The sequence below is a fragment of the Nyctereutes procyonoides genome, unplaced genomic scaffold (genome assembly GCF_905146905.1).
Source record: "Nyctereutes procyonoides isolate TBG_1078 unplaced genomic scaffold, NYPRO_anot_genome, whole genome shotgun sequence".
In the NCBI taxonomy this organism is placed as follows: Eukaryota; Metazoa; Chordata; class Mammalia; order Carnivora; family Canidae; genus Nyctereutes; species Nyctereutes procyonoides.
In genome coordinates this window covers 4,215,433-4,287,521 of record NW_026575155.1, presented here as the reverse complement: position 1 = coordinate 4,287,521, position 72,089 = coordinate 4,215,433, and the positions used below count along the sequence as shown (strand labels likewise).

The 72,089-nt window shown below is 36.6% G+C and overlaps 2 protein-coding genes across 2 annotated transcripts; both read left to right on the top strand.

Moving 5' to 3' along the window:
* Positions 1-34,604: 34,604 nt before the first annotated feature.
* On the top strand, positions 34,605-35,684 carry LOC129502160 (keratin-associated protein 26-1). The gene has a single exon (XM_055313641.1). It carries the CDS (start codon positions 34,631-34,633, stop codon positions 35,411-35,413), a length of 783 nt encoding a protein of 260 aa, XP_055169616.1. The 5' UTR covers positions 34,605-34,630; the 3' UTR covers positions 35,414-35,684.
* Positions 35,685-42,106: 6,422 nt separating this feature from the next.
* LOC129502095 (keratin-associated protein 24-1) lies at positions 42,107-43,748 on the top strand. The gene has a single exon (XM_055313535.1). It carries the CDS (start codon positions 42,125-42,127, stop codon positions 42,884-42,886), a length of 762 nt encoding a protein of 253 aa, XP_055169510.1. The 5' UTR covers positions 42,107-42,124; the 3' UTR covers positions 42,887-43,748.
* Positions 43,749-72,089: the final 28,341 nt, after the last annotated feature.

Below are 72,089 nucleotides of genomic sequence, written 5' to 3'. Positions count from 1 at the left end.
ACACCCCAAAAGCCCTTGATGGAAGTGACTTTAAGAAGGCAAGATTAGGAACATTTTCCTTTTCTCTCCCATCCACCAAACATACTTCCACCAAAATGTCCTTTCTCATTGCAAACTGAACTCTGTCCCCCTGCTACGAAAGCCTTTGATGGCTTCCTATGCTCTATTCCCATGTAATAAAATTGCAAACCCCTGACCATGACATTGTTTTCCCTCATTGTGTCCCTCCATGCCATCTCTCTGGCTTCATCCCTTTCTCAATGTTGCCAAACTAAACTCCTGCAATTCTGACTTATGCGTAGGTCCTCAAACATGCAGCATTTTACAATTATCTACCATTCTGCATATGTCATCATCAAGGCCAGGATGGACTTCTAATCAATCTACCTTGAAAACTTGTCCTCAGTTGTAAAAACAGAAACCAATGTCATTTAGTAATTGTTGGTTTATTCAGCACAATTTTATGGCCTACCTACTATATCTTAAACCATCTTGCACCAGAGAGAAAGAGCTGGACAGGGCAGCCCAGGTGGCTCAGCAGTTTAGCACTGCCTTTGGCCCAGGGCCTGATCCTGGAGACCTGGGATCAAGTCCCACGTCAGGCTCTCTGCATGGAGCCTGCTTCTCTCTCTGCTTCTGTCTCTGCCTCTCTCTCTCTCTCTCTCTCTCAATCTGTGTCTCTCATGAATAAATAAATAAAATCTTAAAAAAAAAAGAAAGAGCTGGACAAGATCAACCTGAACTATCTCAGTTTTTGCCAGAAGTCTATATTCTGGGACATATCTATATTAAAGCTACATTTTTCCCTCACTCGATGTAAAATGTGTAGGGTATATATTTTCCAAATTAAAAAACACTAAATTGTAAAGGCATGATGTTAACATTTCTGGAGAACTGAAATATCTGGAAACTATCAGCATGCAAGAAAGACCATGATCTTCATGGGCTGACAAGTAGCTGTTTCCTTTAGAGAAGGCATATGCATCTGGTTCTCAGAATCCATCTTCCCCTGTAGACTTTCTGACACTGAAGTGGAATGCCAGTTCCTCACATATTCATGTTCATGCAACTGTTGTGAAATCCATTCTAGTTCATTCTTCTGCCTTACCAGCCTGTCTCTCCTAGATGTTTCAAGTTTGTGACATCTGCACTTTTTATATTTTGAAGCCTTTCTCAACCTTTTCCTTGCCCTTTACCCTGAAGAGTAAATCGTGACTTAGCCTGTTTTTATCTCAGACATACTTCTATTGTTGACATTGTTGGACTGCTTATTTTAAAAACAATTTTAAGTGATATTGTACTGGAAATGAAACACACTAATTTGTGCTCAAATCATTATTCCACAGAAGAAGCCATTCTTCTGATTTCTAACTCCCGTGTTAGTTTTGCCTATCCTTGAACTTTAAAATGAAATTATACAGTATCTACCCATTTTTTCTGACTTATTTTACTAAATACTGTGTTTGTGAGATTTGTCCATGTTTTGTAAATATCAGTAGTCTATTTTTTTTGATACATATAATACCCAAGGTAGTAAAACACCAACATTTATTTAACCATTCTGCTGTTGACGATCATAACAAGTTGGTTCCAGTTTAGGTTAGGAATAATGTATAGAATACTCTTTTATTCACGTACCTATCTTTTGCTATACATATGGAGGTATTTCTATTGGGTAATATACTTAGGAGTGAATTAATAAATTGCATGGGATGTGCCTGTTCAGCTTTATTCTGTGCCACGACAAGTTAATGCCCGACAGTTATACCAATATTAATTTCTACTATCTGAGCATGAGCATTTCATGGCTCTGAATCCTCATCAATATTTGTAATTGTCAGTATTTTTACATTTGGCTATTCCAGTGAGTATGTTGTTATGAAAAATGTTGGTTTTATTTTGATTCCCCTAATGACTCATTAGATCAGGAATATTTTTTAATGCTTCTTTGTCACTTGCCTTTTTTTTTTTTTTGTAAAGTATCCATTCGTGTCCTTTGTGGATGTTTTTAATTGATATGTCTGTGTTCAGAATGAAGAATTTCTTTACATAGTGTCTACAATCTTTGTGGGGTAGATGTAGTTTGAATACCTTCCTCCACATCCTTGCTTATCTTTTCTCTTTCTTACTGTTGTCTTTAGATTAATAGAAGTTCCTTATTTTAAGTTAATCCAATATACCGATATTTTATTTATGGTTAGTACTTCTTAATTTCCTATTTAGGAAATCTCTGTTTGCCCCAAATTAGTGAAGATACTATACTACATGGTAACTTTAGAAACTTTTGTTTTGCCTTCAGCACTTGTATATAACATCAAGGTAAAGTTGATGTGTGTATGTTACGCAGAGGAGGCCGAAAGTCCAGTTGAACCACCACCTTCTCCTAGAAGACTCTTCTTTTCCTACTGCCCTTTTTTTCATAAATCAAATATCTATATATGGATGTGTCTATATCTAGATTCTATTCTGTTCTATTCACTATTTGTTCTTACATCAAAATCATGCTTAATTTTACTTGTTTTATTTATATTTCTGAACTCTTCTCTAGACTTTGAGGTCTTCAAAGACTGCCTTTGTATCAATAATGACTAGGCTCACTAAAAATGTTTGTTGATTTGAACTTAAATAAGTTATATTTTGGTTAGATAGTTGTGGAAGCTAGGGAAAGAGGTATTTAGATTTAGAAGAGTACTGATGAGAAATTGCACATGTTCAGTTTTGTCCCAGAGGAGTCTTATTCTGTGTTATTTTTGTGAAGTTTGGCTGAAAACAGGTATACACTTCTCATCTCTCCCTAGTTTAGAACTCAGACAGGAGGATTTTAAGGGAAATTCTATACCCAATATCTGATGACTACATAGAACCTGCTAATATTTATGCATTAGCTTGCAAGTGATGACTTTGTATTGCTAGCCCAGGATCATGTTTCTTATTTAATTAATTTAATTACTTTAACATGCAGTAGGTCATTATAATTGTTCCTAATTTAGACAAAATCATACAGATTGTAAATTACTGATCTGGGATTTATTTCCAAGTTTTCTCAAAATGCATGTTTCTCTAGTAAACTACATTATGATTATAATACAAAAATGTGTTTGCTTAAGCCAGTTAATTTCAGGTCAGTAAATAAGTTGATAGGAAGCTAGATGCTTTCTAGCTTCATGGATATATTTCCTATGGCTAATGTAAGGGGAGAATAGGTACTTAAGCTTTTTCTTCCACATAAAAATATATTCTTTATTAATATCCAAGCACCGATGTGTTGATTGCAATTAACCCTCTGGGTATTGTCATCTTCGAACTGGCTGACACAAGAACAAACTTACTTTTGCTAAACCATGAACTCAAATACTGCTTTGCCCTTCCTATATGAACTCTAACCAAGAATACATGTTAGGTCTCCAGCATAACTAACTACGAAACATTGTCCCTGAAGTTCAAAATCAGAGAGAATCATCTTGTTCTTTATCTTGCCTGAAGTAAATTGAGGAAAAATAAATATGTAAACTTGAGTAATGATGAGTTAAGTCTTTAAATCAGGCATCCAAAAAGAAAAAATGCAGTGTTAGTCTAACAGATTGTTCAGATATTTTGAGGGTAGAATTTGGAATCTGAGTTTTTCCTCAAGGCTTAATTCTGTATAATCACTTCTCAATATAAACAGTAGTTTCTTCCTTCTCCACTGAGACATAATTTCTCACAGGGAAATTTTCTAGAAATTGAAAAAGGTGACGCCACTGGAGTAACTCTTAAGGAACATGTGGACTTCCAGTTTTAGCTCCAACATGTAAAGAATGTAGAGATCATCACCTCTGTCTTACAACAAGAAAAATTTGGACTACTTGAAAATCAATGACTTTTCTTGGACCCATCAGAGAGATGAATTTACACAGTAAGTTGCCATCTCAAAATTTGGAGAATCAAGTGAATCCAGAGCATCACAGCTGAAGCTTGTTTACATGGAGCAGAAAGTCATGCTGAAACCCTAACCCAGTTGGAATACTTAATAATTTTGAGTCACTGGGGGGCTGAGTATGAACCAGCATGAGGATAAGTATATCCTAGGGGTCACAGTTTTAGGGATGTCTGATATTTCATGTGTTTTACCTCCAGGAACCCCATCAGTTTCTCGTGATGAAGAATCCAGGAAGATGCTCTTACAGCCATATCCAAGGAAGGGGCAGAGTAATCCTAGTGCAGCATACCCAGAGCCACTTCCTCCATAATAATCCCCACTCTCCAGGAAGAAAAACTTTGCTAGAGCTTTTCCCAACCTGAGGAAAAGACATTTCTCTCTTTTTAGTTCCCCACAGCTTTCCTCTTTCACCTAAGTGGCAGGGAGGAGGTGCAAAAACTAAGAAACATGTGTGAAGGTCAAACTCAGGAACAGGTCCTCTACAAGGTTGAGTTTTAATTATAATAGAAGGTGCCTACTCTCCCCTACCTTATCACCATGCCAACAGCCCTGCAGCCTAATAATAGTGGATTGCAGTCAAAAGAGCTACATGATGCAGCTTCTGTCTGAGAAGCATATGTAGGAAAGCCCAAAGCCAAAAGGAGAGATTAAAAAAAAAAATGAAAAAAAGAATACTAGATAAATCTGAAGCCTCAGGCACCTACAGCTACCGAAAATATCTAACACAGCCAAAATCTTAGGCAGATTAATTGGAAGCCTCACACTAAAGGCCTATTTACCTCAGTTTCTAACATCCTATGCATCTTGTATGACTTTCAACAAACTTTTAAGGCACACCAAAAGGCAATAAAATCCTCTGTTTCCAGAGAAAAAATAAGCATTAAACTTAGTTCAGATTTAATGTAGTTGTTGGAATTATCGGACAGGGAATTAAAGTAATTCTCATTACTGTGTTCAGAGCTCCTGTGGAAAAAGTAGGCAATATACAAGAACATATATATGGCTAATGTGAGTGGAGATAAAATATGAAGAAAGGACAAAAAAAATGCTAGAAATCAAAAACACCATACAAAAATGAAGAATGCCTTTGATCATCTCATTAATAGACTGGACATGGCCAAGGAAAGAATCAGTGAGCTTGAAGATAGATCAATAGAAACTTCCCAAACTGAAATGCACAGAGAAAAGAGAATAGAGAAAACATATAACAGAGCTTCTAAGAATTGTGGGACAATTTTGAAATGATGGTATACTTTTGGCATAATTGGCATAATTAGAATACCAAAAGTAGAAGAAAGAAAGGAAAAGAAAACATTAATTGAGGTAATAATGTCTGAGAACTTTCAAACTTTAATGAAAAGCCCCAACCCCTGATTTATAAAACTCAAAGAACATCAAGAAGCATCAAAACCAAACCAAAGCCAAAACCAAACAAAAAGAATGTTTATACCTCTCATGTCATATTTAAGTCACAGAAAAACAAAGTGAAATCTTGAAAAACAAAACAAAACAAAAGCCAGAGGTAAAATAACTTATTGAGAGGAAATAAGATAAGAACTATAGTGTACTTCTTGTCAGCATGGAGGCAAGAATGGAGTGAAATATTTAAAATATTGAAAGAAAAAAACAAACACTAATCTAGAATCCTATATCCAATAAAATTATCCTTTAAAAGTGAGAAAGTATTAAGGTTTTTCTCAGACAAACAAATTTTGGGGAATTCATCAGCAGTAGAACTCCCCTGCAAAAATTTGTTAAATGAAGTTCTTTGGGGAGAAGAAAATTATGTTTGTAAGAAACTCTGCTCCACGTAAAGAAGAGTGGAGAAGAAATGAAGATATAAAATAAACTTTTTCATATTTCCATCCTTAATTAATCTAAAAAGAATGTATACAGTGGCAGGGCGGCTTAGCTAAAGTTCCTTTCATCATTTGAATCAAACCAGTCTTTTGCTAACTTTTTTTTTTTTTTTTTTGGTGGAAGAATGGTGGATATTACCCCTGAAATGGTTGAGAAAGTCTACTTAAATATAAGAATTACTTCAGATTTACAACTCTGTCAATATTTCATTGTATCAGTTGACTAATACATTTGCAGCATTTGGTGTACATTATTGTTCAGTACATAATAAAGAATTCTTATTATGTGCCAAGTTCTCTTCTGGGCACTGCGGCAACAGGGATAAACAAAACAGATGCAGGGATGCCTGGGTGGCTCAGTGGTTGGCCATCTGCCTTTGACTCAGAGCATGATCCCAGGGTTCTAGGATTGAGTCCCACATCAGGTTCCCTGTAGGGTGCCTGCTTCTCCCTCTGCCTGTGTCTCTGCCTCTTTCTTTATGTCTCTTATGAATAAATAAATAAAATATTAAAAAAGAAAAAAAAACAGATGCTATCCCTTCTCTTCTGGAGCTTACACTCAATCTGGGGGAGAGACAGAAATAGATAGTAAATAGTGATCAAGAATATGAGAACATTAGAGTGGATAAAGTAGTATAAAAGGAATGAAAATAGTACTATAAACAGGAGGAGATAGCTACTTTCAACAAGGTGAGAAGCATTTTGTCTTTTAAAAAGTGACATATGCATTGTAACTAGTAGGATTAGAAGAAGAGCATCCTGTGATGAACTGAGGGAGATGTTTGGAGCATGGAGGACAAAATCCAAGGCACATACTTGGGAAGGATCTAGAACAGAATGAGATTAGTGTGGCTTCTGGGCAGTGAGTGAAATTGCCAATATATTTGCCAATCTATTAGACACTCTTGCCAACAATACGATCATCAACTCTATCGGGTATACCTACACTGTGTTTAACAAGCATTGGTTATTTTCCAAAAGTATAGTAAACACAACTGGATGGGTGTCCAATTAGAGACAGGTATTTCACCTATACTTACAATGAATCATAGCATCTTACTGGGACAATAAGACTCAGAGTGGTTCCTATTACATAAAAATGACTGATTATCTTACAAGAAGATCTTTTAAGAATAATCTTCAGCTATAATTTTTAGTATTTGTTAAACAGTGACTAATCTCATGTTTTACCAGAGTAACACTAGGTTCTGACCTAAGATTTCATAAGATAAAATATTCTTTTTTAAGAAAATTTTTTGGTAAAGGTTTTATTTATTTATTCATGACAGACACAAAGAGAGAGAGGCAGAGATACAGGCAGAGGGAGAAGCAGGCTCCATGCATGAAGCCCAATGTGGGACTCGATCCCGGGTCTCCAGGATCCCACCCTGGGCCAAAGGCAGGAGCTAAACTGCTGAGCAACACAGGGATCCCAAGGTAGAAGCTTCAGAGGAAGAGGAGCTGGAGGAGCAAAACACAGAATTTTGTTGTATGAAACGTGTCAGTGGCCATTCAGGAATAAACAATTATATTCTTCTCCAGATGTTTTAACATCATCTCTGCCTGTTATTTATACGTTTATTGAATCAGCTGAATAAAAATAGCAACAACAGGGCTTGAACTTTCAGATAGATCCTTTGGAGTTATTATGTGATAGAACAATACATCATGTGGGTAACTCTCAAACCAACAGATATGAGAAACATAGCTTGAGATCACAGGGACATGGTATGGAAGTGCCTTTTTTAGCTGGTAAGAATATTTAATTATCTCTCCCTTACAATGTCCAATACCTTCTGATACCTTTGGCTATTGTGGTTCAAGCCAAAGGTACTCAAGCAATACTTATGAATGTCTTGCTCACTTTTGAAGGTTAACATTCACAGAAAAAAAAAAAAAGAAAAAAATATATAGAGAGATGTCAGAGTAACCCTGATTGTCAACTTCAAAAAATATTTAAAAGAAAACATTTTTAATTCTGCACTTTTTCTGACATATTTACCGTGACAGTACTTAAATATTTTCATAAGTTTGTTTAAAGTCCAACTTTTTTCCCTCTCCATTATTTTGATATTTCTGCTCCTTTTTACTGATTGCATTACTTTTTATGTATGGGAAATTGCTCAACATATGTTAATGTACTTTCTTGGTCAAACAAACATATGTCGTTAATAGATATTCATTACTTCTAATGTGTTTGCCATAATAAATTTTCTATTTTTTAAAAAAAGATTTATGTGTTTATTTTAGAGAGAGAGAGTGCATAGGAGAGAGGGGCATAGGAAGAATCTCAAGCAGACTCCACACTGAGCACAGAGCCTGAAGCAAGGATTGTTCTCACCACCTTGAGATCACAACCTAAGCTGAAACCAAGTTTAATGTTTAACCGCCTACATGACCTAGGTGCCCCATTTTTCTATTTTTTGGGGTGGCATACAGATGTTAAAAGTTTGGGTTGTACATTGAAATGAAAGCAGGTGGGCAGCCTGGGTGGCTCAGTGGTTTAGCGCCTGCCTTCAGCCCAGGGAGTGATCCTGGAGTTCTGGGATCTAGTTCCACATCTGGGTCCCTGCATGGAGCCTGCTTCTCCCTCTGCCTGTGTCTCTGCCTCTCTCTCTCTCTCTGTCTCACATGAATAAATAAAATAAATAAAATAAATAAAATATAAAAAAAATAAAAAGAAATGAAAGCAGGTTTTATCTCTACTTACCTAATTTGTGCTGGAAAATATATAAAAATTAAAACTAAAGATTTCCTTAAAAAATAAAATATGTGGAGCACCTGAGTGGCTCGGTTGTTAAGACTTTGACTCTTGGTTTCAGCTCAGGTCATGATCCCAGGGTCATGAGATTGAGCCCTATGTTGGGCTCTGTGCTCAGAGGAGAGTCTGTTTGAGATTCTTTTCCTCTTTCCCTTCCCCATTTGTGCTTGCTCTCTCTTTCTCTCTCTCTCACATCAATCAATCATCAATCAATCAATCAATCTTTTAAATAAGAAAAGAGGTGTCTGGGTGGCTCATTTGGTTGAGCCAACCAACTTTGTTTCAACTTGGGTCATGATCTCAGGGTAGTGAGAATGTGTCCTGAATCAGGCTTTGCACCCAGCAGGCAGTCTGCTTGAGATTCTCTCCCTCTTCCTCTGCCCCTCTCCCTAGTCACACACACACATACACTCTCTCTCTCAAATAAATAAATAATAAATAAATAAAACATGATGTTGTTTATACTCTAAGGTATCTAGCAATTGCCTTCATAAATACGATTAATTAAGGAAAACCCTGTGGGTTAATGAAAGCATCCATGTGTTATGCATACTCTGATATTTTTACATTGTGGAAAGCAGTGACCTTTTCCCAGTGGATGAATGCCCTTTATGTGACATCTGGGCTTCCAGGATGTTATAAGAAGGCAGTTTACTTAATCACACAAGGAACCTACATATTGTGTCATGCATAAAAAATGCTGCCATGGAGAAGTTGTAGGATGAACTAACAGAAAATCTTCCCAGTTTGTATTCCAACAAAGTGAACTGAGGAACAGCACTTCTGTGGACACTAATGTCAAGCATGCCGCTCTGATAAAGGTCCCTCACTTGAATCTGGAGAAACAATGCTGCAAATCAGACATCTGATATATAGATCTTTCAATCAGGTACTAGAATTTCTTAGTTTTAGAAAACTCATCCAAACATACTTTTTAATAATAATTTAATCAATCACAAGATCGTTGAACTCTATATACCTCCAAAAAGCATATTTAATCCCACTTAGTAAGTTCCTTAATGTCTCACGCTGTTAATCTAAATGTGAAGTTAATGATAAACACCATATCAGTATTTAATGCCTATTACGTTATTTTATTTTGCGTTGCATTATATTGCATAATAGTGTCAAGCCTTTTAAATTATACCTGTGAACCAATGCAGTGTTGAATATACTATGTTTTGTTTTCTTAATCACAGGTCTGCTGACCAGCTCTGACACAATGTATATGTCAAATCATTTAGCAAAATGTTAACATGTCCTTTTTTAAACAGAAAGTTTTACATTCAAAGGATTCTAGGAAATAAGCCCATGTGAAAATTTAAAGCAATAGAAAATTCAATTATGGGAGCTCACAGGTTCTGATGCACAAGTCTCTTTAATCATCTGACTCTAGACATAAATTTGTAAAATATCCTCATTCATAGTGAGTACAGGATCACAGGGGTCTTAGTTTTGTATTTCTTCTACTTTTGTCTTATTTTCTGATCCAAAGATAAAAGACACTATGATTCCTTGAAAAAAAAAAACAAATCTTAAAATAATAAATTTTATTCTTTGATTATTTGCCTCTTTGACAATTATTTAGAGGTGAAAAGAAAAGATTGTCAGGACCATGGCATAGGACATACTTAGATGAGCAGACTAGGTTTTCTTCTGAATTCAAATCAGAACTTCACTGAAAATGTGAAAATATTTTTATTTCTGTGATCCAAGGAAATGGAGTTTACTCACTAAGGAAGGGATTGTGTACTGAACCTTCAGAGGAGCAACTGAGACACTTAAAGCCAATGGTTTCAGAGGCACATTGAAAGGACACGCAAAAATATTTTGCTGCTTATCCACTTTTCTATTTTTTTTTTATTTCATCTGCAAGTGCAAACTACCTCTGTTTCCCAATGTAAATAGACCATTGTCAGATCTAACAACTCAAAGGAAAAGAGAGAACACTCAAGGAAATATTAGGTGGCCCACACATAACACATTGCCGGCTCCTGTTTACTCCATCAGCAGTTGTATTGATGAGCCTTCGTTTTCATTAATAGAAGAGCCTTTTCCATTTTCTTTATGAAATTCGTATTGGTTGATAAATATCCAGGATTGTCAAGTCAGCATAAGCTGTGTCTCTGGAGGTGATGATGGCCTGCAAGATATATCTGTAATACACATTTATGAATTGATTATAGAACTTTCTCAGCTGCAGGGTGAAAAGACTGCTATATTTTAAAGCATACTTGGCATCTTGTTTCTTGTAGAGAAACCTATTCTCCATTATTCCATTTATTATTAGGAAGAAAGTGCAGTAACATACAACACTTTTTTTTCCTTTACAGTCGGGTGCAGAGAGGTTGGAAAAGAAGAAAAAGAAATAAAAAGAGGGAGAGGTTGAAAGGGATAAAGGAAGATGGCCCAGGGGTGAACCTCAAACTATATTGGTGGGCTACCACATATATCTTTAACATTGTATCTCCAAATGCAATTTATTCAACATCATGTATTCAACAGATATTTTTGAGTTGTTATTATACACTGGACATGATTTATTTACGTGGATGGACATATTTCTGAATCATGTATGTCTCTAAACAAGCAGTATTGTCACCATGTTGATGCTTTGGCATCTGGAAGCAGATCTCCATAAAGCTTTGATCCAATGTATTGCTGTACAATCTACCCAGCAAACAGCAAAGCAATTTGACTGGGGGGGTGAGGGGGACATTTTCTGGAAAAGTCTGGAAAAGTGAAAAGTTGCAGAAAGTTCTATGAGAACTTTTACCAGCAATAAACTTTTTAAAATGGAAAAGAGTTCCTTAAAATCTGGAATGCAGTGGGTTTGTTTTTATTTTATTTAGGCATGGCTGATTAGAGACTTTGAGAATTGGTGAATGCCTAAGGAATTTTCCTGTCCAGTAGGTCCCTAACCAGGTTTGTAGAGGCATCTGCAAAAGTAAATCAGGTTCGTGGGGCCAATTATGACTAAGAATACAAGCCTCTAAGTCATAGGTCCAGGAATCTGCTTGTAGTTTTCCCCCTAAAAACTCACCATATTTTTCAAAGCAAAGTTGGATTTGTCAGTAAATAATCTAAACTACCTTTTCTAGATGCTCATGTTCTTCTGGGTTCTTAAGAGAATAAGAGAATCTCATATTATGAAATATGTTTAACAAATGATGTTAAAACTGACAATCAAGATCCAAAAACTAGAGGGTGAAGTTATTAATACAAATACACCAAAATAGGAAATCTCATCAGTTACCCAAAAATTTTATTAGATCAATAATAACACCATTTTTCTTATCAAATTGGCAAAAAACAAATAATAGTAACAATACTCCATAATATTGAGCATTCGGTAAGTCTAATAATCTACCGTGTTAGAAATGCGGCTTTGGGGGGCATCTGGGTGAGTCAGTCAGTTAAGGACCAACTTTTGGTTTCAGCTCAGGTCATGATCTCATGGGTCATGAGTCTGAGCCCTGTGTCAGGCTTCAAGATCATGGAAGAGTCTTCTTGAAGATTCTCTCCCTTTGCCCCTTCCCCCATTTGCATTCTCTCTCTTTTTCTCTCTCTCTCTCTAAAATGAGTAAATAAATATTTTAAAAAAATTGGATTTAGAAACACATATCAAGGCTTTTAAAATATATCATGATTTGGTTATGTTAGATTTTTTTTTAAGAAATAATAAACTAAACAGAAATAAAGCAGAAATATGGGCAAGCCTCCAAACAAATCCTAATGGATTCACTGGTTGTTATGGGGATCTATGGAAACATTTGCAAAGTCTGTCAGGCCTTTCAAAGCCACTGCACCTCAGGTAGTGAGTGTTCTAATTATTTGGACTGTTATATGTCAGTATTTTTTAATGGAGAATTTACATGTAGATATAACCTGGTTTTAGTTTTAGAATAAATGCAATATTTCATTTTGAAGAGTTTTGTTTATAAAATTCCACCACATCGTGCATATTTTCCTCATTTTGCTGATAACCAGAATTCTGAAAACATCAAAGATGACTAGTCATTCTTGCTTTGTGAGCCCCTTGCCTCATCTTTGATATGTGGTTTTACCACTTAGGGATACAAATACTTATGTTTCTCCCTCCCCTCTTAGACTAGACTCTGGAGAAGGAATTCCCTTTCTTCTAGTTCTGACCCTGCACTTTGCTGCAAGTCATAGGAAGAATGAGAGTAAATATCTGGGACAGAAATATTTGAAAAAAACAAGTAAGACTTTATGACAAGGTTGGAGGGTATTTTCACTGGCATCTGGACAACCATTAACGTAATGCTGTCAGGTAAAAGCACCTCAGCAAGACAGAAGGGAGTGTGTGTATGGAACTGCCAGGAAGCAGAGAGGATATATAGAAAATTTGCCTAACAGGAAACAATCACATTTGAGAGAGTCTCTATAATTCTTCTGAAACTCCCTCTGATAACTTCACATCTTTCAACAACTGCTGCTCTGGAAATGGTAGCCCCATCTCTTTTGGGAGTCATCACTATATTACTTTTTTTTTTTTTTTAAAGATCTCTTGTCCTCTGCTCTAGAAGAATAGTCTGTGGAAGTAGCCTCTGTTTAATCAATAGCTGCCAACCTGGCTTCTGGACTACAGTCAAGAGCACTGTGGTGAGCCCACCCACTGCCAACCAGGTAACTATGACCCAGCAACTTGATGTCCTTTTATTAATTGCCGTATGTCCCTGCAGAAACTGACTTTGTTTCTATTACTTTCTGTGTCTTCAGTTCAGGCCATCTGCCCTGTTGGGTGATGTCATCGAGAGGATATGACTGCCAGTTGACCATAAGCTGGAGGGCATTGGAGGCTCCCATCCCCTCCCCTGTCTGTGGACTGTCCATTCCATTTGCCTTCCCCACTCTCTGAAACTGTCCTAAGGATACAGCCTTGAGATAGAAATATGATGTTGAGGCCTCTGAGCTGAGTATCTAACTGAACTCAGTTAAGGCCTCTAGATAAAATTTTAAGATTTCATGGGCAGGGTCAGAGAGTCTATACATCTTGCAGCAGCCAAGATAAGCCTTACACGAAAGTCACCCCTGCTATCTGTCAACCTGGAGTGGCCTCCCTTTTCTTTGATGTCTCCCTGCCTTTTGCTTAGGGGGTCTCAGTTAGAGATTTCACCCAGGAAGCTCCCAGGAAGGTTGGGAACTGGCAACTGGTGAGCAAGCCAGGAGACAGAATAAATAGGCCTTGTGAAAGAGGCATCGGTGAGGAATTTCTGAGAGGGGTGACCCATTTGCTGGATGTTTGTGGATCACTGCATGACTATGGGGACACCTTGAAAATGCTGTCTAGCCTAATGCACTTCTTTGAGGAACTGTGCAGAGCACACCTTAGGAAAGAAGGGGAGAGCATGGCTGCACAGCGGCCGGCCTCTACTGTTGGCTGCACACTGATGCCAGACCAAAGGCCAAAACTTATGTTAGAAAGTAGGAAAAGTAGGAAGAGCAATTGAAGAAAGACTTGTGGGTATCTCCCACTCAACTGGCTTCAGGGCTGGCAGAATCAGATGGAGAGCTTAGTGGCTCATTTTACAAAGCTAGGAGGGCTCAAGCAGGTTAAAGTCTGAGAATTTGGGACAAAGCCTGATTGGTACCCTAAGAAGCAGAATCCCAGGGAAAATAATGAGAATGAAGAACACGATGTTGTGGAGATTAATGGAGAAGTAAAGCAAAATGCCCCAGGTCATTTACAGCTGCTCCAAAGGAAAGTTTTAAATGGCATTTACCCCCAAAACACCTGGGAGAAAACTTACATTCCTTTTCTATCCTTTGGAGTTGTAGATCTTATCATGTCTTTGAAATGTAAACACTCCAGGTAACCATACATTGACCAAAAAGACTCAAGAGAAACGGGGTGGGGCGTGAAGCTTTATAAATAGATATTGTAGAAGCTCACTTGACCAAAAAAATCAGGTCCACAACCTCCATCAGACCAGAAATATCAGTAAATAGCTTTAGCCCTGTGACTGGGCACCTGATTCATGCTGTTTCTGTTTGTGTTAGGTGCGTCTAGACACACCTATCATGTATATATGATGTTTTTCTACTTCTGAATGTATTGTCAAAATTGATTGATAAAAGAGCTTGGGTTTTTTCAAAACTACTAAAATGATAAGGGTAAAAGAAAATGATAGTATATAGAAAGTAGGTAAGAAAAATAGAAGCTGATTTTTGGGTAAAGAAAGAGTTAGGACATAAGGATTTTTTGGTAAAGAAAGTAATTTTTCCTAAAGTAAGTGGTTTGTTCCAGGATGGATAAAGAGGACAGGGCAAAAACTGAATGGATATATAAAGTCGCAGAAGGTTTATGGAAAAGGAATATTGAGAAAGGAATTTTATGCATAGTCAGGCTAAGATTGGAACAGATTTATTTAAGTTAAAAAGGAAAAAGTAGGGGGTTAATATCAAAAGTAGACTGGTACAAAATGAGAATTTGGTTTTCTCTGATAAAAGGGCAAAGTTTTTTAGATTACTCTTCTGCTTTAAACTGGAAACTGTAATCAAAAGTTTTCTTTACCTTTAATGTAATCTGCCTAGAAAACAAAGATTCTGTGTTTTGTCTTTATCTGGTCTTTGATTACCTAAGAAAATGGAGTCTTCTCTATTAAAAGAGTTATTTTATTTTATTTTTTTTACAACTGTGTAACTTTTGTATACATTAATTTTCATGGGAAACATAAGAAGTGATGCTAAACTTTTTTTAGGGCATATTTACATAAAATCTCTAAAAATCTGATATGTCCTGGTATAATACTATCAATCATAATTTTAAAATGTATGCCACAGAAATAACCAAATTCTCTTATCAATTGCCTTATAATGAACTCTCGCCAAATCATTAACCATGGTCATTTTTAAATCTTTTGTCCTTTGTAGACACTTACTGTTTTACTCTGATGCTTTGGCAAATGTGTTCCCACAAAAACACTTCTTCAAGGAGGTTCATGGAAAAGACTTTTGACAAGTTTCTGATAACTAAGATCGATTTTCCTTCATGTAGGAGGGACAATAATGAATCTTTCAAGTGCTTCCCCAAGACTACCTGCACACCTTACCATCTGTTGTGGGATTGTAGCCTGAGACTTATCCCCACACAAGTAAAATACAATGGTAACATGTGAAAACTTCCTTCTGCTGTAAGGCACTATGAAGGTTTTGCTGGAATATTAGCAAGGAGGTGGATGGGTAGTGAGCCCACAGAAAATTCAAGCCCCAGGTACTACCATTAGGTTATGGGAGTTATTTGAGCAGGTAAGATGTATGTTGCTCCAGAAGCTATATTTGATCAGACACAACCCTATCCAACCCCTAAGAATGTAAAAGAGATGCAAGTTTTTGTAGGGACTTGGGATTTTTAAATAACTCTGTTCCCTCCCTGCAATGGTGCCTTTGTCCCTTATGCCTCTGGGTAAAGAAAGGGACATGTGGTACTGGGGATCACAGCAGCAGGCCACTATTGAAAAAGCAAAACTACTAATGAAGCAGATTAAAGCTCTGGGCATCTCCCAAACAGGGCTACCATTTAAATTAGATGTTTCTAGAGCTCTTAAAGTTTATGGATCGGGCACTGTGACAGAGGCAAAACAAGAGGAGTGAGTGTGTCCCTAGGATTTTGTCCCAGTCTAGAAGGGGACAAAACCCCCACATGACCCCATAGAGCAAGTGCACACAGTGTTCCTCCAGGTGGAGCTTCTCATGGAGGAACAACCATAGCAGCCAATGGGTTGAACTCAGAGTGGTTTGGCTGGTGATCATTCCTGTGCCCTGGCCATGAACCCTTCACATGGACACGTGACACGCAGTTATAAAGAGATTAATCCTGTGGCTTGGATATGAGAAGGGGTGGATGATTCTTGAATAGGCCCTTGTGGGATTGAAATATGTGGAGGGACATTTGGGTTCACCTGCAGAAGCCTGAGGTAATCCTCACTTTCTTCCTTTTCGTAGCTCATAAGGCATTGGCACTCCCTGGTAATCAGGAAGTTGATCTCTTAACTAGAGCATAAGCCCTAACAACTGACCCTTTAGCAGATATAGCAGATGGGACGCATAGAAAGAGTGGCAACTGCAATACCTGGGTGGGGTGGCATATTGTCAAAGATGATGGATGGCCTTGAAATACAATCACTTGGTTAATTTAGTAACAGAATTTCATGTGTATTCTAAACAATGCCCAAGGCAATTGCCAAAATAATCTGAAGCCACCTACCAGAGTTTCCAACTAAAGAGGATTTGGCAATTGGTTATATTGACCCCTTCCTCTAAGTGAGGGTTCTAAATATGCTCTAGTTTGTGTGGTCACTGCATCTAGCCTAAACCAAGCTTTCCTTTGTTGCTGTTAGGGGGTTAGAAACACTGGCTACTGCATGCAAATAAGTCACATTGGGGGGTCACATTTCAAAGGTCATAATATGCAAGACTGGACAAAGAACATGACACTGAATGGAGGTTCTGCCTCCCTTATAACTTGTAAGAAGCAAAGTTAGTGGGTGAAAAAAATGGAATATTTAAACGGCAGTGCAACTCTTGATCTTGGAGTGTAAATTCAAGGCCCCTGTTGAGTGTAGAGATTACTGAAAAACAAACAAACAGTGGATTAAATTGCCAACAGGTAAATCCACCTCAGCTGGGTGGGCTAAAGTACTATCCCAGGCTTTGATATATTTGAATGATCAACCAGTAAGCCTGCCCCCCCAGATAGGGGACTCCTGCCAAAGCACCCAGGACCATAAAGATATAGAAATGGCAGGAAATAACCATTGGCCTATCTCTTAACATGGATCAATATGCTATGCTGCTGAAAACACTAAGCCCCATCATCTGAGAAAGGAATCATTTAGTAGAATTCACAACAGGACATCCTACTGGAAAGGGTGAGTTACTTTTGTACCCCTAGAAGAGAGGGTACTACTGAATCTCCACTGGGATCTGATTGAAATACAAACTAGAAATGTTGTAATGCATTATACCTGAAATGGAACAAGCACCATTAAAAGAGAGAAAAGGTGGGAATTCTAGTCTGGCATTCCCCATCCCCATCTCCTCATCCCTGACAATGCTACCTCCCCTGGTCAGGATGTACAATATATACAACCAAGTCAAGTTTCTAGAGCTGTCAACCTCCTTCTCCTCAAGGCCATATGGACATATTCTATTTCTCATTGGTATAATCATTTTGCTGCCACCACTGTTTCCTCCATTGGCCTGGAGAATGTTATAGCCCTTACTAAATTTACCCAACAACACTTGAATGATAGCCAACAAAATGTGTCCTTATCAAACACTGAAATGTCTGTAAGAGAAGCTGTCTTCCAAAATAGAATGGCCTTAGGCATTTTCACTGCCTCCTTGCATCTCTGCCACTAACCAAACCGAGTGTGGTGTGTTTATATCTGATGAGTTTGTTAATGTGTTGTCTTTATGAAATCATATAAAACACAAATGAAAGCCCTGAGTAATCTGATCCCCAGACTAGGGAATTTAATAAATCAATGGTTTGGATCATGAGGCTTATGGCAGAAGAGGTGTCACTGAGTTTGGGAAATATTGTCTTAACCTATATTTTGTCTTGTCTGCACCTATATTGTTACTGTGATCTCTGTCTCCAGTGCAGTCAGATAACCATCAAATGAACCATCCCCATGCTAGTGAAACTTCTTGCTAACAGCTCAGGGCACATTGCAGAAGAGAAGAGCATGAGATATTGTAGAGGGGTAGAGTGTTGGGAGAGGTCATCAAAAAGACATGACTGCCAGTTGACCTGTGAGCTAGCTATGGGCAATTGGAGGCTCCTCACTTTCTTCTCTGTTCTTGGAATGTGCATTTTGCTTGCCTTCCCTGATCCTAGAAGCTGCCCCAAGGACAGTCTTGAGATAGATATGCAGACTATCTAGATGGTATATGTGACTAAACTCAATTAAGGCCTCTATATAAACTTAAAATTTTGTGGGAGGGTGCAGAGAATCTACTCATCTTGTGATGCCCAAGACAAGCCTAGTAAGTAGGTTCTCTTGCTCATTAAACCTGATACCTACCAATCTGGAGTGTTGTACCTCTTTCTTCAGTCTGTTCCTGCTCTCTGAGTATGAGGCCCAGGTTTGGATTACACCAGGGAAGCTCCTGAGGGATTGTGAACCAACATACCAACATACACCAGACACTCAAAGTCCCAATTAATAGTGGCCACCCCCTGATCTCCCTCTCCTGTTTCTTCTAGGTCTCTAGAACTATATATCTGGTAAGTGGTTTCCCTTTAATCTATGACTCTGTTGTTGGAATCATTGACTTAGTGCCTAGCAGTGGCCAACCACTAACTTTATTGTCCAGTAACTTTATACTTCTGACTGGTGTATCTGGCAATTTCTAAAGCTCATGTCCCATCTGAAGCACTAGCATCACTTATCTTCCAGTAAGTTTGGTTGAGTAGAATCAGTATTTGGATTGGGATTTCTTGCTAAAAATATCTTTCCATCTATCAGTTATAAAACTCTTCTGAAGATGAAGAGATAGATAATAGATCAATAGTTTTTGGGGGGAGTATTTTGGTACCAGTTGTTTCAAGATGTTCCTGGACATGACAGTTTTCTTTTCTTTTCTTTCTTTCTTTTTTTTCTTTTCTTTTTTTTTCTTTTTTCAAGATTTTTTTGTTTACTTATTCATGAGAGACACAGAGAGGCAGAGACAGGAGAAACAGGCTGCATGTAAGGAGCCCGGGACTCCACGATAACACCCAGAGTCGAAGGCAGATGCTCAACTGCTGAGCTACCCAGGTATCCCTGGACATGACAATTTCTAACTCAGTTTCTGTTTGCATGTCTTCCAGAATGTGAAAAAACACATGCTTTAACTCTTACTAAATGTGCTTTCTCAAGTACTATAACTATGGCTTTTGCTAAAATTCTTTGTTGATTATATTGAATTTTTAATGTTTTTAATTAATGAAAGGGCTCTGTCCACTCAAAAAGAATGGCAAATGTAACCTGAGTAATTTTTTTTACTTATTCATGGTTGTATTCAGTTTTATTCAATTCAAAGTTGTGTCAGATACTATGCTCTACCACTTTGGATACTTTTGAATGTTGGTAATCCTAAACATCAATATTTTTAACATTTATGCACTACTCTGATTAAAGTCATTCTCTAATTCTGAGGCTCTCATGGGCATAGGAGCAGAAAGGATTAAACATCATTCAGTGGTAGTTCACAGGCTTCGATGAGGAGGACAGTACTTGGGGTTTATTCTATTTAATTATGGCTCTCAAAGATGGCAGGTAATTAAAGTTGTGTAATCTTGTTGATGGGTCTCCAAGTGGCCACTGTGGTTAAAAATATAAAAACTGTTAACTAAATATTGTGGGGTGTACGTGTGAAAGAGCATTCAGTGAGTATTGAATTAAATGTATGTGTAAATCCCTCAGAATAAATTAGTATGTGTTGAAGTTCCATCGACTCTTCTGCAACTGGGAAAAATATTTACAAAGTGGTATTGTAGAATTAATTAATTGTACCAGTTACTGAAGAGTATGCATCCTGGGAGTTTAAATAGAAATAGAATTTGACAGAGAAGTATATATTATATACAGAAGGTTATATTTTTCTCAGTGTTTTATTCACTAGTGTGTGTAAATTAGTCACATGTGTACATATTGGTACAGAGTGATGTTACAAGTTGCCCCATTTCAACTTTCTGACAATGCATTGGTTTTCAATAATTTTTCTATTAAAAAGTAGGAAATTGTGTGGTTTTTGAAGTAATAGCTCCCAAAACTCATGAAGACATTGAGAGATGTCTTCCTCCACTGGTGTGTTTAATCTACTGTCCACTCATCACAAATAGAACCATGGATTGTCTTGTCACAAATGTTAAATTCTTCTTTGCATGGATACATCTGGGTGGTATGTTGGAAGCTTAACAAGATTTCTCACCATGAAGCCCACTGTATTCCTGAGAAATGAAATATAAGTGAAGCTACAATCAGTTGCTCCATTCTTATTCCTAGAGTGTAAGTAGAGAAATATGAGGGGGTGGCTACCTACCAAAGTATATAGGCATCATTATTTCTCAGGCTACAGCTGTGCTATTTAACATTCAAAAACAGTATGGTAACATATTATTTTACTCTCTGACCATATTCAAAGGGAAAAAAAAATCACCTTTAACAATGGCTTATGCTTGAGGGAAATACTAAAAAATACCGAGTAAGAGTCCGTAAGACCTGGCTTAGAGACTCAGCTTTGCTTCTTAATAACTCTGTGACTTGGACAAATTGAATACATTTTTAAATTTATCTTCTCATCAGGGAAACAAACCTGCCATCCTGCCTCTGAAAGCTGCTACAAAAATTAAATGATGCAAATATGAGAAAGGGCTTTATTTTGGTATCTGAATGATATCACAATGTAAGTTATTAAATGGTAGCTTATTTGACAAAAGAAATCCCCAAAGCCTATGGCGTAAACTGATAAAGAGATGAAATAAACAAATCTCTTTGATTTTTCAGTAGTAAAGAATTTAGCCTGAGGTTTGCATTTTAAATAAATCTTTTATTTTAGAATTGTTTTAGATCTACAGAAAAGTGATAAAGTAATACAGAAAGTTCCATATACTCCACACAGAGTCTCTCCATTACTAACAGCTAACATTGGTACTTACATTTGTCCCAATTAGTGAACTGATGTTGATTTATTGTTACGAAGTTAAATGCATACTCATTCAAACTTCCTTATTTTTACCTAATGTCCTTTTTACATTCTAGGATCTCATTCAGGATATCACACTTTATTTAATTGTCAAGTCTCCTTCGGATGTTCTTGGTTGTGACAGTTTCTCAAATTTTTCTTGTTTTGATGCCCTTGAGAGTATTGAGAGGTACTGATCAGGAATTATGTAGAGGGTTCTCAATCTGGATTTGCCTGACATTTTCCCTCAAGATTAGACCTGGATTATGGGTTTTAAGGAGAAACACCATAGAGGTAAAGTTCTGTATCAAGAACACATACAATCAATATGACTTATCATTATTGATATTAACCTTGATCACTTGGCTGAAATAGTGTTTGTCAGGATTCTCTTCAGTAAAGTACTTGTTTTCCCCCCTATCTAAACTGTGCTCTTTGAAAGGAAGTTACTATGTGTAGTCCCTGCTTAAGAGGAAGTTGTGCTCCACTACTTTAAAGGAGAAACTTGTACATATATTATTACTTGGAATCCTTCTACATAGGGGATTTGTCTCTTCTCTACTTATTATTTATACTATGATTGATTTATTTCTGGATGGATACACACCTATGTATTTTATACTTTGGGATATAATCTAATGTTATTTTTTAATTTGAATTATTTCAGTGTTGGTCATGAAGAGCTCTTTCATTTGACTTTGTGTGTCTTTGACATACCTTTGTAATTGTTTAGTTTACTTTTGTGTTTTTATTTTTAAATTACATTACATTTATTGTTATTATTACATTTTGTTATTCAGTTAGTACACAAGGTCTTATTTAGTGGATTAAATAATGCTGATTTGGGGACGCTGGGTGGCACAGGAAGTTAAGCTTCAGACTCTTGATTTCAGCTCAGGTAGTGATCTCAGGGTCCTGAGATTGAGCCCAGCATAGAGCTTCGAGTCTTCTTGAGATTCTCTCCCTCTCCCCCTCACCCCCTCACTCTTCTTTTCTTTCTCAAAAATAAGTAAGTAAATAAAATCTTTTAAAAAATTACTAGAGAGGCAAAGAAGCAGGAAAATAATACCTATAATAAAGGAGAAAAATAAATCAAAACTATCCAGAAATAGCACAGATGATAGAATTATTAGACAAGAATGTTAAAGCAGCTAGTACACCTGTAATCCATATGTTGAAGAAGTTAGAGGAAATATTGTTTGTGTTAAATAGACAAGTAAGAGGTATAAATGGAACTCAAATGAAACAGATAAAAACTATAATGACTGAGGCAGAAAATACAGTGAATGGTATTCACAGATGATTAGACACTGTAGAAAAAAACAGTAATAAATTTTAAGACATAGCAATAGAAACTATCCAGAATGAAACAGGGCAAAAAAAAGCCACTAAATAAAATGAACAAACAAGATGATGTATTGAGATCTTTCCTAGCATTACAAATTCACAAATGAAATACAGACAGAGCTCCAGTAGGAGACAAAATTTTGTCCTCCCATGTTTGGCTATAATTGACTCTAATTCTTGCCATTTCTATAATTTATGAAAATCCTGCACCATCCTGCTATTTCTATGAATTCCCTGGGGATTATTGTCCTGTCTGCTTACTGTTTCTGCTGCCACTCTTTTGCTCATCATCTACCCAGAAGCTATACACAGCCCTTCACTACTTTCCAAAATGAGTTAATGGTATTCCTGTGAAGATTGGTCACATCGTGGGTCATTTAATGATACATACATCGCATCTCTTCTCAAATCAGCTCCTCTGCACTCATTTCTTTATTCTGTTCTTATTTGGATTGATGGGGAACTCCAAAATCTTCTTGTTTTCCCTTTAAAAGCAATTTAACCCTCTCCAAGTCTTAAGTAAACTCATGTTAGAGGGCAGTGAATGGATGATAAATAGCAGAGTTTTTTTCCTGTTATATTTGTGTGGCCTCAGGGGAGCCATAACAATATTTCTATTCTTTTGTTATTTGTGACATTTTATCTATACAGAAACAGGTCAATATATTAAAGTCAGCAATATTTTTAAAAAGATTTATTGATTGGGGCACCTGGGTAGCCCAGTGGTTGAGCATCTTCATTCTGCTCAGATCATGATCCCAGGATCCAGGGATCAAATCCCACATTAGGTTCTCCACGGGGTACCTGCTTCTCCCTCTGCCTTTGTCTCTGCCTCTCTCTATGTTTCTCTCATGAATAAATAAATGAAATCTTAAAAAAATATGTTGATTAATTTTAGAGGACTAGAGAGTGCACATGTCCAAGCTCAAGGAGAGCTGAGTGGGAGGGAGAAAGAGAATCCCAAGCAGACTACCTGCTGAACCCAGAGCCTGACTGGTGTTAGGGGGAATTCCATGACTCTGAGTTCACAATTCGAGCTGAAATCAAGAATCTGATGCATAACCTACTGTGCCACCCCGGTGTCCCTAAATCAACATTATTTAATCCACTAAATAAAGATTTGTGTACTAACTGAATAACAAAATGTAATAATAACAATACATGTACTGATGTAAATTAGAATATTTACAATTAAGCCAAATTCATTATGTTACAGGTATCTAATAGCAGGGATCTAACTATAGAGAATAATAATCCAGAATATTCTCTATCCAGTAACAGAACAACACAATTCCATTGTTGGCTATTAATGAATTTAAAGGATAAATCTACCCTGTGGCATTAATCATGAAGATACTTAGAACTTTTTTTTAACATTTTATTTATTTATTGGACACACACACACACACAGAGAGAGAGAGAGAGAGAGAGAGAGAGAGAGAGGCAGGAGCTAAACCATTGAGCCACCCAGGAATCCCCAATACTTAGAGCTATTGCAAGTATTTTGGACCTTAATTGTTTTGAGGATCATGTATCATTAGAGAACATCACTTTCCTGACTTAGAAAAAATGTTTCCTGTGGTACCCATTTGTTAGATTAAATGGTTAGTTGTCTCACCTTTAAAAAGTTCTCTAAACATTAATGTAAAGAGGATAGAGTACGTCGTTAGTTACAACAGACACTTCTTTAATAAATACAATTAAACCTAACCCACTCCATTTTCAGTTTATCTAAAGATCATAAGATGTGTTTATAACTACCAATATTATAGGGATTCCTTATAAATCTGACTTCTGAATATGTATACATGGAAGGAGATTTGTACTAGATGCCACTGTGGAAGTCTCCTGATGTTACAAGTGAAGAGGAGACTCATCTAGTTACTAAATTCACATAAATAAGTCACTTTTCAGAGCATCAGGTAAGTTCAGCTGTTTTGGGTTCTCTTAATAAGGAATGCCCCCTCTCTCAGGAAGGTTTGCCTCTTCCACAAGCTGTATTTTAAAAAGGCAGTGTGTGTCAGCAGCCTAAGAGCTGGCTCAGACATGATTGCTATGTCTCATGTCTCAGCCAGAGTGATCACAAACCCACTTCACTCAGGTTGTGCTAGGTGGACAATGGTCAGGGTCCTTCATATATGTTTTCTTTTCATTAAATCCTGAAATATACTAGTGAGAGAGCATATAACGTGCCCACTTTGCATGTGAGAAAAGTGAGACCAACTATGTTAGCTCTTGCTGCTTCACCATTCAGGATGATTCCAATAGTTTTGAGAACTAGAAGAAAGAATTCTACTCTCCAGATGTGTTATTTTCTGACCTCAGTACATACCACCAAAAGCTTTTTTCCAGAGACACAATAATACAAGTAGTCTTCCTGAATGAAACTCCTCAAGGAACTTAAAAAGTCCATTTATCCAAATAATGTAGTTGAGGTTGAGTTATGTACTTCAGTAACATTACTAAGCTAAGACATTTTTCTTTTTGGCAGACCAGTCTAAGAATTTCCACTTCCTTTCCATGTGTAAATACATTCTAAGTCCAAATAGTTAACAGACAAATAAACTGAAAATTTGGAAATCAATCATAAATTAGATTGTCATTTTTAAATAATCATAAAATATAAATTATGTCAAAAGTGTTTATGTGTGGAAGATACTCACTGAAAAATGTTAAGATGGAAACAGGTTTTAAATGTAAATCCTCTCTTTATTTGTGGAATAATATGCTGAAACCCACTTAGGTAAGCATCCAAAGAGATATGACCTCTCTTTTTAAATAACATCTATCAAAATAGATGTGCTAACACCTTCAGTTTCATAATAATAAAAGATAGAAAATGATATACTGTCTTGTTGGGTATGGATCTCAGCAAAGATTGTCAAAACTTTCCAGGTCACTATTCTTCATTGGGAGAGATAGACTTGAATTATGATATCCATGTCAAGATTCCCAGAAGATGAATTAGACTTTAAATTTGGGTTGTGTCTCTAAAGAAGACAAAATAAATTTCAATTCCCAAATTAAGAGTTTTCAACATTTATCACTTCTAAAAATGAAGTATTTACATATATATATATATTTTGTTTTATGAAAAACATGGCCATAAATGAACTTTCCCCAATTATGTGGATCCATTTGAAGGTTTTTAACAGCAACTTCAAGGAATTGTCAAGACCTGTAAACAAACCTGATTCCTAAAGAAGCAGTTGACTCATACTGGGAGAGAGATTTAGCAAGGGAGGTAAGATTGACTTCAGAATGATAGTTATCTGAAAGATGTGATTCAGATAATATGTATTTTATAGGTTGATGGGAGGACTGGTTGGTAGACAACTAAAAAATATTCTAATGAGATGCCATAGAAATGGTTTTGAAATATGAGCAGGAGAATAGGCATAGAGGGAGCCAACTCTTAACAACCGTGATATATAAATTGTATGTCCAGCTAGTAAGAGTCACACTTCAGCAACCTGCTCTTTGCAATTTAAGTAAGGACTGATCCTCCAACTCCATCATGTCTCACAATTGGTGCTCTAGAAACTATACTCTCATTCTCTTGGGAAGTCCTCCCAAGTTCCTGTCACCTCACGCAGAGCTCTCTGCTCCACTGAGGTGAGCTGTGGGGATGCCCTCTGTTCTTCTAGTAGCAGCCGAGGCAGCAATGTATTCCATGACAACTGCCACAAGCTTTGTGGCCAACCCATGAGTGGCCAATTGACCAGCTGTGAGAACAGTGTCTTTGCCCTTATGGCCACTATTGTCTCGAACATGTTCAGATCTGATCAAGGAACTAGCTGTCTCCCATTCACATCCTGTGGTTCCAGTTCTTGCCATCTAGCATCTTGTAGACAACCTTTGAGCTTCCATCTTCCAAGTTACCAGTCCTATGATCATCAACCCCTGAGCTTACCTGACTTATGACTGTTAAGCCTTGAGCTAACTGACCCAGGACATCAGCCACTGAGCTTTCTTATGATCCTCAGCCCTTGAACTACCTATCTTATCAATGCCATTCTCTAAGCTACATGTCCAACTGTTAGAAACCCATAAGCTATGCATACAGCAAGTTTCAATCATACTCCTCTTCCTTGAGGACTGGCAGTAAGTATCCTTATTAAAAATGATCATAAATGGCTGGAAAAAGCCTCTTATTCATTGTCTTCAAGAGATCACTCAGCTTCACATCAATAAATTATGTGATCTCTTTTAATTCTATACTAAATCTCTTCAATAAGGATTTTCTTTGCTTTAGGAGTTATCACTTATTTTTATAAAAAAGTTTGATCTTTTCTGCCTAGATGAAATTCCTTTTCTCTATTTTCTTTCTAATTAAAGTACAGCTTGGCACACATATCATGTTTTACATGTGTTATCATTTATGTGTACCTTATTTTATGTCTACTTATTTTCTTGGTTACATCAACTGCCTTATGCTATGTATTCTAGGTTATTCATGGAGAGTATTGAAATTGTCCAGAATTTGAGAAAATGATTCATTAAGATGACTTTGAAAAAAAATATTAAAGTATATGGACCAATGTTACTTGGTGACACAGAAGTATTCATGTAGTGCATGGCTTAATTTGGGGTTTGGCTTTAGGGTCCTTCAGATAATAGTAAATTTAGCTTCATGGGATGCTACTGGTCAGAATAGGTTAAGCATTATAACAAATAAATCCCCAAATATATAATGATTTAAACACATCCTTGTTTTTCTAACAATACTGTGCAAAGAAAGAGGTCAGAAGAGAAGTCCTTTTCTATGCAGTCTTTAGAGTTTACTGATAGGGAATTGACTCCAGAAACTTGACAGAAACTCGACTTGTGATTACCAACATGGCCCTAAGAGTTGCATTCCATTTTAGTCAAGTATGGAACTCAGTCCCTTAGCCTTATATAACCATAGGATAGGCTGTAACATATAATACAATCATGTATTCATGAATACGAGGGTTACATATAATTAGTAGAACATCTAATAATTTCCTAGAACAGGGACTAATTTGAGATAGATTTGTGAAGAAAAAGAAAACCCCCACTTCCTGCCATATTATACCTAAAATTCTAACTGTAAAAAAAGTGATTATATTTATTTTACAGAATTCAGATATTTGATGCTCCTGTTTCAGTTTACCAAATCCTGTTGTATTCCATATTATTTTTCAACTTGCAGCTATAGGAATACAGTCCTGTTTCCTAAAATTACTATCTTTCAAATTCATTTCTTGTTTGCTCATCTCAACTTAAAACTGTCATATCTAACTAATATGACCCTTTGCCAAATCAGTTTGATGTCCATAACCAGGTATTATGGCTTGATTTTAATCAGTGCTGACATTGTGTTTACTATTAGACATAGGGCATGGAGAACAACTACTACATGCCAGTCACTTCTTTATATTACCACATTAATCCTCATCACTACTCTCTTATATCAAAACTATCACTGTTTTTATAAGCCAGAAGACTTAGGTTCAGAAAAATCAAGCAAGTTGCCTGTATGTGTGTGTGTGTGTGTGTGTGTGTGTGTGTGTGTGTGTGTGTAAAATATAAAGTTTCAAAGAACAGTTGAAATTCAAATCCACATCTGTCTGTTCTGGTACTTATGTCCTGTTTGCAATCATTTACTTGAGTCTCAAATGTTCCTGTTCTGCTGTACCTTATGTCATGTCTAGTTACTCCATTGGGTTATGTCAACTGCCTTATGCAATGTTGATAATTTATAAAAAAAATTGTAAAAAGAAAGAAAATCATGGAAAAAATATATGTCATTTATTCCACATTGCTAGTGCCAGGCATTTTATATATATTAACCCTAATCTTTGTCACAAATTGAGAAGTCTTACCTCTGCCTTACTGATGAAGAAACAGGCTCAGTAAGATTAAACTTCTAGCCTAAGATCTCATTACTAACAAGTGAGAAAGTCCAAATTTGAATTCAAAACAGTATTATTACTATTTTTATATGTAGCTGAATGCTAACATTAGTCTGTTGACAGTTTGATTATGAATTTTGATTTTGTTGCTGGTACCCAAAGAGGAAAAAAAAAAGAAAAAATCAAATATCAACCATACTGAGAATTGAAATTCAACATAATTGAATGGCTGAGTCTATATGAATGATAAGTATGCTTTGTAAACATCAGAATTATGTCACTAATTCTATCATCCATTCATTTTGAAATGATTCTTTCCATTCCCATTTACAAAATATAAGCCGATATGTGAAAATGTGACTAGATAATAAATATAAAAGGCACATTTCAACTGTGAAATACTTTTCAACTTACTGGAAGTCTCTGTCTTGGAATGCTACAGTCATCCCGTAGAACATTCAGATTGCTTCACCATGTCCATACTTATGATATCTGAGTCAATTACTCATATAATTATTTTTCCAGATCTGTAGGTATATAAATAAATTACAGAGAATTTTTTGTAAAAAGAGATGACTTTCTCCATTCATTGCTGTACTCAAAACACATCTTTTGGCTAACAACTATGTGACATGCACTATCGTATTTATTGTAATACAGCAGTGAGCAAACAGGAATAATTCCTGCTCTCATGGACCATGACATCTAGTAAAGATGATGATCAATGAACTTAAAAATAAATAACTGAATGTATAACTAGGACTCATAATAAGTATTATGAAAGAAATTAAATTCATTTATAGAGAATGTGAAATTTGGAGAGAGGGGCTGCCAATGAGATTGGAAGGGCTGTGGGATCCTCTCTGAGTAGAGAAGTCCTAACACCTGGAAGGTGAAAAGGAAGTAGCTGTACAAAGAGCAGAGGGAAGTATAATGCAAGATTAGGAAACAACAGGGATCCCTGAGTGGCGCAGCGGTTTAGTGCCTGCCTTTGGCCCAGGGCGCGATCCTGGAGACCCGGGATCCAATCCCACGTCGGGCTCCCGGTGCATGGAGCCTACTTCTCCTTCTGCCTATGTCTCTGCCTCTCTCTCTCTCTCTCTGTGACTATCATAAATAAATAAGAAAAAATTAAAAAAAAAGATTAGGAAACAACATGTGCCAGGACCAGTGGTTGAAAGAATTTGGTAAGTTTGAGAAGGTCGGAAGAGATTGAAGTGGCTGAATTGGTGAAGAAAGAGGAGAGTAGAATGTGAGATTGTGGAAGTAGACAAGGTATAGACTATTCAAGGTCTTGGAATGTACATTTTTCATTGTATTCCCAGGAAATAAAAATGTTGTTTATGTTTTAAATAAGAGAATGATACTGGTTCTAAAATGTTGTTCTGGACTTCCAGTTTCCAGTCTGGCATATAACAAGCTTGGAAGTTGTTGCTGTGGAACAATTATAAAAAGTCTAACATACATGCATGTAATGAAAATGCCATAAGAAAAAGAGAAAGGAATAGAAGAATTATGTGAAGCAATAATGACTGTGAAGTACCCCAGGTTAATGAAAAGACATTAAGCCACAGATCAAGGAAGCTCAGAGAATATATTCCAGATAAATGCCAGAATAAGCTACAACTTAGACATACCATACTTAACCTGCAAAAAAACAAAACAAACAAAACAAACAAACAAACCAAAAACAAACTTAAAAACCTTAAAAGAGGCCAGAGGGAAGAAAAACATCTTACCTATAGAGCAGCAAGAATATGAATTACATCAGATTTCTGTTCAGATGCTTTGTAAGCAAAAAAATAATAGAGAGAAATATTTAAAATATTAAAAGGAAAAATGCATCAACCTAGAATTCTGGATACAGCAAAATTATTATTCAAAATGAAAGAGAAATAGAGATTTGGTCAGATACAAAACAGAGAATTTATTTTTATTTTTATTTTTTTTCAAAACAGAGAATTTAACATCAGTAAACCTCCCTTGTAAGAAATAAAATAAATCCTTTAGAACGAAGGAAAGTTACATAGGCCACATACTTACATCTACATAGAAAAAGGGAGTGTAGTAGAGAATAAATAAATAAATACCACTCTGACCATAGTGAAAAGAACAAATTAGAAGGATAAGAAGTGGAAGCAGGTAAGTTGTGGAGATGTGGAAATGATGACAACTTGAGGAACTGAAATGAGGAAATATTTATGGATAGAAACAGACACAGTTGAGATCTACTGAGAAGAAAGAAACTCGGCACTTGCTTATTGTTTGTAAAGTGGTAAGGGAAAGGAAAGGACCAAGGTTGATGTGCAGATCTTTGGCTTAAGAAACCAGTAGATAATTTTTCACTTACTAAGATGGGAAAGTATATGAGAGAACATTTGGAGGAATGAAATCAAGAATTCCACTGTGGATGCTAAATTTGACTAAAAGAGAGAAAAGTCATCAAAAGCAAGATGTCTAATAAGCATCTGGACTAAAAATAAATCTTATCTCATTATAAAGAATATGTGATTTGTTCAACATTCTAAAATGTTTATTGAGCATCTACTGTGTTCAAGAAACTGGCAACTGGTGATGTTGATATGAATAAGACGTAGTCTTTGACCTCAAGCAAGTCAATGTTTTGGTGATACCAGGATAGAGAGGCTTTAAGCATATAGATTCAATAGCATAAGTGCATTAGTTAATTTGCAAATAAAGTTCTGTAGAGGAAGGAAAAAAGAAGGAAAGCAAAATGAAGTAAAGTGTCTTAGGGAGCATTCATCGTCCAGATATGACTCATAGCTTATATTTTCCTACTGTATACATTAGAATTATTAGGCTATTTTATTAAAATGTGGCAATGTCCTGGATAGAGCTACTAAATCCTTGAGTGAACACTATTTGTGCTCATCCAGGTTGATATACATATAACAAGAACAAAGAAATTCAAATTTCGATGTTGGGGTCATATGAAGAAAGTCACAGTATTTCATAGAAAGGACAGGTGAGGAATTGAGAAAGTGGAGTCTTTCCTAATCTCTGCAAACAACCAAGACAAATAGGCCAATATGAAAATGACTTGCAGCTTTTATACTAATGTGGGGAAAATCAAATGGAACATTTAAAATATCATGCATGGGGCAGCCCAGGTGGCTCAGCGATTTAGCTCCGCCTTCAGCCCAGGTCGTGATCCTAGAGACGGAGGATTGAGTCCCACATCAGGCTCCCTGCATGGAGCCTGCTTCTCCCTCTGCCTGTGTCTCTGCCTCTCTCTCTCTCTAATGAATAAATAAAATCATAAATAAATAAATAAATAAATAAATAAATAAATAAATAAATAAATAAACATCATGCTTGGAATTGAGTAAAAAGATGAAGAAATATCTTTGAGATATTGATTCTGGATCTGCTGTAAAGAATGCACAGTCATTCCCAGAAGACATAATAGAGAAGGATGTTCCAGAAAGGAGAAACTTGCACAGCCTCTGAGATTTAGAAAAGAGGGCTTAGGACATATTGAATATTTAAATAAAACTGAAATATGGGTGTTGTGGAGCAGAATAATGGGCTCTAATGAAACTCTAATGCAAATAGTTCCCTCTAATGAACTCTAATGAAAAAATGGAGAATGTATTAGACTTATGGGCTCTAAATAATATTTTGTTAATTAATTGAAAATGTTAATTGACTATTATGTGAGAATGAAAATATCACATACTCTCGATGTGATTTTCATTATTTTGTGTTATTTCATCATATCTTCAACTAATCATCTCTAACACAAGATAGAATTCTTCAGTATTTTTTTTTTCCATTTCAGGCTCTTGAGACTATATAGAGTTGCAACAAATGTGAAGAAAGTCTTGGTAGACATCAAGAGGAATTACAGATAATAAATTAGGACACATGTCAGCTAGGTATATGTATTATATTCTCCTGCATCTGTCATGAAAATGTGATAAAGATTTGATGATACCAGGCTTCTCTCAGTTCCATGTCCTGCATCTAACTTACATTTTAATTAGTTATAATTAATGATGGGATCACATTCAGCTTGATAACTATAGCCTCTGCTGTGTCCCAGTTATCAAATACATTTCAATAGCAGTTTTATGAAGACTAAATCTATTTTTACTATGGACTAAAATGAAAGATTTCAGTTATCTTTTTGAAACTCATATGCAGCATGCCTACATGCTGAGGAAGACATTTCATAGACTAGTGGGTTATCACTTCTTTTTGAACTTAGCAAGGAACAAAAGAAGTAAAGGGAATCTTGAACTAAATCATGAGGAATTTAGATGTGACACAAAAAAACTATTTTGGTTGAAAGTTATCAAGGTGAGAGGAGAAATCTTTTTTGGAAGCAAATAAGAATTTAAGAGATTTCATTTATCTATAAAGGCTTAAAGCTCTTAGAGGAGATAAGCAATTTATCAAATAGACTTCTCAAACTCTCAACTCTTGATGACTCAATATCCTGTTATTTTTACCAGTAACAGGCTTTGGACAATGGGAAATTATCTGAGACTTTCTTTGAGAAAGAATGTGGTATGCTGACTTGGAAAACACCCCACATGAGACATCAAGTATTTCTTCCTCCACTACTGGAAACAAAAAAAAAAAAGTTGAAATTCAGGAGAAAGACTAATATTTCATTTGCACCAAGGTCATGCTTTCTGTGACATTTAAAAAATAAAATAAAACATTTAAAAAATATATATCACAAGTGTGTTCATATCACCCCCTTCCCCTTTGCATGCTTGCATGGGTACATTAAATCTTACATTTTTTACATAGCTTTACATAAAGGTTACGTAGCTTTATGAAAGCTATAAACATTTTAAAGTATCTTTTCTCAGGGAAAAATCACAGCAGTCGTCTGGATACTTTGATGGATAATATAGGGACGATGGACATTGGTGGGAAAAGAGAATTGTGCAGAGGGGAAGTGACTTCATGGCTACTAATGTCACCATGCCTCCCTATGGCCATATTCCCGAAAGGAACTGGGATTTTAGTGTGATAGGAAAACAGCCACCAAAAGGATCAAGTTACTGTTGGAATATTTACCTTTCTCCAGTTATTCCCAACTACATCATCTTTGACCTCCTGAGTAGCAGTTTGAAAAGAGATATTTCTGGTTCTGGATGACTACTGACCCAAGGGAATAGATAGGTAGATAGATAGATAGATAGATAGATAGATAGATAGATAGATAGATGATAGATAGATGATAGACAGATAGATAGATAGATAGATAGATAGATAGATAGATAGATAGATAGATAGATAGATAGATAGATAGATGATAGATAGATAGATGATAGATAGAGGGACAATCCAAAATAAGGCCCAGAGACTGTTCCTTACAGGTGTCCAAGTAAGAACCATTCACATATCTTTCTTCATGTGACACTAAAATATTTCCTAATCCTTGTTCACTTTAATTGTATGAAGACAGGTGTCTTAGTAAATTATCTCAGGTACAGCCATTAATTCTGGAATGCAACTACACAAGGTGATGACATTTGATATTATTTATCTTCTTAGTTGAATGTCACCAACGGACATGGATGATATTTTTACTAGTAAAACCAAGTATGTCATCAGTGTTACCATGTAGGAAAAATCACATACATTCCCTCAAGTCTTTGGAAATAAAACCCATTTTTTAAATATGAAGAATATCAAGTTGTCAGGGTGTAGTAGCTCTTTAAAATGTACTCTAAGATGCTAAACCGAAATTGACTGTCAAGACAAATACACAGAGAACAACACCACATAATTAGATTGTCAGCTGAGCATTAAAAATATGGAATAGTATGAGGTTTTTCATCTGGAAAATCCCGTAAGTGTTGGTAAGTAGGATCTATTTCAGTACATTAAATACTTCCTCCAAGTATCACAACATTATGTCAGTTCTTCAAAGATGAAGACTGTCTTCCTAACCATGTTTTTTCTTGTGGATAATGACTGGGGTAAACATCCATTCAAATGGACTCCTTTTACAAGCATTATTTAGGGGTGGGAACAGAAGGAAAACAGGTACACAGGTGATTGCATCATAAATTCTCAAGCCTGATAGGAAAGATTAGGATGGTGGATATATAGGACATGTAAACTGGGCTTATTTTATGGAAGAGTGGGAGGTCATCTTCTCAGGCAGCACAATAAGGAACTAATGAGATGTTATGATGCTAACCGATCTAAACTATGGGTAGGAGAAGAGTCTGGGCATGTACCACCAAGGTATATAAGCAATCTGGTCTACTTCCATGCAGATTCAGACAAGGTGCTCTTCATTACTTACCTGAAGTGTGTTCATATCACCATGCCATCCAACATTTGCTCTTCTGGAAACTATGGTTCTCCTCTCGGGAGTTACTGCCATGTTCCTGTTACCACATCCACTACTTTCTACACTGCTGGTATGAATTGTGGTAATAGCCTCCGCTTTCCCAGCCAACACAGAACATGGCTTCTGGACAACATGAAGACCTGTGGTAAACTTTCCAGCTATAGACCATCCAGCCGTGTGCCCACAACCTATGAAATTTCTTGCTACCCTTCCACTATGTACTGTGCCTCCAGGCCCTGCAGAGGAACCAGTTTTTTTCCCATCAGTTCTTATCTCTCCAGTTTCTGTCAACCATCAATGCATCATAGACCTCAGAACTGTCTGTCCAGTCGTTCTCGCCCACAGATCCACCTCTCTTATGGCTGTCAGCCACAGAACTTCATCTCCTGTGGGTATCGACCACTGAATTTTGTGTCCAGTGCCGGCCATCCTTTGAGATATCTATCCTGTGACTGTCAACCTCTTGGTTATGCCTTAAGCAGCTTCAGACCCCTGGACTATGTGTCTAACAGGTTTCAACCTGTTCGCTACATTTACAACAGTTTCCAACCAGCGTGCTCCTCCTTTGGGACTTGGCAATCTCCATTTATTAGAAGATCTTGCTGAACTGTCATTCTTGCATCTTGCTAGTAAAGAAGTATTTTCTTTAGATTGATGCATTGTTCTTAGGCTGATGGGTCATCGTGCTTTTAGTTAAGTTACTATTTTAAAATGTACTCTTATTTGATCAGATTCTAAGTGATTTTAATAGTTTGCTTATTCACTAGAATATTCTTGATATCTGGTTTCTTGATTCCTATGCCATTAATGTGTTCTTCTGAAAAAAAAAATTGTGGTTATCTCTAAATAAACTTACTTCAAATAATTCAGAAAACAATACTTTTTGAATTCTTTATTATCCTTCATGAAGATAAAGCCTTTAGTTATACTAAATCAAATATATTTAAAGAAAAAAAAAGGAGTGTCTGAATAAAGTGAACAAGATAGATACTTTTGTGGTCCTGATTGAATATGTGATACCACTTGAGCGTTAAATGCACATCTGCATTTTCTAAAACTTAAACAGGGAATTATGAAGGTTCTCGAGTCAGAACAGACTTTGTTTTATCACAGTAACTTACATATAACTTCAAAATTCCAAAAGCTTGAAATTACAATGGTTTATTTATCGTTCATAATACACATTCATTGCTTCATCTTCAAAATCATTCTCATTCTCGGATTCAGGAGTAGAGAGCCTTCACTATAGGAAATGTTGCCAGTAGAGACAGAGGGAAGATAGCAAGAGAGTCACCCTCAACTCTCTATATATGTCTTTCAACATATTGTGGAACAGAGCAAGTTATAATGTTCACCTTACCTTATGGGATAATCCACAAAGGGCTTACATATTTTAATTCTGAACAATGGAAAGCACATAATATTTTCCTCTTGAATTAAACTTATCAAGTGCTTCCTCCTACCTCCTCATGGATTCTTACCTAGAGAACACTGTTACTTAGAACTTATTTCTCTCTTTTATACGTATGTAGCTAATTAATTCAATTCTTCCATGTACTTAGTGATACTTCTCTTCCTACAAACAACTTCTCATATCTACCATACTGATACTTTCAATATGTCATGGTACCACCACATAATCAGAAATCTGCTATGACCACAACTAGGAAAAAATGTTATTACCCCCATTTTTACAGATAAGAAAAAGTCCAATAGGGCAAGCAACTTGCCAAAAGACCCAGTTAAGTTGAATTCCAAAGACATTCATTTATTCTCCATATTACCTATAGTCTTTTCCATTTAGTTAATGAGTAATCTGGAAGCCTCTCAGAAGTTGTCAATACCTTGGGAACCACGACCTTCAACTCTAAAACTGCCAAGTCTAAACTGAAAACAAAACTATTTCTTCTCTGCCTCAGCCACAGCCCACCCATCTCTCTAGGATGCTGACTAATTTTAATGGTACATACATTTATGTCCTCTCTGCAGTCTTACTTCCTATGTAGATGGTAGGAAATATCCTCATCATATTAAATTTCTCTAAATCATATATTTATATATATGTATACACACATTTATTAGAAGGATTATTAGGTTATTATTATTTATTAGAAGGTTATATATATAAATATGTGTGTGTGTTTGATATAGAACTTACATAGACTATAAGTTTTCTAGCCTAAAACTTAGCCTTCTTTAGTGCATTTTCTTCTTTCTCTTTTTCTTTTTCTCTCTTTATGATGTACTCTTATAAAATGCAGTAGGTCTTTTTATTTATTATTTATTTATTTTAAAAGATTTGATTTTATTTATTCGTGAGAGACACAGGGAGAGAGGCAGAGGGAGAAGCAGGTTCCCTACAGGGAGCCCGATGTGGTACTCGATCCAGGGATTCTGGGATCACATCCTAAGCAGAAGGCAGATGCTTAACTGCTGAGCCACCCAGGCATCTCTAAAATGCAGGAGGTTTTAGATGAGATCCAGTAATAATAATGATGATGAAAGTAATAATATTTAATAATAATAATACCACTAAAAAAGATTGTAGGCTAGTGATAATGATAAAAGTTAACGTCAACCATACTAAGTATATTGCATAACCTCTTCTTGATTAACTAATTTAATCCTTAGAATCATCTGTGGAGAAAATACAATGTTGTTAATTCCATTTTGAAGATATAAACATTGAGTCATGAAAACATTTGGTAGCTAATTGATATTCTAAGTGAGCATCAGAGATAAGATTATAAATCTATGAAATCTGAGTATTGAGCCCTTATTCTTAATAACTGTATATGCAGCCTTCCAGGAATTAGCTCATGACCATGACACAGAAGAATATGGGTTAAATAAGGGAAGTCATTAGCGATCTGATGTCAAGCAAAGCATTTTTCTTAACTACATGGGGTAGAAATGTCCATTATGGCATTAACTTTTAGAAGAGACAAGATTGTTGAAGAACATGTCTTTGCAACATCAAAGTAAATTAACAATGATAATGTTTTTTTTTAGTCTAATGGTTGGCTAGAATTTTCTTTTTAAATTACAGCTTTAGAGAATTAGAAAGAAAAGTAATATTTGATTTGCATCTACTATGTGCCAAGCACTCTGTTAAGTATTTTCACATTTTTTATCTCATTCTGTCCTCCCAACGGTCCTGCAAGGTAGGTGCTATTAGCTCGGGTTTTATGTCAGAAGGTAGTGAGGTACTGAGAGATAACAATTTTCCAAGGTCACACACAAATAAATATGTTTCAGTAGTACTTAGTAAGAGAGTGATTCATAATTTGTGAAGGCATAGTCTTGACAGCTCCATCTCAAAATATTTAACTCTTACTTGCAATATCTCTTGATATTCTTACAATGTTTTCCTGAAAAGATAAGCACAAATCAGACTTGAATTTCTATCTGGTCACACACTTGTGTTATAATTTTCATAATACTTTATCTTCATTTACTCCTGTTTCCTAAATTTTTAATTTTGCTCATCTGCCCTTCAGTTGTTGAACCAATTAATGATCTATAAAGCCAATAGGGTAAATGTAGCTACAGTATCCACCATCTTAGGTTACCACTAAAATTTAAGAATCATTTGAACTCAATAGTTACAATTTAATTGCTATGTAAGTATGGGTTTGCATACATTTTGTTTTATTAAATCATGGGATCACTGTTGCAATATTTAATAGCACTGGGGCAAAAGGAATTAGAATACAAATATATATGTGGTGGCAAAAAAGGAAGATAAAAATTCTATCATGACTTAAAAGGCTGGAAGGTGACCTCCATTACTTTTTTTAAGGGCCATTTACTGGAAAATTTAGCTTTCTTTGATCTTCTGTGTTTACCCTAAAGGATTTTTAACCTTTGGAAAAAATTAGGAAAGAGTTCCATAATTCTTTTTTAATGAGTTACAAGGAATCTGCTGCCTCATTAGATAAAGGGATTTTGTTTCTTATTCTTCAGAGGCGTGGGGATTTCTCTGAATTATCTGATATTAGGGAGCTTATTCCTTGCGTCTTAAACTTGCCCTGGATACAGAGCCCAAACTCTACATAAAGACTAACTAATTGAGTGACCTAGATTCTTTAACATGATGTATTAGCTTCCTGTGGCTGCTATAACATATTACTACAAACCTGATGGCTTAACATAATAGAAATGTATTCTCTTGCAATTTTGGAGACCAGAAGTCCAAAATCAGTTTTACTGCACTAAAGTCATGATGTCAAAAGGGCTGGTTCTTTCTGAAATCTCAAGTGGAAAATCCATTCCTTGCCTCTTCCAGCTTCTCAAGGTTGCCAGCATTGTCATCATTCCTTCACTTTTGTCAGCATCACTCCATTCTCTGCCTCTGTCATCAGACTGCCTGGTCTCTGATTGCCTCCTTCTTAGGAGAACTACCATGACTACATCAGGCTCCCCCAGAAACCTATCTCAAAACTTTTAACTTAATCATGCCTGCAAAGTCCCTTTTGCCACATAGGATAACATTCACAGTATCCAAGAATTAGGAAGTGGGCATTTTGGGTGAGTGGGCAGGTTTCTATTTAGCTTTTCATGCAGAAAAAAAAAATACAAATAGAGGAATTAATGGAAGGAAAGATCTTTTTAGTAATTCAGTGAAAATAGAGGGATTCATATGCTTCTCCAGTCCTTCAGAAGACAATGACACCCAAATGGTTTTTACTTTCTGCTAAAACTTATTATTGTGATGAGCTTATTTGCTCTATCACTGATGCTATCATCTCTGTGTCTTGCCAAGATGCAGACTAAAATAGATGACAATTCTGTAGAGGTATCAATTACAGAACATGGTGTGTGAATGGTTATAATGGTTACCCGTGACTGTGATGGGTAGGTAAGATGGCAAAACAAAAGCAAATGACAGGAGTTGATCCAACATGGATGGACCTACAGGGTATTTTGCTAAGTGAAATAAGTGAAACAGAGAAAGACAAATACCATGTGATTTTACTTATATGTGGAATCTGAAAAACAAAACAAAAGAATGAATAAAGAAACAAAAACAGTCTCATAAATACAGAAAACAAACTGGTGGTTGCCAGAGGAGAAGGGCTTGGGGGCGGGGGGATGAGTGAAGTAGGTGAAGGGAATTAAGAGGTACAAAGTTTCACTTACAAAATAAATAAGTCATGGGACTAAAAGAAAAGCATAGGGAATATAGTCAATAATATTGTTATAACCTTGTATGATGACAGATAATAGCTACACGTATCCTGTTGAGTATAGGGTAATGTATAGCATTGTGGAATCACCATATTGCACACCTGGAACTAACATAACATTGTATTTTAACTATAATTCAATTTAAAAAAATAGAGGAGTTGAGCTAACACTACTTTTGCAAATCTCAACATTTGATTGTCTAGAATATTATTGTACCAAATACATTTAAATATGTTGTAAAGTCTCATGTTGTGAATATTGGTTATGCTGTGTGATGTTCTACATACTTTTTGTTGGATTTACACTAGTGTGAATGGTATTAATTTAAAATACTATTTAACACTAAATTCAAAAGAAAGTATGTGGGTTTAACAGCTGACTGACTTATTCTGTTCTCCCTTACCCTTGCCTCAAATCTACTTTGAGGAAAAATAACACGAGATACCATATAGAAATACAGAAATAAAGTTCCACCAACCTCTGGGCTCTTCTATATATCACTAGGATTCAGAAACTCAGTGGAAAGTTGGCCATCAACTGCCTTATTTATTTGATTTCTTCTCTTGCCTGCCTCAGGACTGAACATTTCTACACAAAATCCCAGGACACTCTGTAGCCAAACAATTTGCTGAAAATATAGTTCCCTGATCCTGACCCTTTTCACTTGAGAGACACTTCACAAGACAGCAAAACATGTTTAATAAAGAGTTGCTTACAGAATAAATATTGAGAGAAGCATGGAGAAAACTCAGATTGAGAAAAATGTTTGGAGAAAATCTGTAGATTTAAATTGGTGTGCATTTTAAAAATCTAGCTGAGGAGCAGAGAATAGGAAGAGAAATCTAATTGTCATCTGTAAGGACAGTGTATTTTAAAAACTATCCTCATAGCTTATCTTACCTGAATAAGTTGGTACTGTCCTCTGTCTGAACTCATCACTGTTAATAAATGCATTCCTGTTTCCAATTCAATGTAGGTTGTAAGTTTGAATTATAGTTTACATTTTCAAGAACAAAATGCCAATTCTTCAGTTTGAATTAAAATCTTTAAATAAAATATTTCCATCCACTTTCACCATAAGGAGCAAAAAGTGTCATTTAAGATGTACAGTACTTATAGGAACTATATGTTATTCAAATACATTTTTAAGCATAGCTATTCTCTTTTGTGGGTATAGAAAAAAATAACTCTTCAACACAGGAATAAGATAAAGTCTATGTACGAAAAAAAGCAAATCAAGAATAAATAAAATTTATTTTGGGAGAAACAGAAAAATGGTATACATCTGGCAGGAATTGGGCTTTACAGCTGAGACAATGGAATGCATGGTATATAATCTTAGCCAATTAGGAAGACATAATCTTGAGAAACTGGCCTTCTTTGATACTACATATTGCAGAAACTCTAAGAAAGAAATCTCATAGAAGTCTCGGTTACTTAGCAACCACTGACCCATGAGCACAAGTTAGGTCACTAAATCTCATGTGGATTACTGGGAGTCTTAGAGGGGGAATTCTCCAAATATGTCAGATGAGAAGTCATCACCAATATATGGCCTAGCACAGTTAAGAGCATAGTACATATTTTGGGGGAACAATTCTTTCTATTAATAGTTCAATGCTTTAACCTCTCTTTTAAGCAACAGTATTGAGACAAAGTGTTCAGCTCAGTTCACAATATAGGATTAAGTCCCACAATATTTTACAGTAGCCAAAAGAATGGGAAATACAGGTTCCTTGTTTTGCTGGAATCCTTATTAACCCTCTAATGACTAGCTGCAGAAACCCATAGACACGTGAACTCTTGTTAACCACTGATTGACAGATGAGAGTTTGCTTATTAATGTTAAAATCACTATTCACTGAAGCTATGGTCTACAGATGATGGGTGATTGGTGATGCTCAAAGTGGTGATGAGAGATACTTTGAGGAATCAAAATAAACTTATTTTTATAGGAGTGCAAAGATGTCAGCTGCTGTAGCTAAACAACACATTAATAAGATGTTGTGGTGTTGTCTGAGGCAGTGAGAAGGAAGAGAGTCTGGAGAAGCAGCAGACAATCTCCAGGAAAGATATAAAAACTCCGTGGGCCATAGTATCACCATACTTCCACAGCCATCACTGAACATGCAGTCAGGCTCCATGTCTCTTTCAGGCTATTCTGGGAATTGCAGCAGCACATCCTACAGAACTCATTGTTATATCCCAGTAACTCCTTCCATTGCTCTTTGCTCCAGTGATGTAAGCCCTACTCTTGGGCTCTGCTTACCCAGTAGTTACCAAGGAAATCTCTGGCTCCTGGATAACTGCCAAGAAACCTTTGGTGAAGCACCAAGCTGTGAATCTCCTAGCTGTGAGCTCAAGACCTGCACCACAAGTTGTGACCCATCAAACTGCTGTGTGCCCTGCAACTCTCCAACAGCAGGCCAGGTTTGCAGTGCCTGTGAAACTACCAACATTGGACCCAAACCCAGCTGCAGCCCATGCACTCAGAACAAGGGGTATGTATCTAATTGCTACAGACCCAGCCAATGTGCACCTAAAGCCTTCCAGAATTTCAGCAATGGCTTCAAGTGCTTTGGGGAACTTAATTGCTGGTCCAACAGTTTCCAACCCCTAAACCACTGTGGACTGGGTAGTTTCAGGTATAGAGGCTACCGACATCTTCCCTGCATCCCCAGGGCCTTCTCACCATCGTGTTATATTGCCAGAAGCTGCCAATCCCAAAACTATTTAGTGAGAAATTGCCGATACTCAAGTTATGGACCAATGAGCTGCCAACCGCTGAGATATTTTTCTAGAAACTTCCAGTCTCTGAGCTGCATTCCAAGTACCTTTCCTCCTCTGAGGTATTTATGCAGTGGTTGCAGACCTCTGAATTGCTATTAAGCAATGTTTTGCATTTATAGCTACTGGAAATTGGCCCATGGGGCTGATTCTACCAAGTAGTCACCTTCTCTAATATTCTGCTGAATTATTTCATGTGTCTTAAGAATTTTTTTTTATATTAACCTCAAGTACAACTCCAGGACTTATTAACCACAGCCATAATCACTTGCTAGCTTGTTTTCTCTGTTACTCTGTTAATGTCCTTTGTGTTGAGGGCTGATCCTGAAGGTGGTATTGTTTCCAAGATTCCTACAATGGACACACTGAAGAGATTCCACAAAAAATATAAACATCGCCATTTTTTTTTAATGTTGGCTGTTGCTGTCCCTTGTCTGCCAATGGGAGTACCCTCTACGTTCTTGATGAAGAGGGGCCTTTTTGGTTTGAGTGATGATTCCGGCACAGTCTTTCAGATTATTTTGCTTTTTATCAATGGTTTTGTGGACTGCTTAACTAGCATCGTGCTGAGAAGCTAAGAGATAGCATTACTTTAAATATGTTATGTTCAGCTATTGCATCCATCCCCTACTGACTGATTATAAGGATGTGAAAGCAGCAATGTCCAACTACAGCTCAAAATCGGAAGACCTTCAGCAAATCTTCTCTTCCAAAGAAGTCCAAAAGCCCTCAATTGGCTGGTATTTGGCTTTTATTCCCAATGCCTAGGAGAGAGCTCCAGGAGTAGCAGCAGCACAAGAATTATTTGTTGAAGGAATGACAAAATACTCTTATAGATTCTTCATGATTAGTGATGATCTATGTTCATGTTTCTGCTATAATCTTCCCTTGCTGAATTATGCTATCTGATTCTAGAAAAGATTCTAGTTCATAGTTAATAAACAAATTTCTATTGGGAAATAAAGTTTTGCATTGTGCTTATTTCATATTCACCAAAGTTTTATCAATGTTCTAGGCAAAATGCATAGCATTGTAGAAGTACCAGTTTTCTGTCATTTAGTTTAACAGCCTAATTTAAAATATAAAGAAGATAGAATATGAATTCCTAGGACTTGTATTTGTTTTGTTTTGCTCTATTTTTAACACACTGAGTGGCATTTCTCTGAGAGTGTCTGTGATTGATATGCCTATAGAAAAGCTGGGAGAAACATTTATAAAATAAATCAATTTAGTGCAAATTGTATAAAGTATTAAATGTATATATATTTCCCTGCACAATGTGTGTATTTATTGGTTTTGTAGATAAAGTTTGGGCTTTGGAATAGATTTAATATTGAACCCTGAGAGAAATTAACCTCTAAAAAGTTCTCCAAAAAGTGAAAATAAAATCATCCATCTCAGTGGTAAAAAGTAACATCTATACTAAGAATTTTTGTAAATGAAAAGCAAATTATGTTTAAAATCAAATAAAATAGCCTGTGGGGATGGGTGTTAACTGGAAATTGGAAGAATGGAAGATGGTCATCAATATCAGGAGTCTAAAGTTAAAACTCTTGAAGCAGACAAAAGGAGCTGCCATTTTATTTATTCAGTAGGCCTACTATGGATAAGAAACGCTTATAGAGGGGATCCCTGGGTGGCTCAGTGGTTTAGCAGGCGCCTGCCTTGGTCTCAGGGCATGATCCCAGAGTCCCGGGATCTAGTTCCACATCGGTCTCCCTGCATGGAGCCTGCTTCTCCCTCTGCCTGTGTCTCTGCCTCTCTTTCTCTCTCTCTGTGTCTCTCATGAATAAATAAATAAAATCTTAAAAAAAAGAAAGGTGTAATATTAATTTTTAAAAAAGGAATATTAATACATTACTTCTGCTTGAATCTGTCTGTGGACACTCAAGTCACTCCTTTGTGAGTTCATTTCATTTTCAGAGAATTCTATTTGTTGAAAATGTCTTCTTTATATTGACACAAATCAAATTGTTCTTAGCAATCATCCATTGACCATATAGGACCATTTTAATTCCTTTAACATTGAACAGGTGTTCAAGTATTTGAAAATAATTACTGTTGTCCCGACCGAGTATTCAGCTGTCCAAAACTAAACATACACTCTTTCTCTTTACAAACTTTAATAGAAAACCTATTCTTTGAAGCGTCGAATGAGATTCTTTGGGGATATCAAGATTTATAGATCCTCTTCTCAAGGACTATACAGAGGAGTAATATACTGAAACAAACATAATACTGCTTCAACCATTTTGAGTACAATATAAAATGAATCATAAGGAGGACTCTAACAGGAGAATTAGAGAATACTTGGTGGAAGAAATAGCATTGGAGTGACAACTGAATGTGAGCTGACTGGGGTATGAGTATGCAATGAGGAAAAAGGAGAGTGCGGGTAATATATATTCTTAAAAAGAGGCATAGATTAGTTTGACTCAAGGGAAGGAAATAAGATCATCAGTAAGGGAAAAAAACTGGGAGAAGATATAAGACATTGGATTAAATAAATATCTTGGATAGGAAAGAGTTACTTAAAAAGGAATAGACAAATAATAGTTATAAAATAAAAGACTTGTAAATGTGGTTACAACAAGATCAAAAGCTCCTGGTAGCAGGAGACATTATAATGAAATTAAAGCAAAAATGGGGGTGTGGGGGTGAGAGGGAGTCTGAGAACTTTCTGTATTTTCCACTCAAATGTTTTGTAAATCTAAAGCCTAACAAACAGTCCTAGTGGAAAATCAACACACCTCTTATATGTCAGTTATAACCAAATGATAATAATAATAAACTAAACAAACAAAACATACAAACAAAAAAGCAGGATTGAGAGAAAATAGTTATAACCTGCACCATAAAATTATTGCTCAGAATATTTAAGAACTACAAAAAAAGAAAGAAAAGCCCAAGTGACTTAAGAAGAGGTAAAGAATACAAGCAATTAGGGGTGCCTGAGTGGCTCAGTCAGCTATCATTCTGCCTTCAGCTCAGGTCATGATCTCAGGGTGCAGGGATTGAGCCCTGTGTCAGGCTCCCTGCTCAGTGAGTAGTCTGCTTGTCTCTCTCTCACTGCCCCTTACCTCTGCTTATTCTTAAATACCCCTCCCCCTCTTAAATAAAATATTTTTAAAAATATGAGCAATTATTCATAAAAGAAATACAAGTGGCCAGTAAACATATTGAAAAATGTTCCATCAAGTAGTCATTGTAATTACAAATGCAAGACATTATTTTTAATCATCCATTCGGCAAACATTTTAGTTTTGTCAACTCGGAAACATATTCTTACACACTGAAGTTGGTGGTGGAATTTGACAGAGCTGCTATCTATGTGAATATTTAAAATGTACATATTGTATGGCCAGATACTTCCACTTCTTAACGTCCCCCCTACAGAAACATTCTTTAAAGTCCTACAATATTTATTTCAGTACTGCCTGGATACTGAAAAATTCGAAGCAATGGAAAAGTTCACCAAAGGGAAACAAATAAAATGTAGTCATACTAATCAATATTTTACAAGAATTAAAAACAGTGGATCCATATGACACATAAACATGTAGATCCATATGCATTGTATGATGAGATATATTACAAAATAAAAAATAAGATTACAAAAATATAACATGTGACTTTTATGCATAATCTCACACTTATCAATTAACATTTCTTAAAATTATTTATCATCTATGTATCTGATTAGAATAAAAAAATTCTAGAAAAACACAACCTAAGTTATGTTAGCTTTGGGGGAGTTTTAGAAATGGTAGTTGGTGATCTCAAAGTGATTTTTAGACTTAACAGTCCTGCTTTGGTTCCCTAAGTAATTAAATTTGGTCCCATTCTATGGCTTTGTAAAGTATATAATCAACAACTTCTCCTACACTACTATTGTTTTTTTTTAAGATTTTATTTATTCATGAGAGACACACAGAGATAGGCAGAGAAGTAGGCAGAGGGAGAAGCAGGCTTCATGCAGGGAGCCCGATGTGGGACTCGATCTCAGAACCACAGGATCATGTCCTGAACCAAAGGCAGATGCTCAACCGCTGAGCCACCCAGGTGTCCCATCCTACACTACTGTTAATAAAAATATTAATTAGCAAAGTGCTCTATAACACATTGTCTTCTAGAAAACCAGAAAATGCAAAGTCTCATGCATGTCTGTTCAATTTCACTTAGGCATAAAATATGCTTAATAAATAAAATACAATGTCCATAGCTCCGATGGCAGCTAATTTGTAGAATCCAACAAGGTCTTTTTAAATTTGTGCTTAACAGTAGACAAATGAGTTATTTCTTTTCCCATACATTTCACTGCACAGCTGACCAACACTTTTCTGCTTTCCAAATAAAAGGAGAACAACTATTTTTTGTTTAAAAAAACTACTTATAGACTTAAAATATTACTTTCTATAGTTGTAAAAGTTTTACAAATCCAAATATAAATGTCTTTTTTTATGCTAATCTCCCTCTTTCATACACAGCAGTGCAAGGAATACAATAAATTTACATATACATCTATTTTCTAAATGCTATATATCAAACAACTGTATCCTGGAATTTATTTAGTGCTCAATTGACTTAATGGATGATTAAAGTCTCCAGTCTAATTTATATTCTTAAAAGTTTATGTTTAGATGATTAACAATTTACTTTATAACAAAATTTTAGAGAGTTGATGAAGCTACTGCATTTGGCATGCTATTATTAAAGGTCTAAATAAAATTGCATAGTTCCTGTTTGTTTCTATCTACAATCTTAAAACTATAGAATTAGCCAATATCTTTTTGAATCCTTCTTTCATCTACAATATTTTCTAATGGATCAGAAGTAAACCCATATCATTTCTAAGCTCAGTGTAAACATTAATAGATTTTTAAACTTTTGTTCCATTGAGTTTCTCAATTGTGTCTTTCTCTTTGAGTTCTGCATGAAATGCCTATCAATGCTTTCAATATACAGTGGGTATGCTACATATGATTTGTTTAAGAAAAATGGATCTCATCCACCAAGAAGTCTTTGATGAATTAGCAGTCTCACCTGACAGTTCAATTAACCATATTGTCACTCCCAATATCATAGAGAATATCTCAAAACCATGTAACTCTATATTTATTCATAACCACTGACACTGTGCAGTTCATACTAAAATTTCCACCTACACTAGCACCTGCTGAAATTATAGTTTCTAGATTCACTTCCTAAGTGAATCAGAAGTGAAGTGAATCCTTGATCAGATGTGTGTACCTGTTGTCTCAGAGCTAATAAAATTATTTCTTCAAGTATTCACTATGCTCACTATGCTTGCTCTTTTTGTCTGTTATTTTAATGCAATTGACAGGTGGGACTCAGGAAATCACCAAGTTGTGTATCTATAATCAGGTCACTGACAGATGGGAAAAGAATGGAATCTCAGCTCCCACCATTGTTTTCTATGCTTTACCATTTGTAGTCCTGAAATTTCTAGATGATTCTATTTTGACTGCTCTCATTCTAAGGCTTTAAAACTTAAAGGAAATGTTATTCAAAAATATGAAATATTCTTTTAATTAAATATATTACATTATAAATAATTCATAAATTATAATTTAAAAATTTATAATATATAAAATTTATAATATATATTATATATAATATATTAACATATATTACATATGATATATATATATATACCTCTAAGTTTACATTTGGAATCTGATCTAAAAGAATAATGTTAAAATTTCCCTAAAGAATAAAAATTCTAAAATCAGAATGATTTTTTTCAAGAAAGAAAAAATAAAGATTTTTAAGTCCAGAATCCTTTCTTTCAAGAAATAATTATGACAAAGGTAATTATTATTATCATTTATCATTGCTTTTTATTGTAACTGTTTCTCACCTGGAGTGTGGGCCCTGAGACGGGTGGATTAAAAATCATACTACCCCAGAATCTTTTCTTTTTTTTATCAATATGCATCTTCTAGCAGCCATCTATAGCAAGGAATAGACTTTTGTGAGCTCTTTCGTCCAGGATTGGGGAATACATTGGAGCTCTGCTTTGTCCTACAAAAACTGGGTGCTATATGAATCTTGAGTCACTTCGAAGAATATTTTTTTGGCCAACGTACTCAAAGATATATACTAACTATTTGATTCATCATGTAGCTTTGTGTGTGACATCATGACTCACACATCATGAGTGTAGCACAGAGATTAGCAGAAGAACTAGGGTTATTTATTTATTTATTTATTTTTAGAACTAGAGTTTAAATCCTGAATCTGCCACTTACAGTTTATGCAACTTAAGCTGTCTCTTCACCCTCTAGGCCTTTATAAAGTAAGGGGCTTTTTGACAAGTAAGTGAACTAGTTTATAAAACACCTGGACCCAATACCTGGGAATAGTGCTCAACAAATAGCAGGCATCTTTATTACATAAACAAGCAAAGAGATCCTGAAACTTATTAAAACAGCAAGTGTCTTTCTGCAGATGATGTGATTGAAAACCAGAATCCAAAGTTCTAGGGCTAGTTAGTTGGGTAGCAAGAACCAAAATCTAGATTCCCTTTGTACTAGTCCAGTATTTTAGCAGGGCAGGCAGTCTTATCCTCACTAGTTCCAATGAGGAATTAATTTTTCCTTAATTCCCACCTGACTACTCTTTCAATCCTTTCTCACTAGGCCCCTGGAGAAATGACTAACCTTTATGATTGATAAATGTGAAGAATAACTGGGCACTTGCCTTTCAGCCTTGATCTTCCCATCTTGGGAGTTCTTCCTTCCTGCTTTCTCCATTGTGGGAAATTTCTCCCAGACCCATGCTGTCCTGATGTAAATAAATTCTAGGGTTCAGAGTCAACAAGGTTATTTGTTTTAAAAGACCTAGTTCTACGACTTGGCTTCTATCAATAATAAAGGGGATAAATATGTGTGTTCTCTGCCTGCGATTTTCTTCAATTTTGATTTTTAAGTGTTCAGAACTCACTTAGTAACAAGTAGTCTCTCAGAACTCCAATAGTGCTTTCTAAAATAAGTCACACAGCTTATCACTTAAGGAAGATTACCTATATTCTAAGAAACAACTCACTAATGAAGAGATGTACTCTAGAATACTACCAGTATGTAATTATTTTAAACCAAGTTCATTGGTAAAGTAAACCAGATGACAGTGATACATTTCACGATGGCCTCTTTTTCCCATTGTGGTTATTAAATATAGGAAGTGAACTGAACATTAAACTGGAAAAATATTTGATAGAATACACACACTGCATATATATCATATATATAAATATATATATATATATTTAGCCCAATGCTATGGCTAGAGGCATAGGTGACAGAACAGGAACTGTATAAGGAAAGTATAAATCTTTTAGATCCAATAAAATTATTATAAACCACCTAACATTGTCATTCCAAGATCAGATTGTGCCATTTACACTTCATTTGATTCCGTGAAGCGAGGAACCTACAGGAAAGATGCCAAGAACAACAAATCTCCAGTGTATGTAACCTTTCCCTCTAGGTTAGGACATTGTTCTGAGGTACTGAATCATATGAATTTATAATCCATAATTCAGGGAAAGATATTACATGGGAATGAGTCAAAGGGGGTAATACTTATAGAAGAAAAATATTTTAAAATTGGATATCAAACAGAGTAAAATATTTGGAGAACTGTATAGAATTAGAACTTGTGATCCTGATCTTGTATACATTTGAGGAAGCTGATAGTCTAGGATGGGAATAAACACATTCTCAAAGAAAGAGATTTAACTTGAGTCAGTACAGCCCTTAAAATTTGGCTTGGAACACACAGCATGTGTTTATTACCATCAACAATAAAAACAGGTAAGAGAAGCAGACAGAAAAGGAGGGAGGATCAGAGGGGAAGGCAGTGTGATGGAAAGAGGGAAAGAGATGGGGATAGAAATGGAAGTAGGGGTGGAAAGAGGAAGAGAAGGCAAAGGATAGGAAAAGAAAGAAAAGGGAAGGGAAAGGTATTCTTTAATTAATTTCCAGAAATCCCTCTTCCTCCGCTTATACAGGAATTATTAACCTGGCATCCCAATAAGCTACCAAGCTCTTAAGCTCATGACCAATCAATCCCATCTTGATCTGGGCCTCTTTGCCTTGGCGGGCCACATCTGACTCCCCAGGATTTCATCTCTTGCAAGATTATTAAGGTGGGTCACAAATAAATTTTGAATTATTGCTAAAACCAGTGGGTTCTTTGAGAATTATCCTGGAACTAATAAAGGTAATAGTTATACTAACTTTATGAATGTTTCTGAATAAATATGTTTGTAGATATATGTGTATATCTACATATACACATCTATTTTTTATCATGATTCTTAAACTGTGTGTGTATCTAGAAGTCCTAGTTCCACATTTTGTAATATATATTTTGAAAACACATATTTACTACTTAGGGTTTTTTTTTTTTTTGTATATTTCTTTATTGGAATTTGATTTGCCAACATATAGTATAACACCCAGTGCTCATCCTGTCAAGTGCTCCCCTAAGTGCCCGTCACCCAGTCACCACTTATGTTTTAATTATCAGTTTAACACCTGGGTGTAATAATCACAAGTGTATCTTCTCCATAATTTAAAAAACTGATGATAAAGAGAACTTACCCAAGATACACTTTTCCTTTTCTTCTTGTCCCTCTTGAAATATAGGTAATGGAGATATTAAGCATAAAAGTACAATCCAGCCTGAGGCTTAGAACATCTACATTTCTCGTTGCTTTCAGGTAAGATAGACTGCTATTATAAAATATTAATGGAAACATAATATAAAAGCATAAGTATCCACCAAAATGGTAGGATAGCTCTTTTTGACAGAAATAGTTGTGGTGATTTTCAAGGAAGCCATCTCTACTCATTCTGGAAGAAGCATGACCCACCTGAATGTAAAGGCACAGTGAAGGCCACCAATTACAGCTGAACAGTGGAAGAGAAATTTATGTACACAATTCTGGGAGAGATAATCTCGAGGAAGCATCACTGAAGGAGGAAAAAATGTTTTTCAGGTAATGACAGTTAAATCAGACACAAAATTGACCCAAATCCTTTTTCTCTGATCTAAATATGGGACTCAATTTCAGTCTCTTGATTCCAGTGTAATTGATACATGTTCTATGCTAATCAAGAGTGTAAGAAGACCTCAACTTCAGAGTCTCAGGCCCTAAAGATCTCTGTTTCCAGTGGTTGTAAGAACACTTCATGCCATCAATATCTGTTTACCAAGTTTTACGATTTTAATCCACACATGAAAATTCGCAAATATTTGCCATTATTTCCTCATAAGAAACTAGGAAGTTCAAGGTAAACATGTTCTAAAACTGTTAAAGGCAGAGGGTTTTCATGATCACTACCCAAAGGGGAACAAGTGTCAATGAACAGGGGCTTTAGGGACAGTGTGTTGACCTGAAAATGTCTGCCTCTGATCACATGAGGGTCTCGATCGATTTGGCCATCCTGCCAGAGAACATGGAGCCAAAAAGCACTCCCAACAAAGTCATGTATGTCCAAGTCTTTTTGTGTTTGTGTGTGTATGTGTATGTCTTTAAAAAATACAAAGACAATGCATTTTTTAGAATAAACAGTCTTTCAACTTTTCTGTATAAATACTAAAGGCTATTTGGATGGTTGCCTGGGAAAGCTTGCACTTTGGTGGGAAGTGGGTATAGTCTGGCCTGTCACTGCAACAAAGTTGGACAGATGGCTAGGGGTTAAGCAAAACAGTGCTTGATCATACAAGGAAACCAGGCGTGGAGTCAGGAGACCATTCTCCAGTTTGGATTTTGCCACTAAATAGTTGTGTGACTAAGATGAAAACACGTTTTCTCTGTGGGCCTCAGTTTCCTTTCCAGTAAAACGAAAAGGTTAAATTTAATGAGCCCATACACCTGTAAAATATGATGATTCTATCATTCTAGATATAATCTCTGTTAAAATTTTTTATGGTGTTTGACTATGCCTTCCTTCCCTCTGTTCCTTTCCCAAAGTGCTTATCAAGATCCACTTAAGCCTAGCCAATGTCTGTTAATGATATAGGCATATTTTAATTACATGTGGAAAATAAATTATTACATCATGAGAGATGCTCTTAGTTCTGGTACATTCTAATTATTAAATTGCCAAGAGTTACCAATGGGAAGCTTTACACCTAATTTACCTGCTTCCACAAGACACAGCCTTCAGCTAATGCTAGTTTATGTGTGAAAAGGGGCAGAAACAGAGGAAATACCCATAGGAGAGCTGAATTTTCTGCATGAGCTAATTTTCTGAGAAGAAGCCGCAAACTCCAATCATTTTAACTCAGAGACCCCACCCCTCTTGTAAAACATGTACACCAGGTACACTAGTAAAACGAGCCTCAGCCCTCAGGCCAGACTGCTACAGCTTTTCACTGGATTCCAGCTCCTGACATCTGACGAATCACATGTCACAACTGAAAACACTACTGTCATTATAAGGTAATAATAAGGTATGCACTAATGTTGACCATTCAATCTCTACCATTTATGAACCTTTTAAAAGAGTAAAATAATAAAAAGTCTGACACATTTTTTTCAAGCAACATATTAACTCGGGTTTGTTTGGGCTGGGATCTGGACTTCTTCCAAGAGTTGGTGAAAAAGATTACTAATTCACACATTCTTTTCCTCATGTGAAGATCCAGAGATATCATCTGCTTCTTTTTGAAAGTGTAAAATAAAAAACACAAAGAAAGGAAAGGCAAGCTAATCGATGCAATCATCACACTCAGAAACTCAAGGGAACACCAAAGATGAAACATTTATGGTAACCAGGCACCAGAATATAACCTGATCACAGGGGCAGATAGAGGAGCAGAGACACCAGGATAAATTATCCTCAAGTGGTGCAATTTTTTACAGGCTAAGAAGCAGTGTGGAGAATTTTTACTTAGTTCCTTAAACCTTAGGGTGAGTTTTTGTTGCTAAATCACTCTAAGTGATGAGATTTCTTTTTTTTATTATAAATTAATTTTTATTGGTGTTCAATTTACCAACATACAGAATAACACCCAGTGCTCATCCCGTCAAGTGTACCCCTCAGTGCCCATCACCCATTCACCCCCACCCCCCGCCCTCCTCCCCCTCCACCACCCCTAGTTCATTTCCCAGAGTTAGAAGTCTTTATGTTCTGTCTCCCTTTCTGATATTTCTCACACATTTCTTCTCCCTTCCCTTATATTCCCTTTCACTATTATTCATATTCCCCAAATGAATGAGAACATACACTGTTTGTCCTCCGGTTACTGTGGCCAAGTTCAAAAAGGGTGTTGCCTGAGTTCTCCTCTGGGATTTTGATGGAATCTTGTCTCACATTTAGATCTTTCATCTATTTTGAGTTTATCTTTGTGTATGGTGCAAGAGAGTGGTCCAGTTTCATTCTTCTGCATGTGGATGTCCAATTTTCCCAGCACCATTTATTGAAGAGACTGTCTTTCTTCCAGTGGATCGTCTTTCCTCCTTGATCGTATATTAGTTGAGCATAAAGTTCAGGGTCCACTTCTGGGTTCTCTATTCTGTTCCATTGATCTATGTGTCTGTTTTTGTGCCAGTACCACACTGTCTTGATGAACACAGCTTTGTAGTACAACCTGAAATCTGGCATTGTGATGCCCCCAGATATGGTTTTCTTTTTTTAAGGAACACGTGGTTTTGTTTTGTTTTATTTTGTTTTTTCCCCTTCTCTAGATTTACTCTTGCCTGGAGGCAACACGGGTTGTAAAATAATGTATCTGAGAAACAAGTTTTAATAGTGCATGATTGCTCTCAACTAATTTCTAGCAACCAGGTCCTCTGCCAAGATCCCTACTTTTGACCCTTGCTCTAATTGCAGATAAAGTGAGTTGCTCACTGTTTCTTAAGCATTTTACCTCTACAAATGTTGCTGCACACCACGACATGCACATGGTTCATTGATGTGATGAAGGATCCATGCTGACAGATTCTAGATCTCATTTGGATATTGAATTTTTTTTTTTAAAGATTTTTAAATTTTATTTTTTTGAGACAGTGAGAGAGAACATGAGTTAAGCGAGAGGGGCAGAGGAAAAGGAAGAACAAGAAGCAGACTCTTGTTCAGTCGGGAGCCGGATGTGGGGCTTAATCCCAGGACTTTCGGATCATGACCTGTGTGGAAGGCAGATGCTTAACTGACTGGTCATCCAGGCACCCCTGGATATTGAATTCATTGTGATCTGTCAACTAAAGACTCAGAATGGTTGGAGAATGACCATTTGAGAGTTTAACTTCTTTTCCTGAATGTATAAGGTACGACTCCCTTTCTGACAGCTGCTCAGGGTCCATGCAGAGGAATAGAAACCATGACAATTGAAAAGAAAGAACTGGTTAAATAAGTATCAGTAATGGAACTGAAAAACAAAGAGAATTATCAAATTGATAGAGCGAATAATAGTAACTGCAAGAATTCAGGGACAAAGAGAAGTTGAGATTGTTGGAACTTAGTAGCTGTAGGTGCCTGATGTCAGATCTCTTGAAGAGGGGTGCTGGTGTCCTGGTGGGGCTTGGAGGACCCTGAAGCCCACGACTAGACCTCTCAGGAGGGGGCACTGCTGCTCAGTGGAGCTTGTCTCTTTGGAGCAATGGGGAGGTAGGTTTCAGTGGGGTGTTCTTCACTTCAGAGGGTGGAAAGAGAAGACTGGACCCAATTGCCATTGTCTGGGTGAGAATAACTGGAACAGAAAGCCCAACCGGGAAGAAGCAGTCTCCTTTTTTCTTGGCTGACTTTGTTTCCCTCTAGTGCCCCCTATTGACAGACTCTAACACGGAACAGTCCACAGAGGAGAAACTGTGGCTTTCAGAATCTCAGCAGGAAAATCTCTTAAAGCCAAGACTAGACTGGAAGATTTAAAACTAAGAGATGAGGATGTGGAGAAAGGGGAACCCTCTTGCACTGTTGGTGGGAATGTGATCTGGCTCAGCCACTCTGGAAAACTGTGTGGAGGTTCCTCAAAGAGTTAAAAATAGACCTGCCCTACGACCCAGAAATTGCACTGCTGGGGATTTACCCCAAAGATTCAGATGCAGTGAAACGCCGGGACACCTGCACCCCGATGTTTCTAGCAGCAATGTCCACAGTAGCCAAACTGTGGAAGGAGCCTCGGTGTCCATCGACAGGTGAATGGATAAAGAAGCTGTGGTCTATTTATACAATGGAATATTCCTCAGCCATTAGAAACGACAAATACCCACCATTTGCTTCCACGTGGATGGACCTGGAGGGTATTATGCTGAGTGAAATAAGTCAATCGGAGAAGGACAAACATCATATGGTCTCATTCATTTGGGGAATATAAAAAATAGTGAAAGGGAATAAATGGGAAAGGAGAAGAAATGTGTGGGAAATATCAGAAAGGGAGACAGAACATGAGAGACTCCTAACTCTGGGAAACGAGCAAGGGGTAGTGGAAGGGGAGGTGGGAGGGGTGTGGGGGTGACTGGGTGATGGGCACTGAGGGGGGCACTTGATGGGATGTGCACTGGGTGTTATTCTATATGTTGGCAAATTGAACTCCAATAAAAAATAAATTTATAAAAAATAATAAAACCAAATAAATAAATAAATAAATAAAACTAAGAGATGATAGTTTAATAACCATCACAAACTGTACTTTTCTAAGTAAACTCTAAGTGTCTATGCTATACATTTGTCATTTTATACTCTCTGTAAAGTCATAATTGCATGTAATTGGTATGTCTGAAAAAATATTTTCCCTTAAAAAAAAAAATACTTGGGTGCCTGGGTGGCTCAGTAGGTTGGTTAAGTGTCTGCCTTTGGCTCAGGTCATGATCCCAGGGTCCTGGGATTGAGCCTCGCATCAGACTCCCTGCTCCCTTTGCTCCTCCCTCTGTATGCTCACTTGCTTGCTCGCTCCCTCTTTCTCTCAAACAAATAAAATAAAATAAATGAGTGAATAAATTTTAAAAAGCCAATGAAACAAAATAAAACAAAACAAAACAAAAAACAAAATACTTTAGCCCTTTGCCATAACTCTGTCACCACCCCATAGCTATGTCACCAAAGAAACTCTTTTATGAGTTTCAGGATAGATGCGTATTATAATGAATCCCTCCCTAATGAATTATGCTATTATTTCAGTGTAAAGGAGGCCTGTTTCTAAAGCAAGACTTTAATTTAATAATGGGCCAACAAACGAATGAAATGAATGTATGACCTAAAATTAGTTGTCTTGTACAACTTTCCTATCTTCTGAATCCCTGTTACATGTTTCTCTGGGGCCTTAGACTTTTATCATCAGTAACTGATCTGGATTGATTTGTTAGGGTTTAATGGTGGTAAAAATAATAGCATCCCTCTTCCTCAGTAACATCTGAATCAATAGAAAAACAAGACAAAAGTATAAGCAAATGAGAGTAAATTGCCACATTTACTACTAAAGCAATTATCCTTGGAGAAGAGGGCCTCTATCTGGAGCTAAGTGGTGCTCCTGATATTAAATACAAAGTTAAACAGACTGATGCTCCCATAATCAATGATACTGGCTCACTGAAGTCCAAAACATATTTAGGAGGGAAGCAGCACAGAACAAAAGCCCCCTAACAAGAAGGAGAGAAGGTGTAAGTATGCCACTTTCCTTAGGCAAACTCACTAATCAGACAAGAAAATTTCCATCCATTTGCCTGCTGGGCAGATGGAACCTAGAAGGTCCACTCCAGTGGAACTCCCACCATGTGGAAATAAATACCAAGAGCTGAGGATAAGTCATTTTCCTCATCCTGTCCCCACACTGGACAGTAAATTCTGTGGAGACAGTGACAATGATTGTCTTACTATCAAATCTTCAATGCCTTGGTCAATATTTGACGATTAATAATAACTTCATAAACATCGGTTTATTCCTAGTTGATTGATTCTTAGATGGAAATTCATACTTAGAAAACCTAAATTCAAACTCTGGTCTGATACTAACTAGCAGTGTTACTTTTTGACAAGTGATTTGACATCTCTAGACCTCAATAACTCATCTGTCAGATGGAGTTATAAGCCTAACGCTAAATGGATTCTGGGATCCATTCCAGTTTTGCAATTCTTGAGTCTTCTCTATGCTTCTCTAGTGTTGTGCAGAAACTATGGCTGACAAAATCAACCATGTAATCATGGAGCCTGTAGTATAAACAAATGCTAAAATAAACATGTTTAGTGGGCAGGCAGAATGACATGGGCTGATTCTACGGGTAGACTGCCCTTCATTTTCGATTCTCTTGGTATTTTATTCTTCCTGAAGATAGTACCAAAGATTAGAAAACAAGACTGTTATCCTAGTTCCTGCCTTCCACATGTCTTTTGTACTTTAATAAAGTATTGGAAGTCCAGTGCAGTATCTTGGTGCAACCACATGATAATCAACATGGAATCCTATAAGTAGGTATGATTACCAAGGGAGATTGTGAGAAGAAGCAGTGGGGATTCATAGCAATGGCATAAAAAAGAGAGACCGGACATCTGAGCTCCACCCAAATCTTGCAACCAACTCTCTGTGGGAATTTATGGAAGTCATATAAACTCTCAGACAGGTTTCTCACTTATAAAATAGGAGGCTAGAGTACAATCTCTGTATCCTCTTTTAAGACCAATATTCAACAATTCAGGTTAATGCTCTGAAGAATTCAATGTTTTTGTATACCTAAAGATTTGACAGCAGGATACACATTTTAAATCTTAAGATTTTTTTTTCTGATGAGATAGACAAAAGTAAAAGACTAAATGTGCCACTGTTTTTAGGTCTCACTGGGAATTAAATTTATAGAGAGCCATTTATGGGCAATTTGACATTAATTGTTAAAATTTGGACTATGTAGACTCTTTGGATCATGTAAAGTACTGAGTGATAGTCACCGTGAGTCTTTGGAACTGAACTGGCTGGGCTTGGATTGTAATTTTTCCAATATGGCCTTGGACAGTTGATTTTGCCTCTTCATGGCCAGCTTATCGATCTATAATGAGGAATAAAATAGTAAGGATTATGATGATATCTACTCCATTGAGTGATTGAAATACACATGTTTTGAAAAACCTATAAATGTTCCAGGCATAAAGTAGCCATTTAATGAATACTATCTGCTACTGTTAATTCTATTATTATTATTATTATTTTTATTATTTATTTTTGAAAAATAAAAAGGGAAGGGATTTTTTTAAGTCCAGAAACGCAGGTGAGGCTGGTCTGGAAGCCCTAGTGCTAGGGTGAGGGGTCAAGTGTTTGAGCCAAGGACAGACCCTGAGGGTGGAAGGGCAGGCAGGGTACAGGGTCACTCCAGTTGGGCAGGGCCTTCAGTGCATCCATCAGTAGCAGCAGGAACCGGACAGCTGCTCCCACAGGCACTCCTGTGCCCGTCCTGAGGCAGAGAGGCAGGAAGTCCTGGATGAAGCCCTCACCTGGGCTGGCCAGAGCAGGCCCACAGGGAACATGGCTGTGACCCCCCGGAGTCTGCTGGGTGGGTGGCCAGGCCCCAGAAAGTCCAGGCAAGAGGCAGCAGAAGAGGTTTTAGAAACTAATGGCAAAGCTCTGGTGCAGGGTCCTCAAGCCACTGGCAGCAGGAGCCCCCCAAGGTGTGTCAGCAGAGTGGAGAGCCTGCCCCGAATCCCCAGGTCGGAAGGTCCAAGGTTCAGTAACAGTTATTACTGTTATTGGTGAATATGTGAACATGTTCAGGGAATACATGTTTAAGGATTTTCATTCAATAGAGCCATCAAGGCAAGTAGTAAGAAGTCAGCTAATAGTGATTAATTTGCATTAAAAGAAGAATTAAAATGGGAAAGTAAGAGAGGATAGATCACAAACAGATGATATTAACTCTCACAAAGCCAGCCAAATGTGGCATAACTGCAGAGAGAAAAGGATGAGGATACCACTGAGAAAATTATGGAAACACTCTGAGAAACACTTGGGGGAATGAGTAGATAATTCTGTCCACGTGTAGGAAAATGACATCTTAGAACAGAATGTTGGGTGACAGAAATAGAGAGAAAGGTCAGGGGACATTGATTTATTTGTGCAATATTCTTACTCCTAAATGTCCTGGAAAGATTATTTCTTAGCCCATGACAAGCAACATTATCTCAGTATCTTTCCTGAAAATCGTGTTGGAAGGTAAAGAAGTCAAACCCAACAAGAAAGGGTCCTGCAAACACCAGTGATTATAACATACCATGAACTAAGAAATATAGTTTTTCCAAGCCCCTCCTCCATAAAATCATAGAAAGGTAAGCTAATTACTTATAATACAGCCATACTTTTTTAACGGGCCTTGGCAATGAGGTTGTGTGAGGTCCATGCATATTGACCTGATTTCCAAGACATGATGCAAGAGAAAACAAAACACAAGGCACAAAAGTGTAGTTAATTCACATTATATGAAGGAGGATGAGAAAAATTCAAACGCTTATAGATTTCTAAATATTCATAAATATGTATGAAAATGCATAAAGTTCTGGAGGGATACACAGCAAACCAGAATGTTGGTTGCAACTGAGAAACAAGGATTTTAGAAGTAAATGTAGTGGGATGTGATAGGGGGATAGGAGTATTAATTTACTTGTCTTCACCAGTATGTGTGAGTTTATTTCAGTGCAAACACTTTTATGAATTCTTTATAAAATAAAATTCATTATTAAGGAATAATTTAAAATAAGAATTCCAGTTGCCTATGGAATTGAGTTTAAGTTGGTGTGCTTACTCTCCTTCTAGACTTTACTTGATGAGGGAGTTGATTTTATTACATACTTTCCTGGAGTCCCCGCTAGTTTCAGCCAATTTTGTGAATAGGTCAGATTCTGCGGAGGGCCCCATGGACAGTATCTTTATTTTTTTTTTAATTGTCTTCTAAATTTTCAAGTTGCAAGTAGGAATTCCAGCATCATTACTATAAAGTATTACTTAAAGCCTGAAAGAAGTTGTAAATTGTGCTAATCATTGCTAAATCTATGTAGAACTGCCATGATGGTGATTTTTTCTGATGAAAAATCTATCATCCAAAATTTGATTCATGCATCCACTCCACCTTCCATCCCTTCATCTTTAATAAGTGCCCACTGCATGCACAGTAGACAGAATATGATATTTTGTGCCGTGGAGTGGATGATGCCTGCATTAACATAACGACCAAGTATCTGACATCTCAAAGCCCTGCCTATATCCTGACTACCCCCGATCCTCATCGTGAATATTGGCTGAGATCTCTGGGATCATTTCATTTCTAACAATACTCCTCCCCCTCTGCCAGTGTTCAAATCTAGGGCAAGGTGTCCAAAGCAGAACCAGAGGACACTTAACTTCACTTAAGAAGTTAAATATCTGGAACAAAGCTCATTTACTACCAAATTTTAAAGACCTTGGTTATCTATTTCTGATGAGAAGGGCAACTCTAGCTTTAAGAAACCATTTATTTATGCTGAATGTTGATTTACTGATAGGAAACTTTGGTACTAAATTATTCAAAAATTTTTTTCCTGGCAAATGACAGGAAGAGAATTGATGAATCTTTTCCTTCCTAAATTATTTGCCTTTTAAGGAGACCACAGACTCTCAATTTTTTCATTGCAGAAGTTAATAGGATAGAATCGCGTTCCGAAAACTCAATAAATAATTTCATAAAAGACCTATAAGTTATTCATGGTTCTGTCTTAAGCATGAGTGCAAAGGAATAATTGGAAGATGGCAGAAGTAGGTAGGCATCAGATACAGAAAAGAGAGAATGAGGAGATTGACTATATGTAGAATAGTCAAGAAATAGGTTTAGTCTGAGAAAACGCTCAGACTAAACCCGAGACTGCTAAGCATTAGGAATTCTTATTTGCTTATTCATTTGTTTTCTTTTGTATTTCTAGAATTTGAAAATAAAAAGATATTTGCTTTAGAAAACTTTGCTTTGAAAACTCAAAGCCTTTCTTCCAATCTGTCCCTGGATTTTTGTTTTCCCAGTCTTTCTCTTTCAATGAACAAGTATTTATTACACATAAATATCATATCAGGCACAGAAATATATGGGGAGAACAAGATAAAATCATGTCATAACTGATAACATACTGTGACATCATCTTTTTCCGTGACACTCAGCAGGTCAATGGTGGATATTAAGGAAACAGATTATGGTTAGTTCAAGACTATTAACATAAAACAGTACATAGACAAAGGTCAAAGTTTTGTGATATGAAGACCTCCAAAATGCTAACTTTCCCTCAAATATTTTTTTTCAGACAGAGATGCAAGGCTTTTAAAAAGAACATGCAAAAAACTTTTATTTTGATTTGATAATTGATTGAACGTTTGTCTATTAAGGATCTGCTTTGCACATGAGCTTATGGGGGCTGAAGGGATTATTTGGAAACAATTTTTGCTTTCTAGGAGCAACCTGAGCCAATTGATACAGATATGTTCGATTCTTCTATGCAAAGCACGGAAAGCCATTCATTCTGGGGATATGAAACTTTCTGGAATCCTTTGCCCTGCTTTATTTTTTGTCCCTAATAATCTCGTAGAATATTCTTTTTCCCTAAAAATTTCGTTTTCTTAAAAAGCCTTTGAGAGTTTTTGTAATTTGCCTAGAGTTTGGATGGAAATTTGTTGAAGCAAACAAATTGGGACATCAAGAAAACATACCTTCTATTGTCACATTTCTTTCTGTTGTTCATGGAGCTTTCTCAGAATGGTTTTTCATTCCACTTTTCCTTACTTTAGATTCTTTCTGTCTTTTAAATGCTCTCTGTTGTCCAAAGACCATAAGAATAAATTCTTTCTTTCTATATGCTCCTGTGGATGGAGGCATTGCAATGAGAAACACCAGACACAAAAATGGCTCTCTAACTATGGGAGCTTCAGGATGTTCCCTAACCTCTCTAAGCTTTAGCTCATTTTTATGAAAAATGGGGTTAATAATACCTGCCTCAAAGAGTGGTGGTAAGAATTAGAAAATGAGTGCCTGTACCAGGCCTGTACCCCAAAGCTTAACCAATCAACGAGGCAATTTGGCCACAGCTGATGGAATAATGAAGACCAAACTATTGTTAAGTATTAGCTAATTAAAAAGAAAATATTAGCTAATTTAGAAAGAATATAGCGGTATGAGCACATGTGTGTGTGTACATGTATACATTATATACTCCTCCAAATTACCACATGACCAAATGCATATTCTAAATATATTTGTGTTAATCAAGATTAATTTAATTATAGGGAACAGAATCCCCTTTAGCCACTTAAGAAGATTAAAACAAAGAATTTATTAATAGAGATGCAAGAGGCATGGCTAGACCTCACAAGGCCAATGGAACCAGAAATATCAGAAATGGTCTTTCTTCCTCTTCCCTTCCTCTACCTTCTTCCCCCCATCCCACCCACCCTATACTCTCATGATTTCTTCTATGCTTTGATATGTGTTTTCTTCATTTTCTTCCCTATCAAAAGGTAGAGTTTTTCTTCTATTGTAACAAGGTCCAATCCAACCCATTTATCTCTCTGCCTAGAATGTTGGAATTCTTTTTTCCTTTCCCATCTGCACCCATAACTTAAATACTAAATTCTACTTTGCTTTTAGGTCCAGTTCAGATTTTATCTTCCCCATATAGTTTCACCTGATTGCCCAGCTAGAAGTAACCTTAGACTTTTACGACTTTTCAGTGCACTTTATCTTTCATCTCCTATAGCTGACATCATTTTTATATTAAAAGTGCATCCTGGCTCTCTTCCTGGAAATCAGACGCTGACCATGTCTTACATGTGTTTGGATCTTGCAAAGTAAAAACTGACCACTGATCTACTTTGTTGGAATTGTTCTGTGTGACCTTCACAGACTTTGCTAGACCCAACGAGTGGAGGTCAAAGAGAGAGATTTCAGCTCAATAAGTAGGAAAAATAAAATCCTGAACTAACTAAAAGTCCTGCCTTCCAAAGTGCCCTCTGAGAAGCAAGTAGGAGCCTTAAAATAAGAAGGCATATTAATTAAGGTGCTTATGTCTACAAGTAACAGAATAGCTAATTAAAAGTGGCTTATAACCACCTGGTTTATAATTTTACTAAAAATAAATTTCTGTGGTAGTGATTTGCCAGGATTAATCTGATAGCAGTATGATATCATTAAGGATCAATATTTTTGCTTTTGTTCATCTTGGCCATCTTTGGTAAGTGGGAGAAATTCTAAGTTTATCCCCGTCTAAGTTCAAGACGGTTTCCATAGTGCCAAATATCACATACAAACAAAATGGCTGACCAAAAAAAGATACCAGACTCACAGATGATCTGTGCTTTAGTTCTACTGTCTAGCTCTGGGCTACATGTCCATGCCTAACTTCAGCACTGGCAGAAGAATTGAGACATCTAGGATTTACCCACTGGATCTGGAGAAGTCATTTATATATCAGAACTCCACCAGCAGATAGAAAGTAGTAGGAGGGTGACGCTGGGATATTTGACCGAATGTGTCTTTTTCACAGTGGTTCAATAATAGTGCCTGACTATCCCCTCTCTATGTAGCAGAAGGCATCTAACCATTGGGTGACAGAGGGTGGAGGATATAACCTTTAAGACTCTTTTGAAACTTCAATTTTTATGACTAAATGATCAGGTCAGCTAGATGGTATGCGTTTATGATTCAGGTTCTCTATAATTCTGTGTTCAGGGTGTGTCTTAGACCTTTTTCTTAAGCCAGGTTTTTATATAGACTTTTTTTTTTTTTTTTTTTTTTTTTTTTTAAGTTCAGTGACTCCTATCTCTCTCTTCTCTGCTCAGGCAGCATGGTAGTAGAGACCTGGGATAGACTTAAGAACTTTCTACTACCTAGCTGTCAGGCCTGTTTACATCACCTCCTTTCTTTTGCTTTGCTTTTCTTGTTATCTAAATTTAGAACTCAGTGGTTTACAAAACATATTCCAATCCAGTATTCTTTGATCTACAAGGGTCATTCCAATGCAGAATTTTCTGGCCCCATGACTTCCACCAGCAAGAGTTATAAACTAATGTGGACTAGGACATGATTGCCACCTTATCAAAAGTGAAGACAACACTCAAAATCCATACGAGTGTGTTCTGAACAAATGCTGTACCTAACAAGATGTTCTATCTAATCAGATCTGACATTGGGTGGGGCTGGCAAAGGGGAGGGAGAGAGGAAAGAAATCAGAATCAATGTTCTATCCTCAGACATAAAGACTTTGCCATGTTCCCAGGACAGTCTGTGTCTTTATGTTATATAAACCATTAGTCTTTTAGATATGTAAATATGAAGCAAGTTTCTATTATAAAGTTCTTTGATTTTTGAGAAAATAAATTCTTATGCTTAATCAAATAATATCGCTAGAGTTATTGTTTTATCTGCATGTTTTTATTAGGATGAAGTTGCAAAGGATAGAGTTTGTTTTGTTTTGTTTAAAGGGATGTAGGCACAGAGTTGTTTCTGAATTATTTGCTATTACTATGAAAAGGAACTTTTTTCAAGCACATAAGAAGTTGCTTGTAAGAAATGAAGACTGAAAGAAAGAAATTATTAAAGAAACCAGTCTCATGACAGACTTTGTGAGATGCCTGGGGGCCTGTGCTCAAAGGCCGCCCAGCATCAGAGAAAAAAACCCTATCATGTTCTGCACCCTTAGTAAAGATAGCAAGTTATGTTATGCCATAAGATATCTCAAAAGTGCCAACATCTAGTGCACTTAGGTGGCTCAGTCAGCTAAACAGCCAACTCTTGGTTTTGCTCAGGTCATGATCTCAGGGTCATGAGATAGCACCCCTCCCCAGCCTGGGCTCCTCGCTCAGTGGGGAGTCTACTTTAGGATTTCCTCCTTCTCCCTCTACCCCTTCCTCTGCTCTCTCTCTCTCTCTCTCTCAAATAAATAAATAAATCTTAAAAAAAAAAGGAGGCACCATCTATACTGACAATAGAGTCTTTCTAACAAATTCAAGAATACTGACTCTTGACAAGGTAGAGCTGAAACAGGAGAGAAACAATATGTTTGCTAATATTTGTTAATAGTTGCTATTTTAAAGCAAGTGGTCTGCAAATACACTGAGTCAGTCACTTCTTTGCTATAAGTTAGAAATACCTCTGGGACAACTTTCTGTTGTGAGAAACGGTTCTGAAGCACATCACGGTACCAATGAGTGGCAATGCAAAAAAGATCTCAATCCTAATGCAGGATGGTTAAAATTATACATAAACTTTTTGTGTATAAAATGTATCTTTATTAGAATTCCTGAATATATTTTCCTCTCATTTAAACCCAAGAAGTTCTTTATTCTTCATCAATTGACAATTGTTAATAAAAATAATGATGGTGATAACATATATATAGAATGCTTATTCTGGGGCCACCATGACCAGAGCTTTGAATGGATTATCTTGTTTCACTATCACTCCTCCCTAATGTAAGAATTTTTATGTTTCCTATTTTACATGTGAAGACACTTAGGCTTTAGAGAACCTAATAGCAGATTTAGGATATGAAGCAAGTGTAATTGATTCTCTGATCCTCTATACCAGTGTCTCCCAACCTTGGAGCTAATGATATTTTGGATGGGATCATTTGTCTGGGGGACAAATCTATCATAAGATGCTTAGCAATATCTCAGATCTCTGCCCACTGGACACCAGTGATTTCAGCACCACCCCAGCCCCTGTAAGATGTGAAAATAAAAAATATCTTCAGGTTTTACCAAGTTGTTCCCTGAGGAGCAAAATCACCCTGGTTGTGAACCACTGCTTGACACTCTTCTGCTTGCCAGCCATTTCATCATCTTGGAAGGGAAAATCACAGCCACTTAAAAGACGTTTTAAGTAGGCCCTGAAAGTTTTAGGTGACAGGGCCTTAAACATGGCTTGGGAATTGTTGGAAACAACCAATTAACTTTTTGTCCATGCTTCTTAATTGCACATCACTTGGGAGCTTGGGATTCAGAAAAACAGGATTTGGTCTTGAGTCTGGTGCCCAGGCTGACATGCCTTTAGGATCACCCCTCCCCCAGGCACATTTGCCACTAAACCTGGCCCAGCTGAATGGCTTTATCCAAGAGCCGCTTTGAGCATATAATCGGAGTAACTGCATCAGAATTTAAAGTTGAAATATAAAGCAGAGATAGTGAATGAGAAGTTGAAGTATCAGCTTCATACTGAGAAATTGTATAGGACTTTGCACAGTGACAGTGATCTTTTTAGGAAGAATGAAGGGTGTTTCTTACTGCCCCTAGAAAAGTAACCAAGTCTTTGCTTTCCTAAAGGCACACACATTTTACCAGCAGGGGGCAGTTACTAACCTTTTGAGTTTGAGATAGCCCTGAAAACAGCTCATTACCAAGCATTTTTGTTTCTAAGAGTTGGGCCCAGGATACTAGGGACAGAGAAAGACTATTGTTTGATCAAGGTCAGCATGAAGTTTTGTAGGGGGGGGGGGCGGGGGAGTTGGAGGGAGGTGACCACTGAAAAGCCCTGTTGTTACTATCTGGGAGTTAGAAAGGGCAGCATTTTCAGATATTAGAAATGTCCTGATTTTGAGCCACTGGAGATAAATAACCTACAGGGGGAAATGATGATGAGGCCTGAATTGCTTTATTAGATTTACCTCTGATTCAGTACCCTAAACTTCCTTCAGAAAGATTAAAGAGTAAACCTTGATCAAACTTTGGACAATAAGGAAAATAGAACATAATTGAGTTTACCACATAATATGTATTTAATTTACACAGATTCAATGCTCAGACTTCAGCAAAAAAAAATTCTTAAAAATTTAAAAATTGATTATACAGTTTCTAATGTTTTATATCATGTATATTATCACATACATTATGTATTTATAAATACATATCACTCTCCAAGTAGTACACACACAAACCAATGCATATTGAATAGTTACTCAGAAATAAGGCTGTCACATAAAAATGCTATTATAGATATTGGTTGTCACTATTTTTAATACTTTTATGGAGGATTCAAGAGGCTTTTAACAGAAATCCCTTATGTTATGAAATTAGATCCTATCCCCTGCATTAAAAAAACACAAAGTCTTATAACACAAAGTATCCTGCTGCAGGGAATCCAGACATTTTGGAAGTACAAATACATTAACAAATCATTAACGTAAATGAGTAAAAAATAATTAAAGAGATGGTGGTAGGGAGAGAAAGGAGGGAAGGAAGGAAGGAAGGAAGGAAGGAAGGAAGGAAGGAAGGAAGGAAGAAGGAAGGAAAAGAGGAAGGAAGGAAGGTGGGGATGAGGAGGGGAAGAAAGGGAGCAATTCTACAGCCAAGTATCAGACCTGTGTTCTAGACAGGATGAAGAAGAAGGATAAATAGCATACATACCCTTTTCTACAGGTGCCTTATCTGGAGACTTCAGTTTGCATCTTATTGGTCAGAACTCAGTCATATCTCTTTTCCCTTTGCAGAGAAGTATGGGGGGGGTTACGATTTATAACTAAATATGCTGCTTCCCAGAACAAGATCAGAATTGTGTATGTTTAGAAACTGGCATGCCCCCAACCTTGACACACATCTTGAAAACTGTATCAAATAGCTAGAAATCTTTCCCTCTTTTTTCTCTATAGATAAACAGATATAAAGAATAACAGATATCTATATCTACATAGACACATAGGTATGTTGATAGAGTCACACACATAAATACATATAGGTCTGTGTACATGTATATGCATATACTTGTTATTTTTAGTGAATTACATACATTTTATTAAAAAATATAGAGGAAGAAAAAAAGAGTATTTAAGGAGTTCCTTTGAAGTGGCTAGGAAAAAAAAAAACAAAACAAAACCCTGTTGGTTCCATACTAAATACCATTCTCTGAAATAGACTGTTGATGGTCTTAAAACTTAATTTTTTAAAAGTATATGTACAGTAGTCAAAAATAAAAGATAATCCTTGTTATATGGGTAAAGGAATAAGTTTTGAAACAATAGAAGAAATTATTAAAGAAAAGATTGATAGATTTAAAAGTATTCAATTTTATATCTCCAAGTGATTAAAGTACATAAAACTGAAAGGAAAGCATCTAAATATAAAATGTTTATATTTGATAGGACAAAGATATAAAGAGGTTAATATTGTTACTACAGTTTTAAAAGCTTATTCAAATGGATAAGGAAAACTATGATTTCAGCAGATGAATAGATGAGTAATAAGAATAAACAATTTGCTCAAGGAGAAAAAGGGGAAAAAATTTAGCTTTTTTCCTCGCTGGATTTCAAATAAATGAAAGCAATCTGGCATTTCATTGTATACCTGGTGGAGAAATGAGGACATTTAAAAGGCAGTGATAACATCTCAAATTTCTATTTGGAGCACAGGCATTGCTGATAGCATTGTAAATTGACACACACATTTGGACGTATGAGGGGGGAAGAATTGCCGAAACTCCAAGTGCCTGCGTTACTCAGAGCCTTTTGAAGGAAAGCAGCCCCCAGCACTTCTCTCTGCGTAATTTGCCATGGTTCATGAGCATCCAGTAGAACCACACCTAGTTCTTTGCTCACAATCAAAGTACCAGGGATCAGTGCAAGAATCAAAGGTAAATAATACAAAGTGGAGTTGAAAGAAGCCAACGGCCTCCAGTGCCTTGGTGAACGACGTTTCCCAGTGCAGTGCTGCATACTAGAAACTGACAATCTAACCAAATCGAGATTCATTTTACTGAGAAGTATGAATGCTAGCGTGTTGGTTAATGCTATGTCAACGTGGCTAGGCCATATTACCCAGTTATGTGGTCAAATCCTCGTTTAAATGTCTCTGTGAACATATTTTTTAGATGAGATTAACATTTCAATCAATAAATTTTGAGTAAGCAGTTTAAACACCTTAATGTGGGTGGGCTTCGTCCAATCAGTTGAAGGCCTTGAGAGAGGCAAGACTGAGATCCCCTAAGGAAGAAGCATCCTTTGTCCAGGCTGCTTTCAGACTTGAGCTGCAACATCAACTGTTCCCTGGGTCTCTAGCCTGCTAGACTGTTCTGAAGATTTTGAATGTGCTAATCCCCATAATCAATCATAAGCCTCCAATTCCTTAAGCTAAATCTATCTCTATATAGATATATCTATATCTCCTACTGGTTCTTTTTCTAGAGAGAACCTTAACTAATACAGCTAAGGTCAATCGCTTGAGGCAGGTTAACCAATTCTACACTTTCCTATCTATGATGCTATATAATAAAATAATCTTGGGAGCACAGTGCCTCTGGAGTGATTACTTATGTGTGCTCCCAATTTCACTCTATTTTTACTACGAAGGTAGAAATGCATGTAATGGTTGTTCTCACATATCAAATAATTCAATACCTGGAAATCGTGACAGATTATAGTAGTGCTCGTGAATCATGCATCCCATACTCAAAAATTCATTTTGAAAGAGATAATGAAGCATCTTATTACCTCACTTTTTTCATGGCTCTCGGTTGAACAGCTTTACGGACCATTTATGAACTGGCTTGTACCAAAGTGAAGCAAACCAGTAACTTCCTTGGTTTAGAGACTGAATAGTATTTCAGACTTATGTCCAAGTCATAATTGGCCCAAACTTCAGACTTCAAAGTGCAGAGTCTCCATCAACAGTATATTAACATCCTATTGCCATGACCATTCAGTATGTCATAGATTCATTTGAATACTATCTGTTTTTGAGCATGCTCTGTTGATGTGGCAACCACAGCATGCCTTTTTCCTATTGGTTTTTGACAGGTATAGTTAGATTTCAGAAATGAATGGCTTCTATTTAATGGTGCTGCTCTGTATATGGTTACTTTGTCTTAGCTCAGTGTAAACCCTCTTCTTTCCCCCTCTGCCTCTTATTTTCCCATTTGTGCCTCGTTGAACCTGTTTAACTATGTCTCCATGCTTTACCTATTCATTTATGGGTTCTGTTATGCTTGAGGCCCCAAATGGCCAGTGTATGAAGCAGCAGACTAAATTGAATTGCACTGTCTTAATGTTATGATTATTTTCCGAAGATACGTTAAAACCTTTTCAGGTTTCAGTAGGTCTCTTGCCAATAAATTTGTGTGCAGTAACTATTTTTTTGGGGGGTAGCTTTGAACCATATTCCAATCGAATGAAGGCATGGCTTAAAGTTGAATGTTCCACATAAAAATTCTAATGAAAGAAGATATAGTTGTTTTTAGAACTGGCATGTGTCCCATAGTTTGAAAACAAAAATTAGGGCGATTGTGCTTAAAAAATTTGTAATGTCATTTGCTACACACACAGTAGAAAGCAGATGTCATTTTTCTGTGGCATCTTTGTAACAATATGCAGTTTGTTTTCTTTTCTTTTTAAAGATTTTATGTATTTATTTATTCGGGGGGGGGGGGCAGAGACACAGGCAGAGGGAGAAGCAGGCTCCATACAAGGAGCCTGACATGGGACTCAATCCCAGGACTCCAGGATCACACCCTGGGTCAAAGGCAGGCACTAAACAGCTGAGCCACCCAGGGATCCCCTGTTTTCTTTTTAAACTAGACTTCTTAAAGTAGTTTTTGCTTTCATATTTTGCATTTGTTCTGACAATCGATACCTAAAGTTCAAGTATGTGCTATTTTCTTCAGTATCGTCTATACGTTAAAACTTTAATCGTTGAACTAAGTGTATAGGGGATTGTGTCAGATGGGACACTATTAAAAAGCAAATTAAAGCAAATTCTCATTTCTTTATATACTCATGGGGAAGCCAAAACTAAGAGTTTCATTAAATCTAACAGTCTCCTTTTAGCCATTTAGTTTCAGCCTCTTCCTCCTACTGAATCTCTGGCCAGGGCTGCTTAATTAACTAATTCTACTTTCCCCCTTCGCCTTTCCTGAGCCCTCCCTCTGGGGCGAATGAGTAGCCACATGTCTAGAAGGTAGACAGCAGGAGGGAGGAAATGGATAATCAGCCCCATGAAGTGCAGATACTCTTTCACAGCATTTCTGTTTCATAGAAGGGGGAAAAGGCAGTAAAGGGCTTTAAGAAGCAACATTTTAGCAATTAATTCGACATTTGTAGGAGCTTGCTACATTTTCAGTTTTGGGAAAGTTTCTCAGGGCATGCTGTTCTTTTCTTTACAATATTTTTCAGTTTGTGACCAGAATATACGGATTTATCTCTGCAGCCCTGCCCAAGACTTTAGCGCAGGGTCTCCCAGACACCCCTGTGCGGAAATCATTCCACTTTGCCCAGGGTCTCTGTGTTCCTTGTGAGGGGTTTCATTTGACAAGAATGTGTTGATATCCCTCTTGGTGGAAGGCACTAGAGCATTTATTACTTTGTGATTT

Excerpts from the sequence above, each read along its gene's own strand:
- LOC129502095 (XM_055313535.1), top strand. The coding sequence starts at position 42,125 with ATGCAGTCAGGCTCCATGTCTCTTTCAGGCTATTCTGGGAATTGCAGC.
- LOC129502160 (XM_055313641.1), top strand. The coding sequence starts at position 34,631 with ATGAGATGTTATGATGCTAACCGATCTAAACTATGGGTAGGAGAAGAG.